Source organism: Carettochelys insculpta, chromosome 11 (assembly GCF_033958435.1).
Source record: "Carettochelys insculpta isolate YL-2023 chromosome 11, ASM3395843v1, whole genome shotgun sequence".
In the NCBI taxonomy this organism is placed as follows: domain Eukaryota; kingdom Metazoa; phylum Chordata; order Testudines; family Carettochelyidae; genus Carettochelys; species Carettochelys insculpta.
Window position 1 is genome coordinate 6,793,912 of NC_134147.1, and position 72,089 is coordinate 6,866,000.

Here is a 72,089-nt window from a genome sequence, read left to right on the forward strand (position 1 = left end):
TCTGGCAGATTTAAATGTCAACCTTCAAGGGAAGGATCAGCTTTTCCATGAAATATATGAGCGTGTTGTTGCCTTTATTCAGAAGTTGAAGTTTTTCCAGAAACAGTTGGTTGCAAAGAATGTTGTACATTTCAGAACCCTCTTAACAGGACCTGGTGAAACTATGAACCATATAAAGTACTCTACTGTAGTTGCCAGTCTCGATGAATTTGTAGAGGTTTCAGGATTTCAGAGACTATCTGAATGACATGAAGCTGCAAGTCAATGAAGCTCTGTTAAAGATGGAGCACTCTGTTAAAGAGCTGAAAATGCATGTCCCGGAGCAAAAAGAATTTAAAAACAGATTAGAGCGAGAAATTTGTGAGTTGGAATTCATATTCAAATTCGACACATTAATATGTGGTATGAACAGAGACATCAATTACTTCACTTACTACAAGGACTGCTTCCCTTCCTTTGATGCTCGTAATTATCTCAGGCAGGACAATTAACATCCTCCCACCCCTCATGCCCCTCCTATGTATTTGATTTATCAGGTTTTTTTTTTTTTTTTTGGTCTTCTGTACTTATGTCAGTCTGTATTGGAAATGAGATTGGTCTGATGAAGTGGGTCTGCCCCACAAAAGTTCATCACCGAATAAATCATTTTGTTAGTCTTTAAAGTGCTACACTTCTGTGGTTTTGTTTTGTTGGAGTACAAACTAACATGGCTACCTCTCTATTACTATGAAGCTGTTTGGTAATCCATTTGAAACTGATCCGTCTGATGCTCCTGGTCTGTGCCATAACAAGGGCATGGTGAATGAGGCACTTGGCTCAGGTGCATAGCTGAGGAGGCACAGAAATTAATTATTTTAAGAGAGCTGCTAACCTAGCTTCACTTGTGCCTCGCACCTGGTCAGCACCCCATCCCGTGCCGAGGATGAAAGACTCTGCATTATGAATTCCAAATGGAAATGACTTTCTGGGTAAGAGTATCTCAAATGACAACAATTTGCCATGGAAGAAAATGAAAACATATTGAAAAAATGGGAAAATGGCCAGTGAAAAATGCACTGAACGTTGAAAATGCACCAATATCTGAACCCTCCAACATCACACAGCACCGGTATCTATGGATGACAACTATTATTATCACTGACCAGCAAATGGAACTTGATATTACAGCTGCAGCATCAATCTCTGAGATTGAACAAAACCTTGATCTCAAGGTCTCAACTTCATCATTGATTATGATTGTTGACAAAGACAGCAACCATCAAGATTCAACTGTAACACAAATCAATTTTAACGATCCACTATCTTGGCCCTCTATAGCCGTGTCTACACGTGCACGCTACTTCGAAGTAGCGGCACTAACTTCGAAATAGCGCCCATCACGGCTACACGCGTCGGGCGCTATTTCGAAGTTAACTTCGACGTTAGGTGGCGAGACGTCGAAGTCGCTATCCTCATCAGGAGATGGGGATAGCGCCCTACTTCGACGTTCAACGTCGAAGTAGGGACCGTGTAGTCATTGCGCGTCCCGCAACTTCGAAATAGTGGGGTCCGCCATGGCGGCCATCAGCTGAGGGGTTGAGAGACGCTCTCTCTCCAGCCCCTGCAGGGCTCTATGGTCACCGTGGGCAGCAGCCCTTAGCCCAGGGCTTCTGGCTGCTGCTGCTGCAGCTGGGGATCCATGCTGCAGGCACAGGGTCTGCAACCAGTTGTCGGCTCTGTGGATCTTGTGTTGTTTAGTGCAACTGTGTCTGGGAGGGGCCCTTTAAGGGAGCGGCTTGCTGTTGAGTCCGCCCTGTGACCCTGTCTGCAGCTGTGCCTGGCACCCTTATTTCGATGTGTGCTACTTTGGCGTGTAGACGTTCCCTCGCAGCGCCTATTTCAATGTGGTGCTGCGCAACGTCGAAGTTGAACATCGACGTTGCCAGCCCTGGAGGACGTATAGACGTTATTCATCGAAATAGCCTATTTTGATGTTGCTACATCGAAATAAGCTACTTCGATGTAGGCTTCACGTGTAGACGTAGCCTATAAATGATAAAATAAGATGCCCTCTTATTGAACATGGACCTGACCAGGGGAAAAAAACATGGATTTTTCAGGAATCAACATCATCAGATGGCTGAAAATTTTCAGGTGACTATTTTTTTTAGAATGTTTTTCAATGGAGAATCCATAGAATGCAATTGGCTTATTTACTCTAAAACTAGTAAGGCCATTTTTTTTTGTTTCCATGCATATTATTTGATCAGCGTTTTTCCAAACCAAATATTGCAAAACAGAATTTAATGCTTCAACAAAATTAAGCTATATTGTAGAGCAAGAAAATTCAAGCAATCATTGGGAAAATGTCTGTAAATGGAAATCCATACAAAAAAGATTATTGAGTGGAGAATGTATCAATGATGCATTACAAAAAGCTGCTGAAGCTAATAAGCATAAATGGAGACATATCCTGAAAATAATTCTAGACACACTGATGTTTTATACCAAAAATAATCTTCCACTTAGAGAATTGAGTAGCCTTATAGGCAATACTAATTCAGGAATATTTCTTAATCTAATTACATTTATAAATCATTACAAGGTTGAGCTAAAACAACATATCATAACTCACAGAAATGGTTCAGTGAGCTAATTTTCATCGGCTATCTAAAATGAGTTCATTGGGTTACTAGCAAGCTAAGTTCAAATTTAAATCATATCAAATAAAAAACCCAAAACATTGTTCAATGCTTCTGGATTGTACATCCCACCTATCTCTTTCTGATTAGGATGTTGTTGCTTCATCTAAACATGCCGAAACAGTTTAAACAGCTAATACCCTTCTTCAAAAAAATAATTTTCAGTTTTTGTTCTAACTCACATTGCCAGAGTGACTAAAGCCTTACAAGCAAAAGGTGTTTATTTTAGTCAGTCTTCTAAGATAACCCATGGATGACCCATCATGTCACAAGAGACGCATGGAAACCAGAGCTATGCAGAGGATATTTTTACTCATTGTAGAAAAGCAGCCTGCTATCAGTAGAATTTACAGAATGCAGAATGTGAAAAGTTAAAAAACAACAGCTTTATCAGCCACACGATAAAAGTGGTAATTTATAGCTGAAGAATCATTCAAAATACAGTAGACTCCGGAGATACATGCATTCTACCTGCACATATCTTGCGTTAGCATGATTAGAGGGGGACCCCAGAGGAAGCTCCAGCCCCAGGGAGTCACCACCAGAGGTGGGGAGTGGATCCCCCTGTGAAGAGGGAAGACAGCTGGCGAGCATTTTGCCCTCGAATAGGGGGATCCCCTTCTCATCCCCACCATGGCAGCACCCTGGGGCTGAGCTGGTGGAGCAAAGTAATCCACCAGCAGATTGCCTGCCCCCCACCACAGCAGCAGCTGCTGGGGCTGAGAGGGCGGTCCCTGCCCCCACTTGACGTGTGTGAATTTTGCCTGATTTCCCAGGAACATAATTCCTGCATTACATTGAGGGTCTACTGTACAAATAAAAGCTGTATTTGACAGCATAATATTTGAGTTAAACTGGAGATATGAAACCCTAAACAAGATATCTTCAGATTTGATTTTCTTTCAAGCAATTCTTTTGTTAAAATGGATACCACTAATCTTCAAAAATCAGCAGTAGATTTAAGTTTCAAACAGGACAGTGATTTAAATGCCTCAGAAATTACGTCAGAAATTCTGAGTTTTAAACATCAGGCATTAGCACCGTTGCCAAACACTTCATCTGTGACTAGCTTGGCGCTTCTACAGTTAGTTCATGAGTATCATCCGGCAAAATTTTATCCAAATTTGGAAATCGCCCTGCAAACATTTCTCTGCTGACTATGGCTTCTTGGGAAAGACGTTTTAGCAAACTAAAATGAATTAAGAACTACATTCAAGCATGCATGGGTCAGGAGAGATTATGAAGTATGTCCATGTTACCAATAGAACACAAGGCAGCAAATGATATTAATTTCAACACAATTATTGATGACACTGCCTCATTAAAAGCACGCAAAGTACAATTATAAACTCATACCTAATAGTACCTGACATGGTGATATTTTCTAATTATATGTATTAATATACAGATTATATGTGTAGACTATATTTTAATTATATGTATTAATTTTTATGCAAATCTCATAACTATAATGTATCTTCCCTTTTTCTATGAAATAACTACTATGAATATATATACACAGGGGGGCACAATATTGTATTGTTCCCTCAGGTGCAAAATTAGCTAATTACTGCACTGTTCCTGATGCCTTCCAGCTGGAACTCGTCAATATACAGAAGGGCTGTGTCTACACTAGCGTCCCCCTTTCGAAAGGGGGATGCTAATGAGACACTTTGGGATATGCTAATGAGGTGCTGCGATGAATATGCAGCACCTCATTAGCATAATGGCAGCCACGGCACTTCAAAAGTGCCCCTTTCGATAATGCACGGCTCGTCTGCATGGGGTCCTCTTCAAAAGGACCCCACAGACGTCGAAATCCCCTTATTTCTATTTGGTTATATGAAAGAAAGGTTATTCACCGTAGTAACGGTGGTTCTTCGAGATGTGTCCCCGTGGGTGCTCCACATTAGGTGTCGGGCTCGCCCGGCGCCGCAGATCGGATCTTCCAAGCAGTTTCTGCCGGACCGCGCATGCGCCGGTGCGCGCCGCTCCCCCGCACGCTCCCGGCCATGTGCGCGATCCGGTCCCCGCCAGTTCCTTGACCAACCGCCTCGGATGCTCCTGCAAAACACTAAACAGAGATCCGGAGCGGGGAGGATGGGCGGGTAGTGGAGCACCCACGGGGACACATCTCGAAGAACCACCGTTACTACGGTGAGTAACCTTTCTTTCTTCTTCGAGTGTCCCCGTGGGTGCTCCACATTAGGTGACTACCCAGCAGTAACCCAAGATAGGAGGTGGGTAATCGGATTATGTGCAGCTTGTCCCCGAGAGGACCGCTGCCAAGAGACGGGTATCCTCTTGGAATACCCTGTGAAGGGCGTAATGTTTGGCGAAGGTGTCACAGGATGACCAGGTCGCCACTCTGCAAATGTCTTTTAGCGCAACGCCCTTGAAAAAAGACTGTTGATGCTGCCACCGCCCTAGTGGAATGAGCCCTGGGCGTGGCCAGTAAAGGAGTCTTTTTGAGTTTGTAGCACATTTTTATGCAAGATACGATGTGCTTAGAGATTCTCTGCGAAGAGAGACATTCTCCTTTTGATTTGGGAGCGATAGAGACTAGGAGCCTATCCGTTCTCCGGAAGGACTTGGTCCTGTCCATATAGAAAGCTAGCGCCTGCTCACGTCCAGGAGGTGTAGGCGCACCTCTTTGTTAGAGTTATGAGGCTTTGGATAACAAGGGTAAACAATAGGTTCGTTAGTATGAAACTCAGAAAGAAACTTTAGGAACAAAGGCTGGATGCAGCCGTATGGTTACCGCCTCCTTGGAAAAACAGCGCAGGGCGGCGTTGCCATAACTGCCTCAAGCTCGCTCACCCTGCGAGCTGACGTGATTGCGAGAAGAAAGGTCGTCTTCATCATAAGGAGGCGGAGGGAAACCGTGGCCAAAGGCTCAAACGGTGGTCCCCTTTTCACATTAAGCACCAGGTCCGAGTTCCACAGAGGTGGAAGCGGTTTCTGAGGGGGGTATAGGCTTACCAGCCCTTTGAAGAACCTGGTAACCATGGGATGGGCGAACACCGTGTGCCCTTCCTCTTCGTGTCTGAACACCAAAATGGCGGCCAGGTGGACCTGAAACGAGGATAGCGAGAGTCCTCCTCTCTTGAGGTCCAGTAAATACTCTAATATCACAGCCATAGGCACCGAAAGGGGGCTAGCTGTTTGGTAGAACACCATGCCGTAAAGCGAGTCCATTTCTGCTTGAAGGTCTTCCTGGTGGAAGTCCTCCTGCTACTTTCTAGGACTTGCTGCACTTCCTCCGTACATGTGCTCTCTAGGGAGCTAAGCCATGGATTAACCACGTTTGTAGTCGCAGGCTTTGGGGGTGCGGATGCACTATGGACCCCTGGGCTTGCGTGAGCAGATCCCGCGCCACCGGAGGGGACCTCAGTGGCCGGTCCGACATGCGCAGGAATAGGGGGAACCATTGCTGTCGATCCCACGTTGGGACTATCGGGATCATTCAGGTTCCTTCCCTCCTGGCTTTCTGCAACACTTTGTGGATGAGCACTGTGGGAGGGAAAGCGTAAAGCAGGGGGCCCCTCCATGAGATCGCGAAGGCATCCCTCAGGGACCCCCGTCCCAGTCCTGCCCTGGAGCAGAATTGTGGGCACTTCTTGTTGTGCTGAGTAGCAAACAGGGTCTATCTGGGGAAAAACCCCATGCGTGGAAAAATCGGTTGCAGCAGATCGGGACGGATCTGCCACTCGTGCGTGAGTGCGAAACGCCTGCTCAGCTGGTCTGCCTTCACATTGCGAGCGCCTGGTAAGTACGAGGCTTTCAAGGTTACATTGTTGGCGATGCAGCAGTTCCACAACCGGACTGCTTCTACACATAAGGCACGGGACCAAGCTCCTCCTTGCCGATTTATATAAAACATGGTGGAGGTATCGTCTGTACTGATCCCGACTACCTTGCCTTTCAGTTGGTCTCGAAAGTGTCTGCAGGCGTTGAACACTGCTTTGAGCTCCAGTATATTTGTGTGCAGTGACTGCTCCATAGAGGACCACAGCCCTTGCGTCACCTCTTCGCCCATGTGTGCTCCCCACCCTATGAGGGGGGCATCTGTAGTAAGAAAAACCAATACGTGTGGTTGGTGGAAGGGTACCCTTGTTAGCAGGTTCTCTGGGTTTACCCACCATTGCAGGGATTTGCGCACCTCCGTTGTGGGCGACGCCATCCTGTGAACAGTGTGTGCTGCCGGTTTGTATACGCTCGCCAGCCAATGCTGCATGCTGCGCATGTGTAACCTGGCGTTCTGTTGTACGAAACGTTGCTGCTGCCATGTGGCCCAGCGGCTGTAAGCACGTCAGAACCGGCACCATAGGGCTGAAGGTGAAGCCTTGCGCGAGAGAGCCGATGGCCCGAAAGCGAGTCTCTGGTAGATACGCCCTCGCTGTAATAGAATTTATGCGTGCCCCTACGAACTCTATGTCCTGTGTGGGGTCTGTCTTTGATTTTGTCAGATTGATAAGCAGGCCGAGCGAAGAGAACGTGCCTGCTGTGACACATATTATGCGTAGTACCTCCTCCTTTGAGGCCCCTTTGAGTAGGCAGTCATTCAGATACTGGAATATAAATACCCCCTGTCTGTGCAGGTAGGCTGACACCACTGCCAAGGTCTTGGTGAAGACTCTGGGGGCTGAGGAGAGCCCAAACGGTAGGACCTTGTAAGTCGAGGGCTGCGAACCAATCTCCATCGTCTAGTGCCGTAAGGATGGAGGCGTTTGTGATCATCCGAAAACGTTGCTTGCGCAGGTACCGGTGAGGCCTCGAAAATCTAAGATGGACCTCCCCGTGAGGAAGTACCTCGAGTAGAACCCTCTCCCTTGCAGTTGCTCCGGCACTCTTTCCACTGCCCCTACGAGCATGAGATGGTCTACCTCCTGCTTGAGCCTCGCTACATGGGAGGTCTCCTGGAGGTGGGGCCCCGGGTGGAGGTCATGGCGGTGGGAGCAACTGGGAGGGGATGGCGTACCCCGTGGCTATGATCTCCAGCACCCATGTGTCTGTGGTGATCCTTTGCCACTGGTTATAAAATGGTCGGATGATGGCCTTGAGCACTGGTTTCGTGCCCTCTGGAAGCGAGTCCATGAGGGAGGTCAACCTAATGTGGTTGTTGAAATTATGGTTCGCTAGATGCGCTGCGTAATTTGCCATTGGCAACAGTAGCGTGGAGGAGGAGTAGACCTTTCTGCCCAACAGCTCTAGCTTTTTGGCATGTTTGTTTATTCCCCCACGTTGCGACGACTCCGCCACCAAAGAATTTGGTTGTGGGTGGCTGAACAGGAACTCCATGCCCTTCGTGGGCACGAAGTATTTTTTTTTTTTTTTTTTTGCTCTTTTGTGGACAGGCGGAATAGTCGCGGGAGTCTGCCATATCATAGTGGCAGGCTCCAAGATTGCGTCATCAGCGGTATTGCTATTTTGGAGGAGGCCGGAGGTCTCAGATTTTTGAGGAGCTTATGGTGTTGCTCTTGCACCTTTGCTGTCTGGAAGCCTTGCGTGAAGGCCACCCTCGTAAAACAGCTCTTGGAACTGTTTGAGATCGTCCGGAGGATGGACGCCCCCCGGGGCCGTAGCCTCATCCGGGGAGGAAAGCGAGGAACCGCTGGGGTACGTCTTTCTGGACCCTTCCGGTTCCTGCTGATGATGGTACACCCTCTCACTAGAGGTGTGCGAGGAAAAATCTCGGGGTTCCATAACCAGTCCCCCCTGAGATGCTTAAGTCTCTGTCCCCGGTCACAATTGCCCTTGGGGGTACGAGATCGTTCGTAGGGATCTTTCCCTAGTAGATTGCCGATGGTGTCTATGCCCTGCGTGGTAGGGGCGACCACGGCAGTATAAGCACTGGTCTTGGGAAGGTGACCTAGACCACTCCCTTGGTGCATACCCTTTGCGTCTGGGGGAGGGAGACCGTCGAGACCCTGGAGAGAGCGACTTTGCCTAATAGTCCAGCGGTTCAAATCCCAGGAAGGGTGGAGGTGGTCCCAGCCAGGGTGAGGCTGGTTGCAGAAATGGAGAAGGGGGCTCTGGGTAGGCCAAGGAGGGGGGGGACCCCTGCCTTCTAGTTGGAGTCTGCAACATAGCGGAGGGCTGTGAGAAAGCAGCTACACAGCCCTGTGCGGAGAGGGGCTGCAATGCCTCCTCTTGTGTGCAGTCTTCCCCCTCCCTTGAGGAGGTAACTCCGCCCCTGACATACAGGGGATCCCGGCCACGTCCGCACCGAGCTCGGCACACTCGAAGTCGGTGCCGCATGTGCGGTGTCCTTCGGTGCCGGCAGGCTGCGTGCCTGCGCGCTCTGCACCGCCGGTTTTCCGGGGGTAGGTGGTACCGGCGCTTGTTTAGCCGCCGCCCTGCCTGCGGTGCGGGGCGGCTGGCTGATTATCGAAGGGTGAGCCGCTTGCACGTGGCTCTCCGTGCCGCCGCCGATCAGCTGTTGCTGCGGCTGGGGGCTGCTCGCTCCTCCCGTCCCGCTCGTTGTTGCTGCCGGCAGGGATTGGGCTGGGGGGCATACAGGGCATTCCGGCGTCCGCACCGAGCTCGGCACGCTCAAGGGCGGTGCCGCACGTGCGGTGTCCTCCAGTGCCGGCAGGCTACGTGCCTGCGCGCTCTGCACCGCCGGTTCCCCAGGGGTCGGTGCCGCTGCCTGCGGCGCCGCTGGTACCAGCGCTTGTTTAGCCGCCGCCCTGCCTGCGGTGCGGGGCGGCTGGCTGATTATTGGAGGCTGAGCTGCTTCCACGTGGCTCTCCGTGCCGCCGCCGATCAGCTGTTGCTGCGGCTGGGGGCTGCTCGCTCCTCCCGTCCCGCTCGTTGTTGCTGCCGGCAGGGATCGTGCTGGGGAGCATACAGGGGATTCCGGCCCCGTCTGCACGGAGCTTGGCACGCTCGAGGGCGATGCCGCATGTGCGGTGTCCTCCGGTGCCGGCAGGCTGCGTGCCTGCGCGCTCTGCACCGCCGGTTCCCCGGGGGTCGGTGCCGCTGCCTGCGGTGCCGCCAGTACCGGCGTTTGCTTAGCCGCCGCCCTGCCTGCGGTGCGGGGCGGCTGGCTGAGTATTGGAGGCTGAGCCGCTTCCACGTGGCTCTCCGTGCCGCCGCCGATCAGCTGTTGCTGCGGCTGGGGGCTGCTTGCTCCTCCCGTCCCGCTCGCTGTTGCTGCCGGCAGGGATCGGGCTGGAGATACTTTCCTCCGTTTCTGCGCTGATGGGGTGAGGGAGGCAGCTTTCCTTTTAAGGGCCCCGGAGGGTCCCTCCTGCTGCGGCCGCTCCGGCGCTTCTGGCTGGAGGGCCTTATCAAGAAGCAGCATTTTTTTTTTTTTTTTTTTTAAAGCCTGAAGAGGACATTGTTGGTGAGTCTTTGTGTTTTTAAGTGGGTACTTAGCACCTTCTTTGTGCCGTTTTCCCCGTCCGATGGTCTGCCTTAGCCGGAGGGCTGATAGCCCTAGCTCCTGGCCTCCGGCGCTTGTTACTGGGACTGGCTGAGCTGTCCCTCTCCTAGCTTGTTCGTTGTTGTTTTTTTTTTTTTTTTTTTTTTTTTTACAAAATAACAAACGGCTAGCTTATAGTAGCCTAAGTGCCTGAAAAAACTTTAAGAAAAAACAGATAAAGCCATTGAATACACTACTTGGCCTTAGCCTAGTTGGATTCCGTCTGCAGCCGACGGCGGTTAAGAGGAACTGGCGGGGACCGGATCGCGCACATGGCCGGGAGCGCGCGGGGGAGCGGCGCGCACCGGCGCATGCGCGGTCCGGCAGAAACTGCTTGGAAGATCCGATCTGCGGCGCCGGGCGAGCCCGACACCTAATGTGGAGCACCCACGGGGACACTCGAAGAAGAATAAGGGGATTTCGACATCTGCAGGGTCCTTTCAAAAAGGATCCCGTGTAGATGAGCCACACACGATTGAAAGCAGCACTTTCAAAGTGCTGCAGCCATGGTTATGCTAATGAGGCACTGCATATTCATTGTAGCTCCTCATTAGCATCTCTCGAAGTGTCTCATTTGCATCCCCCTTTCGAAAGGAGGGTGCCAGTGTAGATGCGGTCAATGACCGTAACTTGAAGACAGCTTTCATTCAGCATGACAGCCTTACTTTTTTCATGCAATATGTTTCCGCAGAGACTTAGCCAAATCTATCTCAACATGCTTGTAGGTTTGTGTCATTGTTTGGCAGCACCTATTGCTGTGAACAACTGCTTTCAAGAATGAAAAGTGTTACAACAAAAACTGAGATCTATCCTTACGAACAAACGTTTATCAGGATTACTTTGCATTGTTACATCTAGTGTTGGAGCAGATACAGACTACTTATACAAGCAAGAGCAATGCCAGATAGCTCACTGAGCCAGATTTCTGCAGTGACGAGGATGTTGAATGACCTTAGAGTAATAAAATATCAATTTATGCAGCATTTTTCTGTTTTAAATGATTACACTATTTTTGTTCAGCCCCCAGAACATGTAGAAAATTGCCATGTGGCCCCCAATGCAAAAAGGTTGGTCACCTCTGATCTAGGCCATCCCTAATATGTCCTGTGACGGGACTTTCTACAAACTCCCTAGGCAATTTATTCCTATGTTTAACCAACCTACAGGAAGACTTTTCCTAACGTCCAACCTAAACCTCCCTTGAAGTTAAGTTACTTTAAATAGCTCTGCTTCTTTGAAGCAATTCAGCAGAGCATCACAGATATCGGTGACCATTTAAATTTCCCAGGTTGTCAGAAGTGTCAGGTGCTAAAGCAACACTTACAGACCAAATCAATCTGTCACTATTCATTACAGCAGATCACATATCTCCAGATGGAAGGAAACCAGAGGCCTAACTGTGTTCTAGGATGGATTAAAGGAATTGCAATGAGCTGAACGAGGCATATCAGTTAGTAAGAAAAATAAAAAAAACACAACACATTTTTTAACATAAAAGTGGAAATGAATGGATCCTCTCTCACTTTCAGATGTGGGAAATGCAGCTGATCTGAACATTGATGATGCGAAAACTTCAGGAAGCTCCTAAAAGTTCTCTCACTACTGCCAAGAGGTAAGGAACTTACTTCAGAACAATGGAGAAGGAATCAAGAGAGTGGGTTGCCTTTTCAAGTAACAGAAATACAGCGGATCTGACCTCACAGGAATTCACAGCTATAAGCAATCACATGGCCAAACCCACAGACAGAAAAGAAGAGCTGCCTTCCACGACTAGAATGGGAAGACAATGAAGACAGTCATTACCATCAAGTTTCAAACCAATAATGCAGCAGACCAACGAGGAGGTGAGTGTGTGTGGCTTTGTTGTGCCAGGTGCTATATGAACTACAGGAGAACCTCGGTTATACAACCTTCAGTCAACCAATCCTCCATGTTATCTGACGTAAGAGTCACAAAGTGATGTCACGTGCACAGATGACATATTTGCAGAAGTGCGCCTGTGGAATTGGAGGCACGGCGTGATTATGTGTTAGTGTGGTGGCAGGTGTCCTGTATCCTCATAAAGAATACTGTAATTTTTTTATAAGCATGTCACACGCAAAGAAACAAAGTTGCTGTTTACATGGAACAAAAACTTGAAGGCTAGATAAAGGCGAAATTGTGCAAAAAGTGGCAGCAGAATATGGTGTGGGGTGTGTAACTGCAGGTGATTGGAAGAGCAATAGATGTGAAATTGAGAAGCGGTGTTCAGTTAGGGGTGCAAATGAGGGTCTCAAAAACCAGAAAGATAACAAAAAAATGCAAGTATGAAAAGGTGAGTGAAGCTTTATTTTTGTGGTTCACACAATAGAGAGAGAAAAGCATGCCAATAACTGGACCTCTTCTACAACAAGAAGCACTGGCTTTTCACATGCCATTTAATGAAGGAGAATCCAGTTTTACTGCTAGTTCAGGGTGGCTAGATCGCTGGAAAATACATTATGGAATTAGGCAGCTCTACATCTCTGGGGAAAAATTATCTGCAGATTCATCATCATCATCATCATCATCAACTGTGGGCTCAGGGCCCGTTGGTGTCTGTTGCCTGTCTCACTATTTCCTTCCATCTTTCCCTGTCCAGTGTGGAGTGGCTTAGATTCTGTAGACTAGCTCCGCACCAATCTACTATATCATCTATCCATTCTCTGTGGGGTTTGCCTCTCCTATTCAAACCGTCCATTATGCCAAATACTAGGGTCTTGATTTTTCGTTCATCATTCATTCTGCAAACATGCCCAAATAGTTGTAGCTTCCATTTTATAACCTTCTGCAGCAGGTTCTCTTTTGGCTCTATCTTCCTATTTAATTCCTCATTGTTGACCTTCTGCATCCATCCTATTCTCAGAATCTTTCTATAACAACTCCTTTCAAATGCCAATGTTCTTCTCTTCAAATCTTTCGTTATCACCCATGTCTCACATCTGTACAACATGCTGCTGAATACACGTTTTCAAGGCTCTCAGCTTTGTTCTTAAGCTAATTGCTTTGCTTTTCCAGATCTTAATCCATCGCCTTCAAACTCACTCTTGCTTTCGCTATTCTAATTGCTATTTCCTTCTTAAAGTCTAGCTCATATGTTATGTTGCTCCCCAGATATGTGAACTTCTCTACATTTTCTAGTTCAGTACCATTGACACCGATCTTCCTTCCTATTTCCTTATCTTCAAATACCATTGTTTTTGTTTGATCGATGTTCATAATCAGCCTGTGCCACTTCCCTTCTTCGTTTAACACCTGCACTGTTTTCACTGGCTTCGCCTCATCTTCCTCAACGATAACTATATCATCTGCAAACCTCAAGTTAATTCTTTTCCCGTGCACAGATATCTCTTCTACCTCTTTCTTGATCTTGTCCATTGCTCTCTCCAGATGTGTGATGAAGATGCTTGGCAATATTGGATCTCCTTGTCTCATAGCTCTACTTGTTTTAAACCAACTTCCTAACTCCCCACAGGTTCTCACCGCTGCCTCCGCATTGTCACTGATATCCTTCAACAACCTTATCAGACTGCTGTCCACTCCGTATGACTCCAACACCACCCCAGTCACTTTAGCTATACCGTCAAATGCCTTTTGAAAATCAATGACGCAAGTGTATATGTTCTTGTTCTTTTGTTGAGCTCTTTCCGCTATCAGTCTTAGTGCCAAAATCTGCTGTATGGTAGTTCTATCTTTTCTGAACCCCGCTTGCTCGTCTGCTCTATGTTCTTCTACCTGTGATCTCTCAGTCAGTATCATCATCAGCACCTTGCCTAGATGACTCGTTAGGGCAATCGTTCTGTAGTTCTTGCACTCCAATTTACTTCCTTTCTTGGGTATTGTCACTGGCATGGATCTTGTCCATTCCTCAGGCGTGTTCCCTTCTTTCCATGCTATATGGAGTCGGGGCGGGGGCGGTGAAGTTGGTGCCCCGGCCCTTCCAGGGTTGGGATCCAGCACTTACCAGCCGTCCCCCTATCCCTTTCTCCGCAGGTCCATCGTTGGGAAGGCGCTGCAGCCCACCAGCCACAGGGGACTGGCTGGCTGCCCCATCACCCCAGCCTGCATCCCCCCGTGGCCACAGCAGGGCCTCCCACAGACAGTGCTGGAGGGAGAAGGCAGAGTCCACCAACCAGGCAGCTGTGCAAGAGATGACTGGAGTGCTCTGGGACTGGCTGGAGATGGAGCGGGACATGCGTGTGCAGCTGGCCAGCAGCCTGGACGCCATGTCCCAGGCCTCGGACACCCACCTCGCCCAACCACCCACCCCCTCACCAGCCTGGTGCACATCCCCCCACCTCCAGCAGACCTGTCACCATCTGCCCGTGTGGAGCTGGCTTGCCCCCCACCACACACCTTGTGGAGGCTGAGCCCGCGGCACCACCACCCCAGCCCTACTTCCCTGTGGTCCCAACCCCATTGCAGCCCCACAGGGGGACCCAGACCTAGGGCTGTAAGGGCAGCCATGGCTGACGCAGCTCCCAGCCCCCCCCCCATGTGACTGAGCCTTCCCCCACCTACCTCCCCTCCCAGTTCAGTCACCTAACATAGCTCCCAGCTTCCCTCCTGTGGACTGTAGTTTCACACGTTGTTCTATTTGGCTTTGCAAAACAAGCTTATTCCCCCAATACTGAAGTTTGATGTTCCAACCCTAACCCATGTCCCTGGTGCTTGGTGGGAGAGTGGGGGAGGAAGCTTGGGGGAAAGTGTGTGTGGGGCGGGGGGTCAGTGGTATGGAGTGTGGCTGGAAGGGTCAGGGCAGGCCCTAGGCAAAGGCATGGCACAAGGCCTCCCAGACCCTGACCCCATCCCTCTGAGCCTCACAGCACAGTGCAGTAGGCAGCTGCTCATACCTGGCCCCCGGGTCCGTAGCCCAGCCCTGGATGAAGGGCTCCCACCAGCCCTCCATGAGGTTGTGGAGGGCACAACAGGTGGCAATGACTGAGGGGACATTTGGGATGCTGACATCCAGCTTGGTGAGGTAGCTGCAAAACCCCCCTTTCAGCCTCCCAAACGCCCACTTGACTTTGCCCTGGCATGGTTGAGGCAACCGCTAAAGGTGTCCTGGGCCAGCATGGTGCGTCTGGTATAGGACCACATGAGCCACAGGTGCAACAGGTATGCGGTATCGGCTATGATGCAGGGGGCATCATGATGTCCCTGAGCGAGAACTCCCATGGGGGGACATACATGCCCTCCTGCATCCGGTGTCCCAGCCACGAATTCTGGAACACCCAGGCATCATGGGTACTGCCCAGTCACCCCATGCACATGTCCAGGGAATGGCCCCCTCACATCCACTATGGCCTGGAATACCACTGAGTGGTGCATCTTCCTGATGTGGTCTGGAGCCCAGATTGCCACATGACCCATCCAAAGCTCTGAAACAACTGTGGAAGCCCACGTCCATGAACCCAGCGAGGGTGGCATCCAGGTTCCCCAGGGTCATGACTCATGGTATGAGCACCCTGTTGATGGCTCAGACGACCTTGAAGGGGGAAGGAAGACATCTCCATGAATGCCAGATTGGGAGACCCCTCTGGCCCCTACCCCCTGCCCAGTAGCCCTCTCCCCAGGGTAGGTCCATGGTGGGGGCCAGATTTACCTCAATCATCACCGCTCCAATGGTGACCTTGCCGATGCTGAATTGGTGGCCAACGGACTGGAGGCTGTCAAGGGTGGCCAGCCTCCACAGGGCGATGGCAACCCTCTTCCACACTGGGAAGGACTGGCCGCATCCGTGTCTCAGTGTTGGAGGATTGGGGCAAGCTTCATTCTAAGTTCCCCAGCCACCACTCATCGTCCCGGTCCTCCAGCACCACCTGGTCCCATCACTTGTTGGTGGGGGCGAAGGCCCACCAGCACTGGATTGGGGGCCAGGAGAGGGGCAGAATTGTTGTAGCCAGGGCCTGCAGGCTGGGTTATTGATGATGCAGATAGCATAGCAGAGAAACTGAAAAAAAAAATAAACCTAAAAGATGTTGTCTGTTGGACTGCATAATCTTAGGAAGAAATCAGGGGGGGAAAAGGGTTAAATCATTGAGAAAGCTACTTCCAGAAGATGAAAACAGAATAAATGAAGATTGGACTATCAAAGAAACAGTACAGAAACAGAAAATAGTAACAGAGAGATAGCCGTGCTAGTCTATAGACTATGAAAACAAAAAAAGCAGTCCCGTAGCACTTTAAAGACTAACAAAATAATTTATTAGGTGATGAGCTTTCATGGGACAGACCCAGTTCTTCAGATCATAGCCATACCAGAACAGACTCAATATTTAAGGCACAGACAGCCAAAAATAGTAATCAAGGTTGACAAATTAGAAAAATTATTAAGCAAATCAGAGAGCAGAGGGGCAGGAGGAGTGGGGGGGGTAGTCAAGAATTAGATAAAGCAAAGCATGTAAAAGAGCCCCTATAATGAGCAAGAAAATAAGTCAGACTATGAACAGGAGGCAGCCAGACAACTCTCCAACACCAAATTTTACAGACCTCTGTCTTCTGAGCCCACTTTGGAATTCCAAAAGAAATTACAACTACTTAAGGAACTCCCTGCTGCTACTCAGGACCTTATTCACTCAGACACACCATCTGAGCCCCCAGCTTGGATTATTCTATTTACTTCCCAAAATCCACAAAACTGGAAACCCCGGAAGCCCTATCATTTTGGGTACTGGCACACTTACCACCGGACTATCCAATTATGTGGACTCCCTCCTCAAACCCTATGCCACCAAACACTCCCATCTATCTCCGAGATACCACTGACTTCCTGGGGAAATTACAAAACATCGGAAAAGTTCCTGACAACACCATCCTTGCCACCATGGATGTAGAGGCTCTGTGCACTAATATTCCACACGAAGACGGATTACAAGCGATCAGGAATACCATCCCTGATGTCACCACAGCCAGCCAATCTGGTGTCTGACTTCTGTAACTTTGTTCTCACCCTTCCATTTTGGGGACAATTTATACCTCCAGATTAGTGGAACTGCTGTGGGCACTCACATGGCCCCACAATATGTTAATATATTTATGGCTGACCTGGAACGACAATTCCTCAGCTCTCGTCCCCTATTACCCCTCTTTTACTTATGATACATCAATGACATCTTTATGATTTGGACCCATGGTACAGAGACTCTAGGAGAAGTCCACAGAGACTTTAACAATCTGCACCCCACCATCAATTTATGCCTCAACTACTCCAAGCGAGAAATACATTTCCTGGACATTACAGTACAAATCAAGGATGGCCTGATTACTACCACGCTCCACCAGAAAACCGCTGATCAGTATACTTACCTACAACACTTCTAGCTTGCAACTTGCACACACAACCAGATCCATTGTTTACAGTCAAGCCCTTAGGTACAATCGCATTTGCTCTGATCCTACTGAAAGACCAAAAACTAAAAGATCTCTACCAAATATTCATTAACCTGAATTACCCACCAGGAGAAATAAAAAAACAAATCAACAGAGCCAGACGAATACCCAGAGACCAGCTACTTCAAGATAGGCCCAAAAAAGCCAAGAACAGAACACCACTGGTCATTACCTACAGCCCCCAACTCAAACCACTGCAACACATTCTTAAAGACCTACAACCTACCCTGAATCAGGATGCCACACTTCAGAAGGCCCTAGGTGACAGCCTGTTCTCTCCTATAGACAACCTCCCAACCATATGATGATTCTCACCAACAGCAACAGTCTATACCACAGGAATACCAATCTTGGAACTTTTCCTTGCAACAAGGCCCGTTGCCAACTTTGTCCACATACCTATTCTGGAATACCATCACTGGACCTAACTAGGTTATTCACAGAATCACGGGCACATTCTCATGTTCCTCAGCTAACATCATTTATGCCGTCATGTGCCAACAATGCCCACAAGTTTTGTATATTGGATAAACTTCAAACTCTCTTAGACAAAGAATTAATGGGCATAAAACAGACATAAAACCACTCCTGATTCACAAACCTGTCAGCAAGCACTTTAATGGAGTGGGTCATTTCTGTTAATGGCCTGAAAGGCTGTATTTTACTGAAAAGGAATTTTCATAACAGTTTGGAAAGAGAGGCCGCTGAACTCTCTTTTATATTCAAATTTAACACATTAACACGTAGTTTGAACTGGCATGACAATTTTCTAGATCGTTGTAGGAGCTCTTTCACATACTTTAGCTAATTCTTGGACACATACCTCCCCCCGGCCATCTGCTCTCTGATTTGCTTACCTTGATAATAATTTTTCTGTTTTGTCAACCTTGATTACTATTTTTGGTTCTCTGTGCTTTAAAGATTGAGTCTGTTCTGGTATGGCTATGGTCTGAAGACGTAGGTCTGTCTCACAAAAGCGCATCACCTAATAAACTGTTAGTCTTTAAAGTGCTACTAGACTGCTTTTTTGTTTTCATAGTACACGAAAATGTTTTGACTTTATTGAAAACAGGCTTTAAAAATGTGCGTATTGGCGACATATAGGAATGAAGATGAACTGACTGATAATGACTTAATAGAACTTGTGAATCATGGTGATGACGACGATATGGAAGATGAGAAACAACAGATTATAGAAAGTAGATGGAATGACTCATGAGGGATTGAAGGCTCTGGAGGCTGCACTTGTTTACATTGTACAACAAAGGGAAGCAAACCCTTATAGACATACTGGTCTTCAGATGTTGGCGTGCCTTTGCTGCAAAGAAAAGGGAAGCTCAAACCCAAATCCCAATTACTCACTATTTTAAATAATGAATTGTTTTATTCATAAAATTACTGTGACAGGAAGTAATTTTTTGCCAGGTGACACGCACTCTGTTTTGTTCTTTGCTGGTTTGTATGCAACATTCTCACTTCACTTCCATGATTTTCATACTGAACCCTTTAATATTACAGTAATGTTAAATATTAGGTGTTACAACTATAAATGCTATATTTCTTTGTAAAGTTTGGCTGTGATGTTCTTTTCTAGTTGATGTCATGCTGTGCTTTAATTGGAATTAGTAGTACAGTACATTCAGTTTATAGATGCAGTATGTATATCTGTTCTTTCATTAGTTCTCTGTACTAACTGAAAATCCCTGTACCCGACAAACCTGCAGCCCCAATTAGGTCGGATAACCGGGGTTCTCTTGTATTCCCTTTGGCAACACTAATGGGAAAGTATAATTAACGAGCAACCAAATTACTTGTCCAACTTTGATCTGAATAGCCATGGTGGTGCTTTTCAAGAATTAACTTGTGAAGGTGATTTGCCCTTTTCACGAGATCACATTTACAAATACTCCGGATATTCAAGTACAAATGAATGGATCTGTTCAAGGCCATTCCCATCACCTGGAAGGACTGGCTCTCCTAAGATATGCAATCACAATCTATTCAATAGAGCAATGGACTTGAGTCTGAGGGGAGGTAAGAGAAGCATTCGTTAAGTCTAACAAATGAATGTACAATCAGCTCCACAAAATTGCTCACTTTTGTTGTGTCAAAGGGTTTGTCACAAGTGATCACACACCTCAGACTAAGAGAAGTGATGGCAGACACCAGGGGATTCATCAGCAGCAGGTGAGGAACCTGCTTATCACTTCTGGGCGCCATTCAGCGGCTTTGGTTATACTTTCAGAAAAAGGAGGTGCAGCCAATGTGCACCGTATTCAAGAAATAAAGTTCAAATGTTGCCTGGGCCACCTGCTGGGCTAAGAGGAAGAGCTGGTTCCATCTACTGGGAGGAAAAGCAGAAGGAGTCTGCATCAGACCAAAAGGAAAACTGAAGACTGGCTAATGCTGGGACAGACAATATCTTGGGGAAGGACTAGGACCAGTCAGGTAAGCATAGTGACCACTGGGTCCTTGCTCACATGCACAAGGTCAAACTGATCACCATATCTGGGATTGGGAAGAAATTTTCCTCTAGGGCAGTTTGGCCAGAGACTCTAGAGGTTCCTCTGGGGCATGGAGCAAGGACAAGTCCTTTGGGCCATTTAGAAACAAGACAATAAAATCCATCAAAGACAACTTAGTCCCCAGGTTGCTCTCCCACCCCAGCAGGGGCCCAGTGCTGGAGAGAATAGCCTGCCATCCTCAGAGAGGGACACATCGTGAGCATGCCCACTCCCTCCTTCCCCGGATGGAAGGGAAATGGCCAGGTGGGCCAGTCCAGGGGAAAGCAGGAAGCACAGAGACACTGGTACCATGCCCTCTACCAGGATGTGCCTAAGGACCAGGCCAGGGCTTTTGCTCTGCTACATCCCACAGTTCTACCACACTGCTATGCTCATAGGGGCCGGCTCTGGAAGGGGCAGTCAGTGAACCCATTGGCATGGCCCCACCATACTTGGGCTCAGAGACTGGCACTGAATTCAGCACCAACGGTCCCTTGCTGCAGAGGAAGCCACTATGCAGCAAGTCTCCAAGAAGCTCTTGCCTTCAGCCAGCTGTTTTCCAGGAGCTGGGGCCAGAACCTGCTCTCCTCTCCAGTCTGCCCCAGCTGTGCTGCTTTCTCCTCTCTCCCAGTTTGCACCTCTGAGGGAAGCGCTGGTTTGGTCCACAAGAGCTCATCCACCCTGTGTTACATGGCATAGGTCTGTACATCCCATTGCAGGCCCTTTGGGAACACGATGAGGGGATGGGCAGTTGGCTGGGCGCCATAGCCCGGCTACCACACACATACCCCACCAGCCAGCTCTGACTGGGGCTGAGCTGCCCTGAATGGGTCTTCCCAACCCCAGCTGGCTCCCTGTAATGTGGCTTCCTGCCCCAGGGCTACGCTTGGGCACGGCAGGCTGCCAACAGGTCTTGCTGCCACCAGCAGGGCTCTGTTGCGCCAGGCACAGCTTGAATTCTCTGGTCCAGCAACATCCATTGTCCTTCCGGAGGAGGGATGTTGCTGGACGAGAGTGCCGGTTAAGGGAGTATCAACCTGTATTAGGAAATAGGGGCAAACATATTACTGTTTAACTGCGGGATTAATCATGATTATATTTTTAATTGTGCAATTAATCGCAATTAATTTTTAATGGCTTGACAGCCCTTTTCACAACATTAGTATATTCATTTCTTTGTACAGCATAATGCTGTTTCTGTGTAGTATTAATTCACTATTATATTAGTTCATGCTCTACCATCCAAATTACCTCACTTACTTTGAAGAACGATTCATTCATTTTAGTATTTGACAGATGTGTAGAAGAAGGTTAAAATCTAATTCTTTAACACTTTCACACTTGGCAGTGACACTGGTAAGAATGGGAATTCCCCCTCATGGAAGGTTTGCACCAATTTAAGCCCTAGTTACTTCATTCATTAGTTAAAAACAAGGTTAGACAAACCTCTTCAGAAGGAAGGAGGCTTTGATAAGCATGACGAGGAGAATTATCCAGCTCAGGGTTGGTACAGTTTGTGCTGGAGGCTGAATATGAGTTTAAATTATTTGACAACTGAAACTGTATCTGGTTGACAAATATTTCCATTTAAGCTCCACAGTGTCAGAAATATTCCACAGGAGTCTTTTTAAAGAGCCCTTTGCAAGATGCCACTAAAACTTATCCTATGCATATTTTATACATAAAATGTGCCTTTGTATCAAACATATACATACATAAGAATTAGTCTGTACATGATCATTTTATGTTTCCTTCTTGGCATATTGTGACAGGAACTGAGTTCTAACAAAGTTAATCAGTTGGGTCTCTGTAATGAATACAGTGGTAAGCGTTGCAGCAAAGCACACAGCTCCCACAGTGATGTGAATCATCCTTGCCAGCCAGCCTTTATCACAGCACAAGAATACCTACAAAGAAAACAAAGTAAGCAAGCAGTTCTAGAAAGATTACTGGCAGAGAGGTGGATACTCTGCCTCATTGACAAATGTGATCTGGTACTTCTCTTGACCACAGTAGCAGTACAAATGAGGTGATCATCTGGCTGCCAGTCCTCACACAAGGCAATCAGACAGATTTGGCTAATATAATTTTAACCTACAAAATGGCTATTAATGGCCATGTTTATATTTTTATAATACAATTTCTATGAAAATATACAAATAAGCATTTGATTATCGTGGGAGTCATAAGCCATCATACACCATTCTCTATGCACACATGAAGTTTATCAATATACTTAAGAAACTATTCTCATCTGACAAAGCGGGTTTTTGCCCACGAAAGCTTACGCTCCAAAATATCTGTTGGTCTATAAGGTGACACAGGACTTATTTTCTTGTTATGCGTTAAGATTAAGGTACACATCGTGCCTTCATTTCTGCAACCATATATCAACATACTTTTAAAAGGAGACTCTAGTGGGATTCTGGGAATCTCCTTTTCCAATACACAAAGATATAGTTTCAGACCCTACACAGCCAGGGGATATTCGACTTAATTCATGTAATCATTACAACAGAAAATCTGCAGCTGGTGCAAGACTGAATTTTGCCCATCCTCCACACTGGGCAGGTGTGGATGGGGAAGGACTGCCACGTACTGAGGAAGAGAGCCTGGAGATCAGCGGTGAGGGGTAGAGAGAATTTTTTTTGTAACCATTGGGAGATTAGAGATATTGAAATAAGAGCCAAGAAGACTCATCAGTAAGCACAGAACAGGATTATGGTAAAAATGGCATGGTTAATTCCACTATCAGACCCCTGCCACAGGACAGTGTTAGATATCCTGTACACACGCATGTACCACTACGTATGGTAGCATCTTACACAATAAATTGCACTTATGTACCTTGTCTCTCATACACATATGCAATTTTAGCGTATGCTCATAATCTGCTTGTATGCCCTTACTGAGATCCACATAATGAAATAACTAATTATATGTTCTAATGATCAGATGAGCAAACTTTCACAAGAGTAATAGTGAAATCTCACACACACACTCACCTCTGAAAAAACTGTGATTGTTCCACTTATGATATACACAAAAATTAGTGATGTCGAGAGTAGCAGCCCTTTCAAAGGTCTGTAACAGCTCTCTTTGAAGTAATTGTAGATATAGTGAATGCTGTGTGCTATTCTAATACTCATATTGAAGCAGTTTGCAAGGATAAAACCTACGCTGCCTTGCCACTGAGTCAAGAAATAAGACACACACAGGAATGTGAAGGACAAGGCCAGCATAACAAAATTAAACCTAAAGGAAAAAGAGAAATATGTTAAGCAATTTATCTAGTGAAAATATTTATCCATTAATACCTATGCCAGAAAGAATCCCACAATTTTTCCATTAAAAGAGAATTAAGTGATTAATTCTGAACAAAAAACAGTAGGGTAGGGATAAAATTAAGATGTACTAATAAAGAAGGGTATGAAGGAAAACAAAGAGCGAGCCATATTAAGTGTGAGAATTTTAATTTTTAACAATAAACCAGATAGTTCTGATCGTCAAACCTTGCAAGAGAAGATTAAACCAACTTGCAAAATCTCAAGATTTCTACCATATGTTAAAATTTCCTAAACAAGAATGCACATTCATAAATTTCTGTAAACTTTGGTTAAAAATTTTACCTCACTCACAAATTAGGACTTTGAAAATATTATGCAAGTCAGGTGGTTCAGTCTAAAATATCCGTTTATGAAAAGCAAGAGCAGAAAACCTTCTAACAGGTTGTTGTTGCACACCATTGAATAAAGGGTTGTTGCACATTTTACTAAGGCCAGCACTGTGTTAAAGAGAGGCATGAAAGAAATTGGGAAATAAAGCCTAGATCTTAACAGAGCAGAAAAAGATTCTGATTCCAAAAAAAGCAGAGCCAGATGGTCATTAAAACCTAATATGCAAGTGGATAATTATAGCCTACTTAATTTCTGAGACTAGACAGCTTTTCAAACTAGTCAATATTGGGGAAGTAATATAGTCTAAATAAAAACTCTATGTTAAGCAATATTCATCTATTTTTATTTGATTTGAATTAAGTGCAGTGGTGATTTAATACATACGCACACGCACCCCATTCTCTGCATGCACTTAACAATCTATTAATTTTCAGGTAGCACGCAGACTCAAGGACCAATCTCCCAGCTTGTTGGACAATTGGTGACTACAACATTGTCATGTAACACACCAACAGGCCAGCCTGAAGGCCTAAAGGCCTTAAAGAGCACCCTGCAGGCCTCAGAAAGCAAGAGTGGGACCTTCCATTCTTGTGGCACAACCAAGTTCACAATGCTGTATTACAGCTTTGGACCCCATAAACATAAACATGAGATAGCCGTATCAGCCCGACACCTGCATTTAGACACGGGAACCTAGAGAGAACCTGTAACCAGGACAACCTGGGCTTCAGCCCTGTGAGAACATCAAAAGTGGCATTGAGCCAGTATACACATACCCAGTTAATAGCTAAGGGATAAAATCACTGTGAGGTCCCGCCGCTAGCCAATTCTCACTAGAGACTCTCTGCCTCAAGGGTACCTTGGCAATTCCTCCAACAACATCCCCTGCCGCCCTGATGTGAGACGCATCAGGACTGGAACTCCTCATGGCAGAAAAGGATGTAAGCATGCCAAACAGCTCTTGTCCAGACATATACAGCCTGTTGTGCTTAAGCTTGTTAATGCGTACCTCATGAATAATTTGTAATAACTTGGAGTAGATAAGGTTAATAAAGTATATTATCCCTAATCAGCTCTGTGTTGAAGTGAATCCCATGATCCTGTCCATCCTTGTGAGTTGACAAACATGAAGTATACATGAACTATACATGTAGTCAGTGTTCAGAGAGCTATATTAACTTGTTTATTCCTGCAGAAACGTAAATGAAAATTCACTTAAATTGAACTAACTTCTATTTCTTTATACTGGATGAACCTCTCTAGTCTGGCACCCTCGGGACCTGAATGGTGCCAAATGAGAGAATTTGCTGAACCACAGGAAATCAATATTGTCTAGCAGCATTTCCACTGCTTCCAGCGCTATTAGAAAATATTTAGGGGTAAATTACAGCTAAGTAACAGCATGGAATATTGAGAGCCAGAACTGGTGGCTGCAAACAAACATTATGGGACCATGAGAAACTTGGCCACACACCTGATAAGTGGTCATCCAGCAAACTAAAAGCATGCTGGCTTACGGATGTTGCTGGACTAGAGAGGTTCAACCTGTAATATCCATAGAAAAATATCTATTTTAGTTGATATGCAATCACCCTGAATTGCAACATGTTCATTAGTTCACTAAAAATCACACCCATAAAGATAGCTAAAATAAATATAACTCATAACTAATTAATAAAAACAGGTATTAATTCAACTTTATAGCCCTAGTCTAAAAGACTGGAGTGAACAACTTCAAGGCAGCTTTGGTATAGCTGATAATGACAAGTCCCACTATCTTCCATTACATGAACACTCTGCAGTCATTGTACTTCCCAATTAAACATAGATCACGACACTACAGCCTACAAGGCATATTATACATCTAATAAAAACTGCAAATTTAAAATGAGATGAAGATAATATAGCACTTTTTTCAAATCAACAGAAAATTATTTGACTGTGACAGCAATTATTCTGCTATAGGATTGTGGTTAAAATGCAGCACAGGCTGTCATATTTTTATTGCTCTGCTCTTAACGTGCAAGAGCTCTGAGGAAACAGGGACAGTTCAGTGGTTACAGCCATGGTGTCCAATATGTTCGCCACTCACCACATGCAGCGAATAGGACATAGCATTGTGGCAAATACAGGGGTGGCCAATGCGTGGCTCTTGAAGCCTTGAAATGTGGCTCCTCCTGAGAGCTGCACATGGGGAGTGCCATCCAGCTGCTCCATGCACGCATCCCTACCACTTGGTAGGAGAAGCCCTTGGTGGTAGCAGCTCCGGCAGCGGCTCTGGTGAGTCAAAGGCCCTGAATCAGAATGTGAGGCTGGGGATGCCTGGCTCTAGCAGAGGGTTGTCAGTTAGGGTGGGGGGCTGGGATTGCCTAGCTCTGGGGGACGACATTTATTTAGAGGGGGGCCTGGGAGTGCAATATAGATGGCAGATATTGGATAAAAATCTGAAGGCCAGAGTTGAGATGCTCAGTCAGTGTGGAATATTTGCCTGATTTCAGGGCCTGAGTAAAAGATAAAGATTGCAAAGTGTCACACTGATGTCTAATATTAATAAATGGATCATTTGATAATTTCTTGTTTATATTATTTACTATAAAATACCTGTTAATATTCTTACATTATTTAATAAAGTTTTGCATAGTATAATGTGGCAAATATGGAAAGACAACCACCACAAGTGTGGCGATCTTTGAATTCCTATTGGACACTGCTGGGTTACAGTACTGGCCTTGTAAACCCAGGGTTGTGAGTTCAGTCCTTGAGAGGGCCCTTCAAGGTTCTGAAGCAGGTTAGATTTAAAAAAAAAAATCTTTGAGTGATGGTGTGAGTGCAGGGGACTGGACTCGATGACCTCTCCAGGTGCCTTCCAGTTCTCTGAGATACGTTTGTTTTCATGAGTGAAATTCAGTTTGAAAACTGACATCTCAACAAGATGCCTAGATTGCTAAAAAGACACGAGCAGGCATACAGTTTCACTAAGGCAGGCAATTAACCCAAACGTGTTAAAAGTTAGTTTACATTATTACACTTAAAAGCTAATTTTAAAAGTTGCAAATTTGGGGATTACTTTGATGAACTGACATAAAAAGTTCACAATTGGAAATTAAGATTTTAATTAAAATGTCTTTTAAAATGGACATGGCTCAGACATTCAGACCTATAAAGTCTGCTAATTTAATCTAATAACGACTTTCGACATACTATGGATGTTTAAAATCTAATGTGAAAATTTTCTCTGTGCCAAGTTACATTATAAAAATCTGTTTCCTCAATACCGAATGTTTACCAATCCAAATGATGACTATTTTTATATTACTACTATAATTATTTTGATAGTCCTCATATAGCCAACCATCTCATCTTTAAACTCACCAAGATGTCATGAGTTGGGGGAAAAAAAAAAAGACTAATTTTTTCCACCAACATTAGAGCTTTTTTTTTTGGAAAAAATTGGAAAAACTTGAAGTTTAAAGATTATTATTTAATAAGACAGCTATTTCATGATGTACTATAAAAAAACCCAGACTTAAAGGACATACTGTCTAAAACCACTGTCTTTTGTGCGGGCAAATATGTCACACTTGCCTGGAATTAGTAAGATAATAAGACATACAGGACTGTGTGGTTTTTGTACAACACACAATTTAAGCCTTCTTGCCTACCTGTCTACCTCTTCTTTGCACATAGAGGCAAACGTGAAACATTCTGTTACTCCATTGACAGCAAGAAGTAGGACATATAAAGAATAGCAGCGCAGGAGACCTGGACCTAAAAACAGTAAAATAATAAATTAACCCATATTCCCCCAAAGCTCACGCATATACTTCACATATCTACAGGTTCTCCAAGATCAGACCTACAAACGTTTTCAATTATGATTTTACCATTACAGCTACTTTCAAGTTCAATCTGCAGTCTAAGTCACACAAACACGTTCCTATCAATACCATTACAAGACAATGAATAGACTAAACCAAAAACCCAGGACACCATCTGTAACTCAGATCTATTTTTTCCAGAGCCAAAAGCATATTTTAATAGCTGATTTTGTTAATAAAGGTGAAAGCTTGTTAAATCTTAGCATTGCGTATTGTAAAGGACTTGAAAAATAAGTCTGAACCTAATCCTCAAGAACTGGAAACAAGGGAGAATACAGATGCAACCCAGGATATATCGTCATAAGAAACAGACAATACTAGGAATATACTAGGAATTATGTAAATATTTTTATGGGACATAGATAATTTATAAATGAATTGCCTGGTTATTCAACTAACAGTATTCAAAGGGCAATGTTTCACACGACGAAGTTCCTATATCTTCCTTGTAACACAATGTGTTGTAAGATTTTCCATTTTCCTTGTGCTTTTTAAGTACTAAGGACTATATTAAAACAGACACACTTGTGAGTCAGATTATTAATAGCCTACTGTGGCACTGTCAGTGTCTCCAGATTGAAGTGAAATGTCACAGGATGTCTGATCCTTTAACTGAATTGTGTCCACCTACGTCCCAACCGAGAAAGATTAGCGAGGGGTTGGATGTTTACAAAATCAGGCAAGTAGCTCAGCTGGGGAGAGATCTACCAATAGCAAGGCGGCTCTAACAAGGAACCTATAGATAGGGTAGGGGTAGTAAAGTTTCAGGAAGTGGGCTGGCATCTGTATCAGGCACTAGAGTAGGGTGCAAATGGCCAACAGTGTGACAGCATAAAGGGAATACACAGGACCCCAGAGCAGATCTTGGATTAGGGGTGGGGAAGGTTTAAGTTTATCTTGTATTATGCAGAAGAAAGCCAGGAGAAAAAAAGACCCAAACCAGTCTCTTGGAGCAGTATCAATCCTTCTTGGGCTGCACTGAAATTGTTAAACCACCAAAGGATCAATCTGAAACCCAAATCATCCCCAGTGATTACTGTTTTGAATCTAACAGCACTGAATATATATAAAAATAAAATAAAATAAAATAAATAAATAAATAAATAGTGACAATTTCCCTTGTCAACCCCTGGGGCTCCCTGTGCTTTCTGGCGGTTCTTTGTTGTGCCTCAAAGACTCATGGAAACCCCTTATCGGCCCAGGCCTTTCCAGAGACAGGTGTCTCCACTTAGCAAGTCATCCTCATCATCAGCAAGTCCCGAATGGGGAGATTAAAGCCAGTCCCCTTGCAGGCCCCAGCCTGCTCCAGTGGAGTAACCCTCTGGGGAAAGGTGGGGGGAGTCCAGACCCACCCTCTACTCTGGACTCCGGCCCAGGGTCCCTAAGAGGACAAGAGGCAGCTGGCAGGGCCTTCACCACTGCCCCAATGTAGCAACCTCGCCCTGGGCCACTTCGCCCACCGCTTCCCCCTGGTACCTTCTCGCTCTTCTTCTGCTCTGCTCTGCTTCTCCGGTGCACCTTCCAAACCCTTCCCCCCTACCACCAGGGGCACAGCCTTTTTTAGGGAGTGCAGGGCCTCAGCTGACCACAAGTGCTGATTAGACTCAGCTGTGGCTAATTGTTAATGGGGCCCCCAGCTGTCTGCCTTAATTGGGTTTACTCTGGGAACAGGAAAGCATTCCCCCACCAGCCTGTATACCTGTCTTCTTGCAGGATTCTGTAGCCCACAGGCAGCAGTCTGCCACAAAATAAATAAATAAGTGATGGCTACAGACCTGCATAACTTTATAGATTTACAAATAATGGCATATTCAACACAAATGCAGTTTTCAATCAAACGTTTCTGTCAGTCTTTAAAAAAATTAACCTCCCTTCCACAAAGACACAAACATACCCATCTCTGAATAAATACCAGAAGACATAGCTCCACATTGTTAACTTTTGAATATTTATTAGGAGTCTCATAATACTTGGTATTTTCTTCCATCTTTGGTTCCTGAAATCATGTAATTAAGCAAGCATCTCTGCTTTCCATTTTTTAAAAAAAGCAAGCATGTAGCCTTCCTGGTTGAAAAAACAGTTTACAACATGATCCTAAAGACTCAGAAGTTGGAAGACATATAAAAAAGTACCCACAATATCTTCTTAATGGGGATTGAAGAGGATTGACTCATGATTTATGATCTCTTGGGGTTGGGAACATTGCATGATGGAATAACCAAATGCATATTATTTTTAAACTACCTTTCCATTACATGATCACTAATTAAACTCTCCACCAGATTAAAATTTTAGATAACCACTTATACGAAGAGGCTGAATAATAAAAAACAGATTCTGGACTCAAGAAGGCAAGTAACCCACCGAGTCTCTCATAGCTAGGGGACGTATGGACAAGGGAGGAATTTGCCATTAAACCCCTATCAAATGTGATTTGAAATGAAGGAGTATAATCAAACCCTACAGCTCCACTGATGAACTGGACACACAAAAAAACTGTATAAAAATACATGTGCAGCACCTTTCTCAAAAATAATATTACAAACGTACCATTTAACTGCTACATAAAGCTAATAGTGCAACAAAAGGAATGTCCCCTTCCAAACTATAAACCTGCAAAAAGAATAAAACTGAACCCTACAAACTAACTTCAAATGCATCTAGTGCCATAGTGATGGCTTCTAAGTAATGGCAGTCCCAGAAATGACCTGGCAAAATGGTTCCCTAGAGCTACTAAATTCTGAAGTTAGGTGTGCACTGCTGAACAAGTGGATGACGAAGATTGTCCCGAAGTGAGGACAGTGCATGATGCTGTAGACTACAATGCAGAAACTCTGCAGGGTATTGAGTATTTCAGTTTCTCATCCTTGAGCAGATAGAAGTGCTTTTCCACTTGCCACGTAATTTAGTCCTTGACCAATGTGCGATTTGCAAAACACCTCAACACATTTGCAACTTCTGTTCAGAAAGCTTTCTCAAGCTAGCAATAAGTGATTAGTTACCTGATCCCAGACTGAGCATTGAACCTCCATAAATATCCAGAGCCAGTTGAGAATACGCATAGCCAAAAACCATAATGCTAAGGCCAACCAGAAGCATGAGTTTTAACAGCGATTCTAATACTGCTGCAGCCATTTCAATGTCATCCTGGAAAAAGAAATTTACAAGTGACCTGAATCAAACTACAAAATTCTGCAGTTTATTTTGATGGACATTTTCCCAAAGAATTATTTCAAAGCAATAAAGAACTACTACTGTGTTTTAGAAATATGGTAAAGTTTTCTTTAAGCTTTGAGTTATATGTTTAGTGTGTACAAATATATGAACTGTCAATCTTAACATAATTGTAATGTACCTACTATTGTCCACGTTCAAGGCTCCAGACACTACATTAAGCCTCACTACATACCTGGTAAAGTAGGTGGGTAAGTAGTGGCAAACTCAAAAGGGAAAAATATTTTTCCAAGGCCACAGTAATTGAGTGGCAGAGGCAGGATTTTTACTGCTGTGCAGGAACATAGGATTTGCCATTCCAGAATAGTCTGTTACCTCCAGTGTCCAATCTGTAACAGGGGCCTACCCTACATACTTGATAGAAATTTGAAAATTCATAATACCCTTGGCCTATTATGCCTTGCTGAACGTGAGAAAGTATACGTTACCCCGGCACCATTCAAGCAAAATACTGAAGCAAGAAATTTCATTAACCTTCTTTTATCACATGTAACAAGTATTACTGAAAATAAAATACCCAGATACATTATCTGTAAATTCCAGGGCTGAATTTTATTTTTTATGTAGTACTAGAAGACTCACTCAGAGATGCTCAGGTCCTTAACTCAATTTTTGGTTTTTTGGAAAATAAAAATGAAAATGTACATACTTCATTTAAATCATTGCTCTAGGGTGGAGCTGGGGATGAAGGGTTCAGTATTCAGGCAGCCCCAAGGAGAGAGGATTACCCCAGCCCTCTCTTACTGCAGCAATTTGGGGTCAGGTGAGAAGCACCTCTCCGTGGCTGCTACAGCACTCGCAGGCACAGCCAGGGTACGGGTGTATATTCAACGGCTGTGGCAAGTCCAGGTTCATCTGCCCCTTGCACTCTCCAGCCAGAGTGAGATATGCAGCAAATTGCATACTTTTCCCTCACTCTGATGAAGGGGAAAAGCCTGCAAATGTCCCCATATGAATCTGGGGGAGCTTCAAACCCTGCCCTCCCACAGCCATTACCCTCTTTTTAAAGAGTGTCTGGGGGATTGGAGGCTCAACGCTGGGGTAGTAACGAATGGGGGAAGGAGTCCCCCAGACAGCCCTTTTCGCCTGCTTAGTGACTGTCTCTTTTCTGTATGGTCTTATGAGGTGCAATCCCATTCCATTCCAGGTACATCCCATTGCCCAGGCACAAACAAACCCTTACATTGCTTTAAATTGTGAAAAGAAGATGCTTATGCCAAATTTGGTGATCCTAGCTCTTACTATTTAGGAAGCATTTGAACAAACACACACAGAGACAAATTCTCTCAAATATACAGTAGATTCCTCATTTAAACTTGCATCTATAATTCACTTTAGTCCTCTCATTCTATCGTTATTTACCACCAAGAAAAGACAGTACAATTCAGTTTTTACCATGTATTTCAGCATCTCAAATCAGAAGAGTCACGTCTGATTCTTTTATTTTCAATGCTAAAAAAATCTTTGCATTTTAACACAGCAAATGGAAATACAACTAGAATACGTGTTTGGTTCTACAGACTTTCCAAGTGTTGCACAAAGTAAGTATGCGCATACATTTTTGCCAGTACGGCATACATTTTGTGTGTTATCCTATATTAAGACAACCTGAATGAGATGTGTACATATGTGTTGGGTGAGATTTATGCAAAACTATTTTGCAGTGTATTAACACTGAAGAAATACCATGCTATGGAGTTTTGGGAAATACCATGCTATGGAGTTTTGTTCCCTTTATTCATGTTTTTACTTAAGAGCATGAGATTGGTCATATTAGGCCATACTCGTGATTCATCTATCACAGTATCCTGTCTTCCGAGAGTGGCCAGTGCCAGATGCTTCTAAAGGAATGAACAGAGTAATTATTGAGTGATTCATTTATTGAGTGGTCCACCACACTCATTCAGTCCCAGCTTCTGGGACACCGAGAACAGCAGGTCAGCCTGCAAGCCTGACCACTCTATACAACAGTCATTGATGGACTTATCCCCATGGACACATCTAATTCTTTTTTGAACCCAGTTATACTCTTGGCCTTTACAACATTCTGTGGCAAAGAGTTTCAGTTTTGCAGTGAACTGTGTGAAGAAACACTTACATTTTAAACCTGTTGCCTATTAATTTCATCAGATGACCCCCTCACACCCCTGTTCTTCTGTTAAATATAGGGGTAAATACTTACTTTACACTTTCTCCATGTTGCCCATTTTGCTCATAATTTTATAGACCTCTCTCATATCGCCCCCTTAACCATCTCATTTCTATATTGAAGTGTCACAGTCTTTTTCTCTCTCTGTCTACATTAAAGCTGTTCCACACCTATAATTATTTGTATCACCCTTCTCTGTACCTTTCCCTAAACATTCTATCATATCTTTTTTGAGGTAGGGTAACCTATTAGCACTTATCAGCTGGCTTAGCTTAATACTCCTTTCCCCCTCCCCAACCTTTTTTTTAATTCTCTTCTTCACTTCTATTTACAGCTCCAATCCTCCAAGAACTTTTTTAATCACGATCCTGGAAAAAATGAAATTAGATTTGGTATCCTAATTAACCAAAATAAATTAAGAAATTTGACCACATAGATCTCTTTATCCTAACTTTTACACTGACTTTCTCTTCCCCAAAACACTGACGGAAAATGTACTCCTGTAGGAATTGTTAGTTCTTTTATGATTTGGTTTTTATTCATGTTAAAGCAGTTGTATTGCAAATATTTACTAATTTGAAATTACACTCAACATACTTGTTTTTGTAGCTTTACTGCCGTCCCTCTTTCCAGCACTTTAGCAAAGAAAACATAAAAACTCTCTTCTATTGGCAAAAAGATAAATCTAGCCACCAGAGAACCAAGGTTGTTCACTATGTCATACACACCTTAAACAAAAGAAAACAGAGAAACTGTATATTAACTTTTATAAAAAATTTTCAGCTTCCTAAATCTTTAAAAGTTATACGCACGAAACTTCTTTTAAGCAGGTATTTCTGCTGAATGTTGATACTGTCTAACAATATGTAGTAGAACTCTTTTAAAATAAGCAATATTCCTATTCTTGAGGATTTTGGATCTAAATATATTGACAGCAGTAAATCTCTAGAACTGCAAATCTCACTTTTGGACAGACAGAAAAGTTTAAGCAACACTGTATGTGTAAAATGCCCCTCAAATTACATTAACATTGACAGAAGACTACTAGGAAAAGCTTGAGGTAAGATCAGCAACCATTGTACAACAAATACTGTTTTGCTGAATGGGTATGAAATCAGGACCTCAATAAACTCAAAGAAAGCGGAATAATTCTGTTCAAATGCAAGGCCCTTTTTTGTTTTCATTCTGAGAGAGAAATGAAGGCAGCAAATGCCCCAAAAGACGACAAAGAAAACTTTTTAAAATGCTGCTTAAGATACGCTGTACAATAGCTAACGTTCTTGCCTTTTCAAATAATAGGAGAAAACTAAAATTAAAACATTTGCGCAAGATCGCTCTATATACCTTGCATTTCCCTGTGATTTCAGGACAAAGTCATTAAGACTTTCATACCATCTCTAAAATTCTGAAGTGTATCTTCCACCCAGTGTCTTAATTTCAACATTTGTGCAAAAAGCATAAACCAAATTTAGTTGTGTTACCCTCAACCATGCTTACCTTGGTCTCCAAAACTTAGCACATTCAAGAAAGTCATCACGTATCTTTCACCTATATTCAAAACAAGAAAATTAATAATTAACAATTACTGTAACTTCCTATATCTTTTTTTTTTGAATTTGTATTCTCACACTTCTACAAGGCAATGTAGTGAGGAAGCCAAAAGGAAAAGAAAAAAAAAAAAGGCACAAATCCTCAAGAATGACTATTATATACAGTAAACTCTTGTTTATCCTGTATGTGATCAACCAGAACTCTCAGATAACCGGCATAATGGCAGCAATGTGGGTTCCCTTTTTTTCCCCCTTCACCTGAGTGTCCCAGGGTGCTGTGTGAGCACGCTCCAAGGCTGAGCAGGAGCGCCCCCTCTCCCCCCGGGCTCTTTGCACCACCCGCACTGTGATGTCCTCCCAGCAAGCAGCTCCTCGCACTGCCCAGTGGCGTCCACTGCCCCACAAGTGACTCCTGCTGTCCCTACCAAAATGTAAACAGGGCACTAGCTGAGCGGGAGCTGGCAGTGGGGGATGGGAGGAGATGAATTTTCTTATTGGCAGGGGCACTGACCACTGCCTGTACCTTCCCCCAGCAGCTCTCCATTAACTGGAATATTTGAATATCCATCAACCACTTGGTCCCAGGGTTTCCAGATATTAAAGAGTTTACTATACACCCTTGGCCTGGCATGAACTGACATCAGTGAGAGTTGAAGGGTTGAGCAGCTCTGGCCCAAAGTGTTGAGCTGGATAAACAGAAATACAAACAACAAATCTGAACAGAACATTTTGCCCTCACTGACCAGTAAAGAAAAGTAACTGTTCTTGAATTAAAATGATCATGTCTTCTGCAGCCCAGAAATCAGCAGCAATGTGACCAATGTAAAACTTTCACAACAATTCCAAATTGGATCAAACACGAACCAGATTTCTTAAGCTTCAGATCAATCATATATTTCAGTAAATATTCACTAGCTTCTTTATTTTCATTAATCTTTTAAAAAACTTACTTTCTCTCATTCAAGATATTGGATACTCATTACATACAACAAAGCTTTAACTAGAAAAGAGGCAAGAAAATGAGGAATAAAGAGGGACCTAAACTGGGCTAATATAAATGATATTCCACACTTTCAGTAGACATGCACTCAAACATTGAGCAACAGAAAATCCTAAGTGTACATCTACACTGCAGCAGAAACGCAAAATTCAAACTCAGGCTCACGCCTAACACCCTTCCATCCATGCAGGAATCATGCTAAAACCAGGGCTCAGGCTAGAGGCGGGGTGGAGGGAGGTCTGATCATCAGAGATTCAAAAGGTACCTAGCTGATTAGCAGAGAGCCCACACCCAGCACGGCCAACAGCCACCGTGGCAAAGTGGGAGGGGGCCCAGATCTGTGCCCCAGAGGGGCAGGGCCAAGGGTGGAATGGGCAAAGCAAGGGCAGTCTCCTTTAGCGGCTCCGGAACCACGGCGACAGGCCCCACCACCACCGTGTGGAGCAGTGCTACTGGCACTTCAAAGGGTCCTGGACTCCAGCCACCACTGCTGAAGTAGAAGCAGTGGCAGCAGGTAGAGCTCCACGCCCTCTTGAAAGATCAGGCCCCAAAGCCTCCCTTTGCTCTCCCCCCACCAACTGCAGGCTACCCATAGCCGCCAGCAGATGTTTCTACTGATGGTGCACATCTGTACATGCCTCTGTGGACATAGCAAAATGTATTCTACACATGGATGGCAAAAAAATAAAAGGGACATTTGAGCCCTGTTGCTCTGCAGTGTAGCTGGAGCCAAAACTTTCTTGTGCTATGGGAGTATGCCAAAAGCATTCCACGATCTCATGGGCCAACTTTCTTTTTCCTCTGGACAGTCAAATTTGTCCTCACCGTGCCACAATGTTCAACAATTTCCAACATGGGCATACATATCCAGGATCTGCAAATCTGACTTCTTCTAAGCCTCGGCTTACATTGCAACACACACGTCCCTGAAGTCTCCTATCAATACACTACTTAAATTTGGGAACACTGTGAAGACACCTTTTCCACTTTGTGTGAAAACAATCCTTAAATTGATTCTGTTCTATACATGCTAATTTTGGTGATCTGTGGAGTTTTTTTCCTACATTAAGCATCTGTTTTGTTTGTTTGTAAAAAGACAAACATCAGTTATGACTGATGGCCAAACTCACTTTCATTAATGTTAAGACAAATCTGAAACAATCTCCCAGGCCAAAAGGCTCATATGCTGAACCAGTGGGGCACAGAGGTTCCTCTACAACAGTGGGGCTCTCATGCCCTCTCATAATATGATTTTTAAAAGCTCAGCACGTGACAAGTGTCAAGGAGATGTCTGTGACTAAACCCACCAGATAGGTATTATTTAAAAATGAATATCTTCCTGATCAATAGTATGGAAAATGCACATAGCAACACTATATGAAAAGTAACAAACATAAATTGAAATAATTGTGACTGAAGGAGGCTTGCCAAATAAGTGTGGGGCGGGGGGCTGCTAAGTCAGTTCCTCGGAGACAAAAGGAAGCTGATGCCTCAGCTGGGTGTTAAGTTTGATAAGCCATCTCCTGATAAGTAGCTCACCTGCTGAGCTGATCACACCACTGAAGCCAACTATCTGCCCTCTGGGGCACCCCACCACCCTGTCCTGCTGAGTCAGAACGTCTAGTCTTCCACAGCAAAGTAACAGAGCTGGGCTCGCAGCCCATAGCAGAATACCACAGACACTGAGCGCAGCTCAGCTATGGGCAGGCTCAGTCACAGGGACTTGACACAGCACGCAAGTGCACAGCTCCATTGGGACCAGAACCCCAGTTAAATATGTTTTGATCTGCACTGAAGTTTTATACAGAGCAAGCTCATAGATTTTTCGCTCCATTTATTAATGAAAGAGATATGCACAACCATTCTCTCTCCAAGGTAACAATTATTTACATTCGGTTTAATAGTAAACAAAAGTTACTTCATTAAAAGTAAGAAGTAGGTTGCAAATGATAAAAAACAAATCAAAGTAAGTTACTAAAGAATACAAAAACACACCAGCCAAACTTATCACATACAATTTCTTTCCCTAATAGTAGTTTTAATTACTTTTTCCTCATAAGCTAGGCAGCCTGCTAGCTTGGGCTCAATCCTTCCCACTGTTCAGTCTCAGATGCTTCCAGCGGTCATCTTGACGGTAAACACAGGATGTCTTGGTGTCTGGCCTCTGCCAACACCCACTATTGATTAGTTCCCTGCCTATAAATACACTTTGCCCAGGGCAGGAATCCCATGTGTTCAGCTTCATCCCACTCACCAGCCCCTGGGAAAGTATCACATCCAAAATGGTGGCCTGGCCACACATCTTGGCAGGACCAACTATATCACCATCTTACTGGAAAAATAAGACTATTCACGGGCCTTCATCATGAGTTCCAGGTCATTCATTAAGTTCCTTGATTACTAATAACAGCCTTCATTAGCACATTTAGACAAACGGGTTTACACTTCTTATTTCTAACGTCAAATGCAGGAATGATACATGCATGCAAATAGAATACACACATTCAGGAGAGTACAACATCTCCAGTGATAGGTTACATGTCCCATTTTGCACATTCAAGTTAGGCATATTCATATTCATAAATATATTTCCATAAAAATATGGCACCACAATGTCACAACCTTTATAATACATACCTTGTACAAACATTACTACAGTGGTTTATAGGGCATATGTAAGGATGTGCATATGCAGGTACATATTCAGTCATACTGACCTTACAAATTTCATGCAGTCAAAAATATTCTGCCCAGCTCTAATGAAAGATCACAAAAAATAACATCCACCAATCTGCTAATGAACTCATTTCCTATTGCTGGTGTCAATGTCACAACATTAGTCTTCTGTGAAACTTTTCACCCAAGTGTTATCTATGGTTTCTAGATCTCACATTGACAGCCAAAGGAAACAATACTAACGTTTTTCCAACCACGAACAGGTACAAAAAGTGTACATCTTACTCACCCTCTGTCAACATCTGTTTCAAGAAGGATTGTTTAAAGAAGCTCCAAGTCAACTTAGCCTCCTTCCAGTCAACCACAGTCTGCAAGAAAGAAATTTTCCTATTTAATCATTGGCACTGATTTTACGAATTAGAAATGTAAGGTAACAATAGAATGTGTTGTTCTGATCATCGAGGACAACTCCATCTATTGTAACCCCCTGTACTAACCAGGGAAACCCTCTCTGTAATGCAGTAATGGCTAACCTAAAATATTCCTTAACACAACAAGAGCTCAACCACTACAAGCTGACAGACTAAGATCTGGCTCCACATTACTACACCCTACCGAATCAAAATGAACCAGAATAGCTGAAAGATTCTTCCAGGAAGCACTAGGCAGCACAGGAAGGGACTAAGGTGAAGTATATTGCAGCTGACTCCTAAATATGCACTAAGTGTAGATGCAAGATAATAGTCTGTAATATACTGTCTGAGAAAGATTTTTCTTTAGATCTGTCCTATTACCACTAAGCCTCTACCACAAGGCTAGCTGAAACATTGAGAGTCAGCTGATAAGAAAAAATTGGTTAGTGTTTACAGCTCAAACTACTGCTTAGTTTACTGATTTAGTGACAATAAACACTTAGGGTTAAACTCAGTGGGAGTCCTTTCACATTGCATTGGCTTCTTGAATACTTACGAAGGGCTTAAACCAAACAAGGCTTTCTACAAAAATTCTGATGCAGAAATTTGTAACTAGAGCTATAGCATCCTTAAAGAGATTGCCTTGTTCCGGACTAAAATAGTTTCCAAATATTAAAAACAAACAAATTTCAAACATATCCAACATAAAAAGTTTTGCAGGTATTTTACTTGTGATTCTTCATAAAGTCACATTTGTAAGAAACATGGTAAAGACTGGTTAGGTTATCTATGCCATTCCTCCAGGAGTAGCGCAGGTGTCTTTGCTACCATACAGTACATTGTACTTTGTCCCGTCTAATTTTAAAACTTAAGTATTTTACCAGTAATTCTTACCAGTTCTTCTATTTTACAACCTTCTGCAATGCCACTATTCAGACTCCGCAGCAGTCTCAATAATGCATGTATTGTTGCTACTAGTGAAATTGTCTGACTTAGTGCTGTTCCCAGGACATACTATAGTACATAAGGATTGCCAGTATTAACAACAGGAAGATTCACTTACTTGCAGAAGAACAGCAAGCAGCAATGCCAGTAGTATCAGCAGTGCAGATTTTTAATAAACAATCAACCTTACTTTACTGTGTTGAACAGATGCCTTTAGCTCAGTGGTTTTCAATCTGAGGCCAATGGGCCGCTTATGGCCATAATAAATAGGTTAAGATCCATTGCTTTAGCAGCTTTATTAAAGAAAAAAGTAGTAAGACCATGTTCCAGATTCAGAAGGTGCTAAACAGATTACTCTAAATAGACTCCTTGTTTAAACAACAGTGGAGCAAGAACAAATAGTTCCAGAAAGGAACATAATGAATACATAAGGCAGTGCTGCCACCATCACTTGGGAGTTTGAGCCCCTACAGCCTCCTTGGAGAGGCAGGAGCACACTCCAACCTTAAAATCCACCCTCTGAATCAGTGATGGGCAACCTATGGCCCACTGGGATTCTATACGTGGCCCACAGACATTTGATTTACTACTGTCCACGCACAGGGTCACCAGATTCTGCTGTTTTTGTCCGCATAGTTTTCTTCCTACCAGTATTACTAAAGTGACACACACGCAAAACAAAGGGCACATGAAGTGCAGTGCGTGCTGAATGCACAGAAGTTGGACGGTGAGAGCCATGTGCTCCCTCTGCAATGTAGCCAGACAAAGTCTCCCCCTTACAAGCCAGCTTGCTCGTTGCCCCCCTCCACTGAGGAGCACACAGGGCACGGAAACGGCTGCTGACAGCACAGTCTTTGATGCCCTCATTGAGGCCCAGATATGCTAACTTATCGTGACCCTGAGAAGCAGAAAGTACAGCTAGAAGGCTAACAGGCCAGACTGTCAACATGAGAGGAGTGGGGGGGACCCTCAGAAATCACTCCAGCTGGCATTGATCAATATGATGCACACACACAATCACCCAGAAGGGGACGTGCCCCGCCCGCACAAAAGAATGTCCTGTACTCCTAAATTGCTTATCTCTTGTCTTACAAGTGCAAACTAAGTAAGAAATGCCCTTGTAACAAACTGGTGTCACAAAGACAGACCAGTATGATCTGGCACCATAGATAAGAAAGAGAATACATAACCCAGAAGGGGTATAAAAGATGAGTCCAGCATAACTCTAACTTTGAGTGCATTCCACCAGCTTCCTGCTGGTCGGGTCAGGTGATTGCCTCCCGAGGTCCACAACTGGGGACGCCCAACCTCGTATTCTTCTTTCCGCGGAATTGAGTGACCGATCCAGCTTGGCTATGCTGGTATCGAGAGACGCAGAGAGGGTAAGATACACCCATGCTAGGTCTCTGACTTTTTTGTGCACAGCTAAAGAATTAGAGCTCTGTAACTAGTATCAAGATATCATTGTGTTAGATGGTAACAGATATCTTTGTATTGGATTGTAATGTAACTTGTAAACACCTGTACTTTGCTAGCATATAAGAAGTAAACAATAGCCTTTTGTAACCGCATGCTTATAACTGTAGCTTAATAAACTTGTAACTAGTTAAGATCCAAGCCTAACCATTTTGTTAACCCTTTTGTCACTGCAACACAGACGGCACAACAAAAAGAACTTTAACCGTTTGGTTACTACAGCCTGACCGTGGGTGAGTGTGCTAGGAGCTGCCTGCTCTAACAGTAAAAAACTGGGTTGTTTAGGACCCAGGGGAGTACCTCACCGCACATTACCTGGCCACCGGCTAACATGCATCCACAGCACTGATAACGGTTGAGTTGGCACACCCTTCAAAATCTAGGTGTGCAAGCACACACCTAGTTAACACAAGTTAACAAAATGACCCTGTCCCATGAGACAGTCTTGGTTATGACAATCTTGCAGCCCACTGAGATAAAGGAGGCCACTCATACAGCCCACTCAGCAGTCTAGGTTGCCCTGTGCTCCTGTAAATTGATGTACTTTTTCCAGCAGCAGGAAGACAGAAAATTTTTAATTCACTTTCTCAGAGTGGCTATTAAAGCACAGCAGCAGCATTTTGGACTGTACACGTATGCCTCCCTTTTGAGGCTGCATCTGCTCATGTGCACCTGAATGCTGCAGTACCACCTCACATGAAAATGGCCACTCACCCTGCAGCAGGTAAGCCAGCTCAGCAGACGGATGGACACCAAGCAGGAGACAGAAAGAGAACAGCCAGAGTAAACTGCAACAGTTTGGCAGGAGAGTCAGCAAGCAGTTTTATGAGACAATATCACTGCTACTTGAAATTGCCACTCCATCATGCCACTGTTGCATCTTACAAACTTCACCGAGCACCAAACTAGTGTGCAGAAAAGTCCACTTCTACCTCCCTACTGTTGGAAAAAATTGCATTTCTTGCTCAACTGTTTTCTTTGCAGGAAGACTACATCCTGCAACGTCACACTTAAGAATGGTATTACTCAAATTGTTTCAAATTTACCTGGCCTTCAACCAAGCTGGGTAACAGATCTGTCATTCTAGAAACTGGAAAAGATTTCTTTCTTGCTTCAGGAGAACCCAAAAACTTCATGAAATAAGTTACATAGCACAGCACCAGAACACTGGTATATAAAAGCTGAAAGATAAGAAGAACAACAAACTTCGTATTTAGAACTATGTATTAGTATTCCCAGTAACTGAATATACCACCTCACAATTATTCCGAAATGTCAAATAATAGACTGTTTACAGTTTACAAATATTCTAAACCAAATTAATACCACCAGTCACTTTATCATAAAAAAATCCCATTTTTTTAAAATCAGCGCATTTTAGCATTAATAGCCCCAACCTGTGTCACTCCACCATAAGATTGGTTATTACTGGCATCACATTAAAAGATTTTCAGAATTGAGTCACGCTCACAGGGCTCAGGCTACAGGACAGCTATTTGGAGCCATTGCTCTGAGACCCCACAAGTTCTCCGCTGCAATGTCTTCCTCTTCTGTTGACCAATTCATTTGTTTTAGCTGGCAGCTATCTAATTATAAAGCTTTAATTAATACACAGAATATTTTATTGCATTTTTCTGTGCCACCAGCTTTTACAAGGGAAAAGAGGCTTATAAACTATGCAAATAGTTGAAATTTCCAGACAAATTATAGTTATCTTTGTAAAAGGAGGTCTAAATGGATGGATTGATACCAACTATAGCAACAGATAGCATTAATATTATATAACACCACAGGGATGCACTACATTTTACAGGGGAAAAAAAGAGCAAGGTATTTGCAGTGTAAGGAATCTTACAAATCCTTACTGTTAAGGAGAGTTTTGTACGATTAAACTGAAAACAGTTAAAAAATAAAAATATGTAAATACTTTAGTTTGTTGAACATCTTACTTCAGGCCGTAAGCATGTACTTACCAGAGGAACACTTGACTTTCAAATCCTGATTCAATGCCCAGATTTGACTAATCTTACAACTGCTATGATTATAAATCAGTCTGATGAATTCGTGGGGACTGGCCTGTAGTGTTCCAAGAACAATAGGGCTCAGAGTACTTTCTTAATCCAAGTACAGAAAAATGGCAGAAGTATTTAGTCTGCGTGAAGGCTCCTTTAGCTTGGAATGGATTCACAAACCTTAAATGTCAGTTATTGAAGTTGCTACACAAACACTGATCTACTTAGTCATATTTGTTACTGTAATTCTTGGCATAAGAACTCAAAATCTTATTTCATATACATAAATTCATCTAAACTTTACTACAATAAGGGAAAAAAATCAAAACATATTTGCTGAACTAGTATGTACATCATCCTCTCCTACTGAGAACAGTAGGAACGCAAAGAAACAAATTAAATGATTAAGCCTACCAATCATTAACACGTATAAGTGAATTAAATTTTTTTTACAGGGAACAAGCGTCCATATTTTGATTATGTGCATGCATACATAAAACGGAGCATGTTTCCGCTAGTACTAAACTGGGTCAGTCACAATGCTCAATCTGTAGAGGACAAATGTATGCAAGAACAGTATTCTATACAATAACTGCAAAAACATCTTCCTCTTACTTTCTGAATTAGTTAATTGACTAAATCCAAAAGGCAGTAGCAAACAAAAGTTTGGTGAATCACAAATATACAGCAGAGAACAAAGAAAAACCTACCTGAGCCAAAGAAAAAATGTAAAGCCCCCACTGTGGATGCAGAAGTACTAAAATAACTGTCAATATGCATTTGGAGATTACTGAAAGACTTTCAGCAATTACCTTAAAAAAGGGAAAAGAACACAATTTACTGTCAACTGCATCCGTCAAAAGTGTACACAAAGCAGAATATTCATTTATTTTATATATGTGCATTTAAATAAATATGCTAAATATTAGGTACCAGACATTTAAGGCCAAAGGATTTGGTTACACTACTTTTTAGCTTCATTCAGTCACATGATTAAAGCTCGCAATCATCGACTACCTCAGCCAAGACTTTCTCCATCATTGTCCAGTACACATTAAGTATATTGCTCACTTTACTAACCTTAAGCCTTATAAACAAATGTGCTTGTGCCAAAACCCAGAATGGTTCTCCTAGAAGTTCAACCACTGAAGAAAGACCAAATGCAACTACTCCAATCTCATAGTAGGGAACCACATCAGGATCAGGAACTTCAAGTAACTGTAGCCAGATCCAGCCCAGGAATAGTGACCAACACACCCCCAAAGGAACGCTTTAAATAAATAAAATAAAGTCAAGTAAGTTGTTTTTCTGTATTAGAGATGCTTCTCTAAACAGGAAAAAGTTTAAATGATGTGATCACAGACTGCAAGCAAAAGAGGATGAAAACGCGGTTTTCACTTTGCCGTATAAAACAAAAATATATGAATTGACATTACAGGATACAAGTACACTTATCCAATTTATTTGTGGTGACTGTATTTACAAAAACATGTTAAATATTCTAACAGGAAACATTCAACAAACCATTCCACCAAACTTTTAACTGCTCAAAAAAAGAAAACAAAAACTGCTATTGTTGCTGGGGTTTTTTAAATAGGTCTCTAAACATCCCCTTTAACCTCTTTTTACAGTGATACCCAATCAGGCTTTGTATACACTTGCAGCTTTAAAACACTGCCATGGCAGCACTAATATGACAGTTAATATGACATGACTGGTTGCGGTGCCAGTACTTGGAGAGACCTCTGAAAGCACGTAGGAAAATCACCTGCACAAGGAGCAGAGCTCTGAGCGCCGGGCACCCTTCCAGACTGGCAAGTTACTGTACTGAAATTTGCTGCACTCAGGGGGGTGATTTTTCACACCCTCGAGCAAGGACGTTTTCAGTTCAGTAACTTGTCAGTGTGGACAATCCCTCAAGTGTGGGTACCTGGGCCTCCTCAAGACCACCACATAAAAAGCTATAGACAGACTCTTTAAAAACATGCAAGACTGAGCCTTCTTTCTGAAAAAGCCAATCTTCAACAAGACTATAGAAAACGACACTATCCTGCTAATAAAGTAACAGTGTAGAAATAGGAATGTGTACAATTTCTCTTCCTCTGTGATAACCTAGACTGGAAACAAAGCCACATGAAAAGCCCCTGGAACACACAGGTAAGTGGGAAAACCTGATTTCTCTAGGCAATTTAGCATAAACAACAGAAACCATAAATTATAACTACTAGTATAACTTCATTTATGGATGACTACACTAATTATTTATTGAACACAAATAAGAGCCTTTTTTATCTATCTGGTTTACCATTTCCAAAATAACTGTATGTAAATGCATAACTGTAAATTTAAGCAGTATGCACAGCAAAACTATTTTCACCTTAGTACAAAAGAGCCCTGACTGGCTAGTTTCTGCTACAATCACAAGGTAAGTTAAACCATAATAAGATTAATACTAAATAAAGGTTCATCAAGCTGGGGCACATTACAGCTACGGATACACTGAGATTTCTATTTCATTTCCGCTACCACTCGCTGTGAGAGGGATAGTGACAAGTTCAAAGTAAGTTACGTGGAAATAACTTATGCAATTTGCAAAGACAAGGTTACAGTGTAGCCTCCTTGTTCATGTGGATACTGCTGACATGCACTAACAATTCCTTAGTGAGCTCTGCTGTACTCCTGCTTCAAAATAGGGCAGATAAAGAATGGCACATCAAGGAACTGTTAGACATGTCAGCAAGGTCCTCATAGATACTTTATGCACAGCAGGCTAGATTCACATCCCACCTTGCCATGAATTAAGTGTTTGCATAAACAAGCCTGAAGAATCTAAGTTATAAGAAAACAACACTCTACATTTTGGGCTGCTAGGCATTTTGGTTAGGCTCCTACTTTGCCTTCTTCCACATCTGAAAACATAAGCAAACCTCTGATCTTACCTAAATATGGCAGTTTTGTGGGTCAGAGGACAGAAAAAGTGTGTTTCTTGGATTGCTCATTCTCCTAGTCACACTTGCACTCAAAAGGTCCTGCATTGGGCCAACTATTACTTCTAAGCAAAAGCTGTAGTCTGCTTCCTCCAGGAGCAGGCAACAGCTCGGGGCCAACCACAATGTTCTTGCAATGTTCTAATTCGAGCTCTCAGTCCAAACTTGGATCTTCCCCATCAATTAAAACCCTCGTTTGTGGTTTTACCTCTCTCCATGGGGAAAGCCTCAGCAAATACACATGACAGATGGCATCCCACAGCTTAAGGTAAAACAAGAAGGTGTTCAGATACTATGGTGATGAGTAAATAAGAACACTTCCAGAATTTATTTCTAATACTTTTGATTATGTATTCCTAAAACACCAAATTTTCTCTTGCGTGTACCTTGATTATGGAATTTACCTCCCCAGCATAGCTCCAAAGGAGGCCAAGTTCATGGGTACTAAGGCCACATTATAAGCAGTAATACTTAATTCACATACAGCACTTTTCATCAATAGAGCTCCAAACCCTTTTAAAGAGCAGGATAAGTAACATTAACCCAATTTAATCTAATGCCTTACGTCTTTGTCTTGAGACTGCAGCTGAGGCCATCATAATGCACTACATCCTGGAACAACAGTCTAGTTAGGTATACCCATATTTTTATTTTTATACGTACTCACACATCTGGCAATAAATGCTTTTATAAACATATACAGCAATACATAAGAATCTTGAAATAAAACTTACGTTAGCCATAAAAGGTTAATAGTTTTGGTCCAATTTCGCTTTGTGCTCCCACTCAAACAAGCCCTACGGAATGCCTCTCTGGCTAAGAAAACAACTGTAGAATAGAGCAGTGTTAGCCTAAAAAGGGGGGGATAAAAAGAGAAAGGGATTCCTTTGAGGGTTTGTCTTGGTGCACAGTACTACACACTTTAGTGAAGACGCAGCTTCTCACAAAAGTGTAGTTAACTGCCTCCCCCAGAGGAGATAGTCATGTTGATGGAAGCTCTGCCCCATCTGTAGCACAGTGTATATGGGGGTTAGGTCAGTATAACTGTGACACTCAGCGATCCAGATTTTTCACACCCCTGAGGCTACATCTACACTACCATGGAAGATTGACCCATTCAGGATCGATCTTCCTGGGTTTGACAAAATGACAGACTCAGGGGTCCAAGTTGACCCTGTGCTCCTCGCAAGAAATGAGGAAAGGCTGAAGGGAGCAATGCTCCTGTCAGCCTTCCCAGGTAGACAGACATAGAGACTGACTGCAGATACATTGATTTTAGCAATGCGATTGGCTACAACTGGATATCTGTGGTCGCCTTCTATGTCTAGTGTAGATATAGCCTGTGAGAAGTAGGTATGCCAGAAGAGGTCTGTAACAGACCCTGCCTGAAACAGGTCTGAAATAAAATATTGCAGAAAAACACAAACTGCTTGGAAGATAAAAATTTTCAGTTTCATTCTTTCATGTAGGCAAAGTAATTCCTAGGAGCACAGATGTTATGTAAACATTCCACACAACCACTGAAAGAAATAAAGCAATGCTATTTAATTACTAGCTCCTACCAATTCACAGCCACACGAAAATCATCATGGACCATGAAATCTGGCCTTCTTTTGTGCTTTTACCATACACTAGACAGAGGAAAAACAGTGTTTCTCAAATTGTGATTCTGAGCCAAAAAGGAAGTTGCAGGAGGAAACAACGTTATTTTAGGAGGTTCATGGTATTGCCACCCTGAGGTTCATGGTATCGCCATTTCTGTGCTGCCTTCGGAGGTGGGCAACTGGAGAGCTGTGGTTGTAATGTTGACGAGATACTCAGCTCTGAAGGTAGCATCCCATCAGCAGCAATGAAGTACCACACCCATGTCACTCTTACTTCTGTACTACTGCTTCCAGCACTGTACACATTTAGACTAGTAACTGCTGACACAGGGCCCAGCTTTGCAGGCAGCAGCACACAAGGAAGAGCGGCAATAACACACCGTGCCATCCTTACTTCTGCACTGCTGCTTGCAGTAGCTCTGCCATCAGAGCTAGACGCCTGGCCAGCAGCCACCACACTTCAACAGCCTAGCACTGAAGACAGCACTGCCACAAGCAATGGCTCTGAAGTATGGGTAGCAGTGCCACAACATCTCTATAATAGCGCTGCAATCCTGCCTCCCTCCCCCTCACCCCACCCCCACCCCCACACACCCCTTTCTGGGTCAGGACCCCTATTATTACAACACTGAAAATTCAGATTTAAACATATGAATCGTGCAATTTACCATATTTAAAATTCTTTGACCATGAAAATGACCAAAAGGGACCATGAATTTTTTAGTGCTCTAGTAATTACCTATAAACATACTTTAAATACTATGCTGAAAAACCTTATTTCTAATAGAGGGTTGATCACTTCAGTGAGGGAAAAGGGTTTAAGGTGTAACATATAAGGTTTAATACAGATTTAGGCAAACTGTATTTTTTTTCCCTCATATGGTAAATTGTTAACATACAGGTCTCTTCAAGGGCAGGGAAAAAAACAAAGGAACAGCAGTATTTTTCAAAAGGATGCTCCGAACTTTACCAGATAAGGTTTAAGCAATGCTAAGAGTAGTTTAGTAACAGAGAGTAAGCCATGCTAGTCTATACATTATCAAAACAAAAAGCAGTCAAGTAGCACTTTAAAGACTAGCAAAATAGTTTATTAGGTGAGCTTTCGTGGGAGAGACCCACTTCTTCAGACCATAGCCAGACCAGAACAGACTCAATATTTAAGGCACAGAGAAGCAAAAACAGTAAGCAAGGAAGACAAATCAGAAAAAGATAATCAAGGTGAGCAAATCAGAGAGTGGAGGGGTGGCGGGGAAGGTCAAGAATTAGACTGCGCCAAGTCTGCAGACAAGCCCCTATAGTGACTCAGAAAGTTTCCATCACGATTTAAACCATGTGTTAATGTGCCGAATTTGAATATAAAAGCCAGCTCGGCCGTTTCCCTTTCCAAAACGGTGCAATAATTCCTTTTCAGTAACACACATACCTTTAGGTCATTGACAGAATGCCCCATTCCATTAAAATGTTGACTGACTGGTTTGTGGATCTGGTGTGTTTTGATGTCTGTTTTGTGCCCATTGACCCTTTGTCTAAGGGAGTTAGAAGTCTGTCCAATATACAAAGCATCTGGGCATTGTTGGTACATATGATGTTAGTAGAGGAGCATGAGAAAGCGCTTTCTCATGCTCCTCTACTAACATCATATGTGCCACAATGTGCCAACAATGCCCAGATGCTTCGTATATTGGTCAGACTTCTAACTCCCTTAGACAAAGGGTCAATGGGCACAAAACAGACATCAAAACACGCCAGATCCACAAACCAGTCAGTCAACATTTTAATGGAATGGGGCATTCTGTCAACGACCTCAAGGTATGTGTGTTACTGAAAAGGAATTATTGCACCGTTTTGGAAAGGGAAACGGCCGAGCTGGCTTTTATATTCAAATTCGGCACATTAACACATGGTTTAAATCGTGATGGAAACTTTCTGAGTCACTATAGGGGCTTGTCTGCAGACTTGGCGCAGTCTAATTCTTGACCTTCCCCCCCCCACCCATCCACTCTCTGATTTGCTCACCTTGATTATCTTTTTCTGATTTGTCCTCCTTGCTTACTGTTTTTGGTTCTGTGCCTTAAATATTGAGTCTGTTCTGGTCTGGCTATGGTCTGAAGAAGTGGGTCTCTCCCACGAAAGCTCACCTAATAAACCATTTTGCTAGTCTTTAAAGTGCTACTTGACTACTTTTTGTTCTAAATTGGAGTAATTCAACGTGAATTCTATTCATTACCTTACATTCACAAGGCCAATAATTTCTTTTGATACATAGCGGAGAGTAAACGCATTTAAGCCAAAAGTAATCACTCGAAACAATATCTGTCAAGAAAACACACAGGACAGGTTGTATTAGTTACATTCAAATAAGGGCCAAGATCAATCTTAAACAAAGCAATCAGATCCTGTGAAGGGCCAAGCACTTTCTGAAAGGCACTGAATTATTTCCATTCCCACTGAAGCTGATGAGGATATATGCTCACTGCACACAAGAGCCGTGTCTACACGTGCACGCTACTTCGAAGTAGTGGCACTAACTTCAAAATAGTGCCCGTCACGGCTACACGTGTTGGGCGTTATTTCGATGTTAACATCGACGTTAGGTGGCGAGACGTCGAAGCCGCTAACCCCATGAGGGGATAGGAATAGCGCCCTACTTCGACGTTCAATATCGAAGTAGGGACCGTGTAGTCGTTGCGCGTCCCGCAACATCGAAATTGCAGGGTCCTCCATGGCGGCCATCAGCTGAGGGGTTGAGAGACGCTCTCTCCAGCCCCTCAGCTCAATGGTGGCTGCGTGGAGCGGCCCCTTAAAGGTCCCCTCCCCCTCTCTTTCCTGTGCAGGAAGCTGAGAAAACGTGTAGGCGGCAGCCCAGACACGCGGCCAGCCTGCACGCCTCACAGCCAGCACAGACAGCCCCCCCAGCGCCTCCATTGCCCCCCCAAGGGGAGCCAGGGCAGCCAGGGTTCCCAGGCTGGCAGCCAGGCCGGGAAGCGGCAGCGGGGCCCCTCCTGGACGGAGGCCGAGCTTCGGGACCTGCTGGGGCTCTGGAGCGAGGAGGAGATGCTCCAGGTAATGGGGAGCAAGAGGCGGAACGCGGATGCGTTCGCTCGGCTAGCCGAGGGCCTGGCCGCCCGGGGTCACCCAGCCCGCACTCCGGACCATGTCTGGAGTAAAGTGAAGGAGCTCGGCTAGCCGAGGGCCTGGCTGCCCGGGGTCACCCAGCCCGCACTCCGGACCATGTCTGGAGTAAAGTGAAGGAGCTCGGCTAGCCGAGGGCCTGGCCGCCCGGGGTCACCCGGCCTGCACTCCGGACCATGTCCGGAGTAAAGTGAAGGGGCCGCCCCCGTCGCTTGCCCCCTTTACAGGGAGCTCAGGGACATCCTGGGCCCCCAGCACACCTCCTCCCCTCCAGCCACTCTTGACACCTCGGCTGAGGAGCCCCAGCAGGCCCCGGAGCGGGTGTCCGCCCCGGAAGTAACCCCCGCACCCTGGGGGCCCCCCCTGGAGCCCACCCCCAGGGCACCGGAGCAGGAGGAGGAGGAGGAGGGGGACTCCTCCTCCACTGAGACGGGGCTGCAGATCCTCCTCCCATCCCGGAGCAGCAGCCGGGCGTCCGCGCCCCAGGTGTCCCCCGACCGTGGGAGTGGACCTACAGGTATGTACCCCCCCAGTGTACACCCCTGGGGTTGAGGGGCGGGGGTAATAGATATGTGGCCAGGGCCTTCCACATGCCCAGATGGCCATGTCCCTCACAGGAGTGCATCAGCCCCTGCCCTCCCGCCCCCAGCACGACAGTGCCATGCCCCATCCCCGGGACAGGGGGGAGCGGAACCTCTAGGGTCCCCCAGGAGGAGGGGGTGGGACACCCCGCAGCAGCATGTGATGGAGTGGGGGGAGTGCAAATGCGAGACTCAGGCTAGACATGAGCAACAAGCTGAATAGCTCCCAGGGGCAAAGGATGATACTGGGGCTACAACTGGCAGGTTACACCTCTGCCCTGAACAAAGAGGAGGGAGGAGCCGAGCTGGCTTTGAATCGGGGGGGAGCCACAGGTAGAGGGTAGGGGAAGGGAGAGCTGGAAGGCAGGCAGCCTGAGGGGGAAAGCTACATCCCAGAGGGGCACCCCTTGGGGTCTTCTCCCCAGGACAGGTTGGAAGGACTGTCTCTGACTGCTGTGCTGTCACTCCTGGGAGAAACTGGGCATCTGTGGCCTAAGAAACCTCTCCTGTCAGACCCTGCTGAGTGAAGTGAGAGTCACTCCCGCCGGGGGACGGGGTGCAGTGCAGGGGGACCCGTGAACCCCAACACAGCAGCATCTCCTGGGGATGGGGAACCTGCAGCACAGGGGTGGGGGGACAAGGGCCACGGCTCGGGTCCCACACTAACGCCTGTCTCCACTCTTCTTTCCCCCCCCGTGTTCCGCAGCTGCACCATCAGAAGGACCAGAGAGCGCCGGCAAGGCTTCAGTGGTCCCGGAATCCCCTCCGGGGCCATCGCTCCAGGCCAGCCCCTAGGCGGAGGACCGACCGGCCCCACGGCGGGCAAGACGGCAGACCCAGCATCACCATCCGACAGCGACGGACCCCCAGCTGCTGGCCATCCAGCGTCGGCAGCTGGAGGTCGCGGAGCAGCACCTGCGGGTGGAGCAACGCCGCCTCCACCTCCAGGAGCGGGCACTGGCCTGGCGCCAAGAGGCATGGGGGGCCTACATGGACACGTTCAACTGCCTAGTGGACTACCTGGCCCCCCATTCCGCGCCGGCTGCCACTGCGCCTGCCCTGAGTGCTCCACCCGCCGCGCCACCCGCTGCTCCACTCGTCGCCGCACCGTCCTCCGTCGCCCCACCACCGAGGGCCGGACCGCCGAGGGAGACCTAGGGCCAGCTGAGACTCGCCGGACATATCTTCCGGTCTGCCCGGCCCCCAGCCAGCCCTGGACAGGGCTGCGGACGAGGCGGGGCTCCCAGCCGCCCACCCCCAGTGCCGGACTATAGGGGTGTGGGGCCCAGGACGTGCCCCCCCCACCTTGTATATAGTTTGGACTTATTTATTTGTACCCCCCGTTTGCCCCACCCCCCCATGTAAATAGTTCTCCCCTCCCTTGCAATCCCTGTTTTTTTTTTGTAAATATATGCATACTTTTTTATTTTTCACTTATAATAGTTAGAAGTTCTTGGATATAGTTTGGTATTAGTTAAAACAACAGTTCAAAGAAAACCAGTTTGATTTTACAAACAAGTGCGTGCTTTTATTTGTCCAGGAAAAGTGGGGGGGGGGGGGTGCTGTTGGGTGCTCCGTGGTGTGGGCGTAGGGGCAGGGAGTGTTGTGGAGGAAGGGGGGGTGCGTAGTGGGGGGCCTGGCAGAGTTCACCCAGCGGCCTCATCGAAGTGGGCCCACAGGACCTCCCAGACCCGGGTCCCTTCAGGGTCCACCTGGAGACTGGGGGCAGCGGGTGGCTGCACGTCGGCCCTGCCGGCCTCCACAGCCCAGCCCTGAAAAAAGGCCTCCCCCTTGCTCTCCACCAGATTGTGTAGGGCGCTGCACACACCCACAATCTGGGGGATGTTGGTGGGGCCCGCATCCAGGCAGGTGAGGAGACATCTCCAGCGCCCTTTGAGGCGGCCAAATGAGCGCTCCACCACCTGGCACGCGTGGTTCAGGAGCTGGTTGAAGCACTCCTGGCTGGCAGAGAGATGGCCCGTGTACGGGTGTATGAGCCAGGGCCGGAGGGGGTATGCCGCATCTGCGATGATGCAGAGGGGCATGGTGGTGTCCCCCACAGGGATCTCCCGCTGGGGGATGTAGGTCCCCACCTCCAGCCGGCGGCACAGGCCCGAGTTCCGGAAAACCTGGGCGTCGTGGGTGCTGCCAGGCCAGCCCACATAAACGTCCTGGAAACGGCCCCGGCTGTCCACCAAGGCCTGGAGGACCAGTGAGTGGTAGCCCTTGCGGTTGATGTAGCGTCCTCCACTGTGTTGCGGGGCACGGATGGGGATGTGAGTCCCATCCAGAGCCCCGAAGCAATTGGGGAAGCCCAGCATGGTAAAGCCCGCAATGGTGGCATTTGGGTCCCCCAGCCTCACGAGCCGGTGGAGGAGCATGGCGTTGATGGCGCGCACAACCTGCAGGGGAAGCACATGCGAGAGCACCAATGAGGGGTGAGCAGGGTGTGCATGGCCCTGCCCTGCCCGGGACCCCCTGCCCTCCCCTCCCCACCCCTCCGCTGCCCTGCCAGGGCTGCCTCCCCCCCCGTGGGTCCTCTTACCTCCATGAGGACAGCCCCGACGGTGGCCTTGCCGACGCCAAACTGCTGGCCCACGGATCGGTAGCTGTCTGGAGTGGCCAGCTTCCAGCCAGCTATGCCGACCCGTTTCTCCACTGTGAGGGCACACCGCATGGCGGTGTCCTGGTGCCTGAGTGCGGGGGTGAGCCACTGGCACAGCTCCATAAATGTCTGCCGGCTCATCCTAAAGTTCCTGAGCCAGCGGTGGTTGTCCCACTCCTCAAGCACCAGCCGCTCCCACCAGTCGGTGCTGGTGGGGTAGGTCCACAGGCGGCAGCATGTGAGGCGGGGGGGGGGGAGGGGTGCTGCAGGGTTGGGGGGGTGAGTCCTGCTCCCCTGCGGGCCGCTCCTCCTCCGGTGTGGCAAGGAGGTGCTCAGCTGCCTCCCCCATGGCATGGAGCAAGGCGAGTACTGCTCCTGCAGGGGCGGCTGGGTGGACCTCTGGCTGCTGCCGCTGCTGCTGCTGCTGGGGGTCCATGACTGCGTCGCCCGAGGTCTGTGTGCCTATGGTTCTTCAGACTGCATGCTGTGCAGGCTGAGTGTGTCTGGGAGGGGCCCTTTAAGGGAGCGGCTAGCCGTTGCCCCGGAAGCGCTAGTCCACCCTGTGATCCTGTCTGCAGCTGTGCCTGGCACCCCTATTTCGATGTGTGCTACTTTGGCGTGTAGACGTTCCCTCGCAGCGCCTATTTCGATGTGGTGCTGCGCAACGTCGATGTTGAACATCGACGTTGCCAGCCCTGGAGGACGTGTAGACGTTATTCATCGAAATAGGCTACTTCGATGTAGGGTTCACGTGTAGACATAGCTAAGGTGTCCAGTATCTCACAGGAATAAGGCCATGGATCAGGGCCATCCTTAGGAGGGTGCAAGACCTAGGATGTAGGTACCAAGTTTCTTCTGGTGGGGCTTACTCCCTCCATGTCTCTACCCAGGCTCCACCCCCACTCCATCTCTTACTCACTCAGCTCCACCTCTCCCCAGAGCACACTGCACCCTTACACTTCTCTCCTTCCCCCAGTGCGCGTGTTGATGTGAAACGGCCGATCTGCAGCAGGTGACAGGCGCTGAGAGGGAGGGGGAGATTCTGGTAGAATGGCTGATGGTGGTTACTCCAGCCCCCTGAGCATGGGGGCCCCCCCAAAGTCCTTGCCTCCATTCTTCATAACTTATGGACAGCTCTGCCATGGGCAATTTTCTCAACCATGGGTACATCAGCTTATCTGCACCATTGTTTCTCAGTATGGGGCTGTGATTCCCGGTGGGGTCAAAGGTTAGGTGTATCAGCACTGCAAGCATAGGGCCAGCAGCAGGGGTGGCAGTAAGGACAACTGCTTAGGGCCCATACCACAGGGGACTTTGTGGAGCTAAATTACATCCTTCAGCCCTAGGCAGCAGGGCTTGGACTTGGTTCCCCTACACTCACACTTCTGCCCACTTCAACACACACCTGTATACCCCCTACACAGCCTATACCCCCATACCCCCACTCCCACCCCTCTACACACACCTGTATATCCCCAGACCCACACTCCTGCCCTCTACACACACCTGTATACCCCCAGACCCCCATACCCACACTCCTGCCCTCTACACACCTGTATACCCCCAGACCCCCATACCCACACTCCCACCCCTCTACACACACCTGTATACCCCCAGACCCACACTCCTGCCCTCTACACACACCTGTATACCCCCAGACCCACACTCCTGCCCTCTACACACACCTGTATACCCCCAGACCCCGATACCCACAATCTCACCTCTCTACACAGACCTCTACACCCACCATTGTATACTCCCTACAACCGCACCCTACACCCCCATAACCACACTCCCACCCCTCTACACACACCTCTACACCCACCCACACTCTACATCCCCTATAGCCACACTCCCACTCCTCTACACCCACCACCTTATACCCCCTACACCCACACGTCCCCTACACCCCCATACCCACACCTGCCTTCTCCACACACACCCCTACACCCACACACCTCTACACCCACACACCCGCTCTACACACACCTCTACACACGCCTACACCCACACACCCGCTCTACACACACCCCTACACCCCCATACCCCCACACACCCACTCTACACACACCCCTACACCCCCATACCCACACACCCGCTCTACACACACCCCTACACCCCCATACCCACACACCCACTCTACACACCCCCTACGCCCCCACACCCGCTCTACACACACCCCTACACCCCCATACCCACACACCCGCTCTACACACACCCCTACGCCCCCATACCCACACACTTCTACACTCACACACACCCTACACCCACACACCCGCTCTACACACACCCCTACGCCCCCATACCCACACACCCGCTCTACACACACACCCCTACGCCCCCATACCCACACACCCGCTCTACACACACCCCTACACCCCCATACCCACACACCCGCTCTACACACACCCCTACGCCCCCATACCCACACACTTCTACACCCACACACCCCCCACACCCACACACCCGCTCTACACACACCCCTACGCCCCCATACCCACACACCTCTATACACACCCCTACACCCACTGTACACACACCCGCCCCGGAGCTTCCCTCCCACGACACGCCAGGGCCGCGCCCGCCTGCTCTGGGCGGGAGCCGGCGAGGCCGCCGGTACCTGCAGCAAGGCGCTGGAGGAGGCGAGCCGGGCCGTCTCGCTCAGCACTTCCTGGGAGCCCATGGCCGCGGGGGGCGGGGCCTCTCCCCCCGGCCCGGCCCGGCCCGGCCCGGCCCCCCAACTGCCAACGGGGAGCCGCTCTCCGCCCCCGCCCCCCCTCCCCCTCCAGCCCGCAGCGGCGGCAAACGGCTGGCGCTGCCGATCGGTCGCGCACGGATCTCGTCAGCCGGCCGGGGCGGGGCCCGCCTGAGAACCTGCCCCGCAGGAGGAGAGGGGACAAGGCGGGAGTTTCAGCCACGTCAGCCCGAGCCTGGCGGGAGCGAGCCCCGGGGAGTGGCTCGGGCAGCACTGGCCCCATGTGCCTCCGCCAAAGGGCATCTACTAAACGGGGCGCCCCCGCAGCTACCCGTCGCCCTTGGGCCCGGGAGTGCAGTGAGACGCGACAAGGGGAGCCCCAGATGTAGGTGGGACAAGCGCTTCCCACAGCCCCCTTGTGGGGAGCCAGGAGCCGCGCCCCAAACACATCCCCGCTCTTGTCCCGGCTGCTGGGGGGAGGAGCCCGGCCACAGAGGGTCCCAAAGCCCTGTGGCGTCCAGGCGAACCGCCCCAGCGCTGCCCCTGCTTTCGGAAGGGGCATGTTAGTGAGGGCGTTCGAAAGATGCTGGTGAGGCGCTGCCATGAATCTGCCAAACCGAATGGGAAGAAGGGGCTTTCCACGGCTGGGGGGGTTGTTCCAAAAGGGCCCCGGCTGCACAGGTGCTTTCACATGGCCGTGCGCTAATGAGGGGCTGCCTATTCATGGTAGCACCTCGTTAGTATCTTTCAACCTCCCTCATTGACATGTCCCTGCCCAAAGGAGGGGGCTTGTGTAGACACAGTCTGAGAGAGCAGGAGAGACAGTCTGATGCGTACAGCTCCCACAAACCCACCCATTGGCTGGGACGTGGGAAGACGGCTCCTCAAACTCAGAAAGACACCCACCAGGCCCACTCCGCTCCCCTTGGGTGCATTAGGATTGTACTTTGAGTCTGTCCTGCTGAACTGTTGAAGAAGGTTTGTTGTCTCTGGTGACTATTTCTACCGTTTCCTGGCGCAGGGCATCTCCTCTGTAGAGTTGCACCTGGCAACTATCCAAGAACTCTGACCTACCAAAGTATTGCTGGGGCTGACCTCAAAGCAGCTGGTTTTCAGAGTTTTCATCACCCATAATGTCAAAAATAGGCAACTTTGATGAAGTACTCTAAAGAAAGAAACAGTCATGAGTATAACTCAATACAGATTGGACCTCCCTAGTCCAGCCCCCTTGGGACCTGATCAGTCCCAAACCAGGGAGTTTGCCAGACCTGGGAAGGTGATTGTTGGCCCCTCTACTGTCAGCCTCTGAGCTCTCAGTGTGGTTGCCAGTCTCCCATTTGCCAGACTCCCTCCCCAGGCTGCTTATTCTGCTCTCAGTTTCAGCCGGACTCCTGGACACTGTGCTGCTAGATGCAAGCCCAGTTCTGCTCCTGGCCCCAGCCAGGCTCCCAGCTGCCTGCCCTGTTCCACCAGCCTGGCCAGGTTACCCAACAATGGCCCCCCTGCCACCAGCCCAGCTTTGCTCCAGGCAATGGCCAAGGTGGTGGCCTCTGCTCCTTCCTATCTGACTCATCTCTAGCCAGGCTCCTGCCACTGGACTTTCTGCCACTAGCCCCACTGTGCTCCCAGCCATCAGAGCCCCTGTTGCTGGAGTCCAGGCTGGCCCCACATCCCGGTCACCAGGCTCCGTGGTCCAGCAGTATCTGTGATCTTGCTAGGCCACAGGTATTCCCAGACTAGGGAGTCCTGGATTAGAGAGGTTCAACCTGCACCTGCTAAGGCCCCGATACAGCTATCATACCCTGATATGCAGTGGTGCAAAGATTAAAAAAACAAAAAGGAACCTTTAAATCATTCATGCAGAAGTGAGTTATTTGGAATGCATTCCTTTTAGTGTCAATAGCTCTTTTTATTCATTTTTTTTGTAAATCATTTTCAACAACAAAACTGAAGGTATGGAAATATGTATTGAAGATAGGGAACTTTGGGAGTAAAATGAATCACATTTCTCAAAATGATGGACATTTGAGATGGATACGGCCATGGGCAAATCAAGAAGTTATTCAGTACATGAGACTCTCCTGTTCCTGTAAAGCTGCTGAAAAGAAATCACTTGCAGTACAGTATATGAAATTACTTCTGCCTAGATGACACCAAAATGATACAGTTAATCACAGGAGTGGTTTTCTCTTTCATTTGCATCATAAAATTTTTTTTTAATATTGCCATCTGTCTGCATTTTTAATGTACCTGTGTGCATAATTTCTAGCCATTTATAAGTTAATGTTAAAATTACATTTATAAGTTAATGTTATCTTTCATTATAACTCCTCTGAGCAGACTCATTTTCTGCAATTTTTTTTGATTGACAACCATCATTGTAATATTTGAGGGCTTGGATATTTTCTCCAATAATGCCCTTTCGTGAAGAGCTGGATTTTGCTGTATGATAAAAATGTGCCAAGACCAGACTCTGGCTCATGGTAATCTCTGCAATGAGCATGCACTGAATACGCTCCCTTTGCAGTGCCAATATTGCAACAGCATGTTCCTGACACATTATAGAATCAATCATAGAATCATAGAATCGTAGGACTGGAAGGGACCTTGAGAGGCCATCGAGTCCAGCCCCCTGCCCCCATGGCAGGACCGAGCACAATTAGCTGGATTGTGTCTAACAGTACATTGGCACTTCACTTCAGGTTGTGCTCCAATATTGCACAGGGGCAGTAGCAAAATGATTAACGGTACTTAGGACTCTTTTTTCGAGCAGGTACACATGTACAGCCCCAAAGCCTATGAAAGGCTTGTCAGGTGAAAAGCAGTCCACACCAATTACTAAGGTTAATAAGTTTAAAGCTTTAATGATAACATTTTATATCATAATCAGACATAAACCATAAGTGAAACAGATTGCACAAGATAAAATAACAGTGAGTTACCAAGCCCTATTGCTGTTTCCTGTCATCATCATGTCAATGGTAGTGAGATCTACTGGATATCCTGCACTTCTGTATCCTCCCTTTTATAAACGGCTGATGTCTTTCTTGGGAGTTTTGATTTGTCACCTCCTAAATATGAAGCCTTAGAAGCTAGCTAAAGAAAAATTAGTAACGTCGACTGGTTGTAATTGGAACTATCTCAGCCATCTGCTCCCCTTTTTTTGTTAATGTATCTGAGCCACTAGATGGCAAGCTTTCCTTGAGGCAGCAATCAGGGAATAATGTTCAGTCCACAAAGTAGTATGTGTCACAGATTAGGTTAAAAATGAGTAATTTTAGGCCCTTCACATCCTCACTGTCTCAGCAACAGTTTTAATAAATCTGCTTGGTAGAACAGTGGAACACACAACAGCTAGTCAAATGCACAACAAGAGTATCTGTGGGTACTTTTGTGACATTTAAACCATGGGTTCATGATCCCTTTTTATTCAGGAAAATTTAGGAGAGTGAGCTTCTTTACTTGGCAGTACAATTGATATCAATGACTGGGTGTCTTTTAATGTTAGTTGATGCTCTCAAGCATTTAATTTAGGAACAAAGATACTGAATTGGAACTATGATCTAAAGAAGGCCTAAACAGCGTTGAGACTTTAGAGAGCAGTTTGTGATACAGGTTCAACTTCTCTAATCCGGAACACCTTTGTTCGGCAACATTTGTAATCCAACATGATTTTAGTTAGCTAGATGACCATTTATCAGGGGTGTGGCCAAGTTTCCTGTGGTCCCATACAGTTTGTTTCCAGCCACCAGTCCTGGCTCTCAATGTTCTGTTATCAAAACAAAAAGCAGTCAAGTAGCACTTTAAAGACTAGCAAAATAGTTTATTAGGTGAGCTTTCGTGGGAGAGACCCACTTCTTCAGACCATAGCCAGACCAGAACAGACTCAATATTTAAGGCACAGAGAACCACAAACAGTAAGCAAGGAGGACAAATCAGAAAAAGATAATCAAGGTGAGCAAATCAGAGAGTGGAGGGGTGGGGGGGAAGATCAAGAATTAGATTGAGTCAAGTATGCAGACGAGTCCCTATAGTGACTCAGAAAGTTCCCATCACGATTTAAACCATGTGTTAATGTTCCGAATTTGAATATAAATGTCAGTTCGTCCACTTCTCTTTCTAAAAAGGACAGATAATGTCTCTTCAGTAACACACATACCTTTAGGTCATTGACAGAATGCCCCATTCCATTAAAATATTGACTAACTGGTTTGTGGATCTGGAGTGTTTTGATGTCTGTTTTGTGCCCATTGACCCTTTGTCTAAGGGAGTTAGAAGTCTGTCCAATATACAAAGCATCTGGGCATTGTTGGCACATGATGGCATATATGATGTTACTAGAGGAGCATGAGAAAGTGCATGTGATTCTGTGAGCAACCTGGTTAGGTCCAGTGATGGTATTTCCAGAGAAGATATGTGGACAAAGCTGGCAGCGGGCTTTGTTGCAGGGAAAGGTTCCAGGACTGGTGTTCCTGGGGTATAGGCTGTGGCTGTTAGTACGGATCCTCATGAGATTGGGAGGTTGTCTGTAGGAGAGAACAGGCATGTCACCTAGGGCTTTCTGGAGTGTAGCATCCTGATTAAGAATAGGTTGTGGGTCTTTAATAATTCGTTGCAGTGGTCTGAGTTGGGGGCTGTAGGTGATGACCAGTGGTGTTCTGTTCTTGGCTTTTTTGGGCCGATCTTGGAGTAGCTGGTCTCTGGGTATGCGTCTGGCCCTGTCGATTTGTTTTTTTACTTCACCTGGTGGGTAATTCAGGTTTATGAATATTTGGTAAAGTTCTTGTAGTTTTAGGTCTCTGTCAGTTGGATCAGAGCAAATGCGATTGTACCTAAGAGCTTGACTGTAAACAATGGATCTAGTCACGTGTGCAGGATGGAAACTAGAAGGATGTAGATAAGTATAGCGATCAGTAGGTTTTCGGTACAGTGTGGTACTGATCAGGCCATCCTTGATTAGTACTGTAGTGTCCAGGAAATGTATCTCTTGCATGTTGTAATCGAGGCATAATTTGATGGTGGGGTGTAGATTGTTAAAGTCTCTGTGAAATTCTTCTAGAGCCTCTGTACTATGGGTCCAAATCATAAAGATGTCATCAATGTATCTTAAGTAGAGGAGTGGTAATAGGGGACGAGAGCTGAGGAATCGTTGTTCCAGGTCAGCCATAAATATATTAGCATATTGTGGGGCCATGCGGGTGCCCATAGCAGTTCCACTAATCTGGAGGTATAAATTGTCCCCAAAACGGAAATGATTGTGTGTGAGAACAAAGTTACAGAGGTTAGACACCAGATTGGCTGTGGTGGCATCAGGGATTGTGTTCCTGATTGCTTGTAATCCGTCTTTATGTGGAATATTAGTGTACAGAGCCTCTACATCCATTGTGGCAAGGATGGCGTGATCAGGAACTTTTCCGATGTTTTGTAATTTCCTCAGGAAGTCGGTGGTATCTCGGATATAGCTGGGAGCGTTGGTGGCATAGGGTTTGAGGAGGGAGTCCACGTAACTGGATAGTCCGGTGGTAAGGGTGCCAATACCTGAAATGATAGGGCGTCCAGGGTTTCCAGGTTTGTGGATTTTGGGAAGTAAATAGAATAATCCAGGCTGCGGCTCAAATGGTGTGTCTGAGTTAATGAGGTCCTGAGTAGCAGCAGGGAGTTCCTTCAGTAGTTGTTGTAATTTCCTTTGGAATTCCAAAGTGGGATCAGCAGAGAGAGGTCTGTAAAATGTGGTGTTGGAGAGTTGTCTGGCTGCCTCCTGTTCATAGTCTGATTTATTCATGATGACAACAGCACCCCCTTTGTCAGCTGGTTTGATTATGATGTCTTGATTATTTTTGAGACTCTGGACAGCATAGCGTTCAGCATAGTTGAGATTGTGTCTCATTTGGCATTGTTTGTGTATGATGTCAGACTGAGCACGGTTGCGGAAGCACTGTACGTAGAAGTCCAGACTTTCACTACGACCCTCAGGGGGAGTCCACATAGAGTTCTTCTTCTTTTATTGTTGGTAGGGGGGGTCGAGAGAGTCAGACTGTTGTTCATAGGTGTGCTGGAAAAATTTTAATGTTCTGTTATGTTATTCAGCTGTAATTTACTCCTAAATGTCTTCTAAGATCCCAGTAAGCAGCAGCAGTGTTAGTAATGCTGCAGGACAGTATTAACCTCCCACAGTCTGCAAAATTCTCTAATCCACCACCAGTCAGTTGCTGAGGATGCCTGATTAGAGAAGTTGAACCTATGGTATGCAATTTACCTAGGTTAATCAGAGCTGCATATGAAACTTGGTAGGCTGAGTCCCTAACTTAATTCTTTGAAGGTAACATCAGCCCAAGGTCTGTTTGACTTCTTTGCACTAGACCTGAAACAGAGCTTCTCTTTTCTCTGGCTCTCAGGGGCTTTTGTAAGAACAGCAAATTGTCCCAAGCCAAAATTTCTCTTTCCCTGTAGGACTTTGTGGAGTTTAATAGCTGTGATCATCTAAAATGACAGCAGTTCAATGCTTCTGTTAGTGAAGTATTTCAGCACGAAAGGGACATTGCAAATGCAAATTATAATGACACTTGCCAGCAGAATTGTTAGTTTATTAAAGCTTTTTTTTCCTTTTATACTTATTTTGGTTTCAGTCAATTAAAGGAAAAAAGCATTTGGCTGTTTAAATGGTTCAAATAACAAAACACATCAAAATATTACAGAAAGCTTTAAAATGTGGTAAGTGCAGTTTGAGGTCTGTTCAGTCATATTACTTGCTCAGAGGGGAAATCAGTTTCAACTAAAATATTACAGCTAATTTCCTAGGGTAAAAGCATTTGCAAAATAATGATAATGATACAACAAGATTTGAGAAACAGGAATCTGTTAAATCAGCAGCCAGACAGGGCATGGAGTCTGAACAGCTGACATTTTTCATCTAGTCTGCTATAAAGATCTGTTCCCAGAATCAATCAGAACCAGTTCAGGGAGCAAAACTAGAAGAGCTACCTTAGTATTTTATTATCCTAAATTAATACTGTGCTCCACAATTAGTAGTATAAAGCCTACAAGCATAAAGAACATGGAAAGTTATCTTTCCTTTATTTGAAAGGTCTTCAAGAAACAGAGGCTGGAACTGAACCCAGTTTAGTAAATAGGACAGCATTGACTAAACAGACCATTAACCCAAGACTGTGGATTTCTTGCAGGAGTTGAACACGCTTCTGGCTTTACAATATACAAACTCCTTGTAGTCTGGGTTATATAGTAATCTGTCATTTTTAAAAAAAAAATCATGTACATAGGGGGAATCCAGCCTCATTATCCATGTCTGTGGAGAACTTCCTATTAGTTCCGCTGCATGAATAAGTACTAGGAGGGCTGGAGGTAGAAGGTTATATATGACTCCTATATAGAGCAAAGCCTTTGGCCCATGGTCAAGTTAGGAGCAATTGGTGTGCCACTGCAGAAATATGTGTCATTGCCTTCAACCTATGGGCTCTCAGGACAATTCGTAGAGCTCTCTTCAGCTTGTAGTTCTGGAGTCACAGAGCAGTCTGGCGAGGATGGAGGATTATGCTTTTAAAACAGACCAAAGCCCAGCCCAGCAACTGTGGCTGGGTGCTTAGTTCACACTTTGGCCCTTGGTGCATTTCAGAAGATCAGACTTGAATCTGTTCCTTTTTTCTTTTCTGGTTCTGTAACTGTCCCAGTGGAATCTTATTAATCTACTGTTTTGGATAAAGGGATACAGAGGGGGTTTGTGAGGGGTTGGAGAGGAGGCAGACTTTTCTGCTCATTTACCATTGCTAATGGTACCATTGCAGAGTTAAATGCTCAGGCTTTTCTGAGCAGCTTTGGGCCTGGTCCTCACTACCAAGTTTTATCAACAGAACTTATGTCAACACCCAAAAGTCAACAAAAGAAAAATCACTAAGGATGCTCCCTCTGCCCACAGATCATGTCCACTTTGGGCGTACCCTCATCAAGAGTGAGCAATGTACAGTGCAGTGGTGTGGGAAGGCAGAGCTGTTTGCTGCACATCATAGGATTCCCTTCAGTTCTCCCACAACTTCCTCAGCCCCTGCAAGCGACCACAGGAGTAGCTGTCTGTGCTGGGGAATGCAAAAGCAGCACAACCGTCTGTCTCCCTTCTTCTGCTGCCTGCAGCAACAGTCTGCCTGCCACCGTGTTCCCAGTGCAGGGAGAACAGAACCATTCCAATGATGTGTTCTGTGTTCCCAAAGAGCAGCACACTCCGCTGTCAGACATTTCCCAGAACAGGGCAGCGGACCTCAAAACACTGAGCAGAGCAATCAGAGCAGAAAATATTGTGGGCCACGCATGCGGGTGATGAACCAGGCCATGCGGGGGTTGAACCAGGGCAGGAGGATGGAACCAAAGCCATGCACAGGGGGTATGAACGGGAGCCGTGCACGGGGGAGTTGAACTGGGGCAGGGGGGTTTGAACCAGAGCGGGGGCGTTGAGCTGGAGCCATGCACAGGTGGTGAGTGGGTCTTGGGGGGGTTGGGATTGAACCAGGGCCGTGCAGAGCCGGGGTGGGGGGCGTTGAACCAGAGCTGGGGGGGAGTGGGATTTTGAGTTGTGTTTAATTCACATTAACGCAAGTTAAGCGCAACTTGAAATTACACATTTTGAGGGTTTACAGTATAGATCTTCAGTTAGGCTGAATCACAAAACAGCCCTGGAAGGACGATCATTTAAATTGTTCAGAATGCACCCGTTATATCTGAGTTGTACCAGATAAGTTTTTAAAGACATATTTTGACATCAGCAAAAGTTGCCCAAATGGGCTAGGCATAATTAATTGCAATGGAATATTAATAATCAATTGCACACCAGGCACATTGGGAAAATGAACAATGAAAGAGCTAATCAAGAGTGTGCTTTTGGATAACATACTGGAATCTGGCCCCCTGAAAATGGGTTTAATGTAAAATCTTGGCTCAGCCTAATTTCTCTTTTGCTTATTCCTTTGGGTCACTTAATATAATAAAGGAAACATATTCTAAGTGTCTGGAGAGCTGTCAAAAATGTAGTTAAGAGCCATAAGGAACATCTTCAGTGGAATAATCAGGAAAGTTTTTTCTACCATATGTTTAAAAAGAAAACAATTTTTGTCTGGAAACTCTGGACTCAAATAGAATGATCATATGTTTTGTATTTATATAAACCATTCATCTTTTACACAGCAAACAACTTTTATATTTTCCTATTATAAAATATTGTGCGTGCCTCTCTGCAAAACAAAGTGACATAGGAGGCCAGCATCCCCAAATGTCATAGTACTTACATCAACTTTTCTATTAGGATAGCTCCGCCAGTGGAAAGCAGATATAAACCTGGCAAATTAACTAGTACAATATCAAGATTTTCCTGCTGGCTACCTCTGCTTTATCTAAGGTTTGACATTTATGCTACAAGTGAATTATACTTTTTGGCTTGCCCTTATTCATTAGTCACAAGCAAGGAGTCTGTTTCCCAAGCTAGTCACAACCTGCCTTTGTCTAACCTCTGCTCAGACAAAGCCAACATTACCATTACAGAGAATGTGAGTAAACTTCTCTTCCGGTACAGCAAATCCTAGTATAAAAATCACTAGCTGGAAGAGGGGCGCAAGTAGCTAGCTGCACCCAGCAAAGTTTTCCATCTGCTGAAAGCAAAGGACAAAAGCACTTCTCAAAGGCACTGTATACTGTGTTCTATGGCACTGGCCAATGTTCCCTCTAATTTTTTCCATCCTTGGGCAGAATAAATTTTGTTATGTGCACCGACATGTGTGAATGTGCACCACCAATAGAAACACATGCTGCCGGCTCTAGGGGGCCTTACGCACTCTGCTAATCAGGTAGGTGACACTTAAATCTCACCTGGGCAGCCCATCAAGCAGCCAGCTTACAGGGAACACTGGCAGTGGTCCCCAAACTTTTGAGTCACACTCTCTCTTACCCAGGTCTGTTCTCCACTGGAGTCAGGAGCAGGGCTGCGGATGGTAGGGGAGGGGAAAGACATATAGAAGTAAGGGGGCTGAGGTTCGAGCCACAGGAGGAGGTATGTCTGGAGCTGGGAGTAGGGCTACAGCTGGGCAACTGATGGGGTTGGGATGGTAGCCAGGTGTGGCTCCACTCCTGGGTCTGCCCAAGCTCCAGCTGAGAATGAAGTTGCAGGCAGCAGCTGAGTCTTGGGGCAAGGGCTGGGCCAGGAGAGGATCCACAGCGGGGCTGGAAATAGGGCCAGACATGGAGCTTGGAGAGGGGGATGTGGCTGAATGTGGGACCAAAGCAGAGCTGGGGGTGGATATGGGCTTGATGGCCCTTCCTCCCTGCCCCCGCCCATTGGGGCTGGCACAGGCACTCAACAGATTTCTCCATGGTTCCCTATGGGGGGTACATCCCATAGTCTGGGGAACTCAGTTCTAGTGGGAACACCTCCAAAAACCTTCCCTCCTCAAAGGATAATTTAGTGTAGAGAAATGAGCCAAAGGCTTGGAGCTAAGATATCTTGAAATGTAGTCAAGTACAACGTTGAATCAGTAATTTGGACAGGCACTTACCCTTGTCATCCATATCCCATATTAAAACATCTCCTCAGCAAGGCTGTTAACTTTAATAAACACTTACTATCCTCAGTTGTTTCTCTCAGTCAGTGGTGCTTAACTAGGGAGAAAAAGAATCTCCTACTTCTCATAAAGACCGTAGCGCTGTAAAAATGCTCTGTCAGGCTCAGTGTGACCAGCTCTTAACACTTTATTGCAAGTCTTATGCTAGTTGATGTTTTCCTTAAACCCCCGGCTCCTGTTATCACATTAGGAATAAAGTTCAGTTATCATCCTTAGAGTTGCTAGCCCTCACAGTTATGGAGAAACATTCAAAAGCATGAACCAAGTCATTGCTAATGTCTCAAACCAGAAGGTAAATAAGAAGAATCCAGAATGAATTATTTCTACCGTCTTGATTCTTTAGTAAATCATTTTGAACTCTGACTCAAGCTGCTTTTTAATGCTTGGTCATATTGCACTTTTAAATCCTTCTCCTATTGCACGCCGTTCTGTTGCAGAGCAATAGAGGGCAGCATTGTTACTTCATGAGCTGATGGCCAAATCATTCCAAGAGACAAGCAGGACATTTTTGCAGAAACTTTGTCTTCAGATCTCCTGTGGCCTGTCCTCTTTTTCACATTTTTTTTTCCTGAAGCGCTACTTGGGATCAAAATTTTATTATGGCTAACATGCCCAGTTAAGTCTCTCCAGTAGCACCCTGTGCCACAGAATCATTTAACTCATGGTTTCCCAAACTGGGGGGTGTGAAGAAATTCCAGGGGGCGCATGAGGCAACCCAACCCCCCCTCAGTTATTCCCCCTCCACCCGAAGAAAAAGCAGGCCCTTGCTTCCGGCTCTCATCCCCTGCCATTTCACGTGGGCGACCCAGCGCAGCCACTATAAAAAGCAGGCAGCTGGTGAAGGCCCACACGGAGCTAGCTGCCTTCTGCAAAGGTGAGTGAGTGTGGGTTGAGGAGGGAGGGGAGGATTCGGTTAGATGAGGGGCTGGTGGTGCCTGGCTTTGGGGGAGGGAAGGGGCTCGGGCAGGTGGCTGGGGTGGCTGGCCCGTGGTAAAAAAGACGTTGGGGAGGCGTGAGGGTTTCTCAAAAATCAAAAGAGGGGCATGATGCCAAAAAGTTTGAGAACCACTGATTTAACTGCTGTATTCATTCCTTCTCTGCTATATTCCAAATGAGTTCTTGTCGTGAAACCATATAGACATAAACCGCATTTTATTGTCTTAGGAGGTTCCCCGGGTGGGGGACTTGTCTTCTCTGATAAGACCATAGTGTGGGCCAGTCTCCTTCTCTGAATGGACACTAGTCTGTTGTCAGTGGACTCAGTGGCTGTATCAAATGTGCAAGTGAGCCTTCTGGCTTTGGTTACTTTGACTGTTCCTCACTCTATATCTCTACGACACACTTCCAGGCCCAGAGCTCTTGTCTGGCACCTTTGGTGGCAGTCCGGCATCCTTAGACTCCAGAACCAATGCTCCAGTCCCTCGGAGCCACCATTAGCTTCTAGAAGCTCCGCCAGAGTTCCACTTTGCTGTGAGAACTTTTTGATTAGCCCCTGCAGGGACAATATGGCAATCAAGCAAGGAAGGCCAGATTAGAAATGGAATTTCTTAACCATGAGCACTTTTATTTTTAAAATGCTCTGGAGAGAGACAGATCTTCAGAAAACTGTCCTGAATATAGCCTACCAAAGTTGATATCACTTTTCCTATGAGTCCTCATTGGGTCAGCATCATTCTTCTTTGGCCTGGTTTTCTTGCATACTGTGATGATCCAGCCTCTTGCTTAGAAAAGCAGGTGGCTTTAAAAGAGGGGTTATGCCATTTCCCAGGGTGTAATCCAGACTTTTGAACAGATGGGTCCCCTCAGTTTTCCATTGTGGATTGCCTTTTTTAATGAGATCAACCACTCCTGGTCTGCTCACTCACAGCCTCTAGTATTTAAATTCCTCCCAGCTGATCTACATGAATGCTATGACCAAGCACTCTTGAATTCCGCCCAGCCTTCTCCTGGACAACACAAACTCAAATAAAGTCCATCGCTTTATTCATAGAAGATATGCCCAAAATCTTGTTCTCAAAAGGAGTTTGCCAAATTCTTCAGTCAAAGCCCATTGGTTTAGATAAAACAAGTATATTAATGACAAAAAGCTTAATGTTAAGTGATTAGAAGTAGTAATAGTAGGCATCCTTTGATCCCGAGGGATCATGGGTTTGCGCCCCAGTTGGACTGATTCGAGCAGCGTCTTCTGTGGCTGCGCAATCCAATCTGGGAGTGGCAGTCCTTTCCGCACTGTGACCAGCAGTAGGCAGATGTTGCTCTGGTATCATGGGCACGGATCTTCCTGAGGGCTCTCCTGTCTTCCGCTTCCTTCACCAAGGTAGTTTCATACATAGTAAGAGCTTCCTTCACTCCCTGTTTCCAGGCATGCCTGTCTGAGGCGAGCGAATGCCAGGCGTTCACACTAATAGACAGAGCACTGAACTCATGCTTGCTCGTGTCCTTGTAGTGCAATTTAGGTCGCCCTTTCAGCCTCTTTCCAGACACCACTTTGCCGAAGAGGAGGTCCTTCGGTATTCGGCCATCCGTCATGCGTGACACATGGCCCAGCCAGCGCATACGCCTCTGTTTGAGAAGGGTGAACATGGAGGCGGTGCCTGCCCTCTCAAGCACTGCGCTATTGGGGACCTTGTCCTGCCATGAGATACCGAGTATGCGCCTAAGGCAGCACATATGGAATGTGTTGAGCCTCTGCTCTTGCTTTGAGCGCAAAGTCCATGTTTCACTGGCGTACAGCAGTGTGCTCAAAACACAGGCTGTGCAGACCTGCACCTTGGTGTGTACAGTGAGTTTATTGTTAGCCCATACTCTCTTCGTCAGCCTGGAGAACGTTGTGGCGGCTTTTCCAATGCGCTTCTTGATCTCACTAACAAGTGACAAGTTGTCCGAGATCGTCGAGCCTAGGTACACGAACTCATGGACGACTTCAAGTTCGTAGTCTAGCACATTGATAGATGGCTCATTACCCACGTTTTGGCCCATCACCTGGGTCTTCTTTAAGCTGATTGTGAGCCCAAATTCCATACATGCATCCGCAAAGCGAGTTATGAGTGACTGCAGTTCCTGCTGAGTGTGAGCAGCAATAGCTGCATCATCAGCAAAAAGGAACTCCCTGAGACGCTTCGTAAGCACCCTGGTCTTCACTCTAAGCCTTGACAGTTTGAAGAGGTTGCCGTCCATTCTAGTGAGGAAAGAGATGCCTTCTGTAGCAGTTCCGAACGCATATTTGAGCAAAACTGCAAAGAAGATGCTGAACAGTGTTGGAGCCAGCACACACCCCTGCTTCACTCCACTGAGAATCTCAAAGGGTTCGGATGTGGATCCGTCATATATGACGGTCCCCTTCATGGAAGGCCCTAATAATGCTGAGCAGAGTTGGGGGACAGCCGATCTTAGCCAGAATCGCAAACAGACCTTTTCTGCTGACAAGGTCAAATGCCTTGATCAGGTCGATGAAGGCAATATACAGAGATTTGTTCTGCTCCCTGCACTTTTCTTGTAGTTGCCTAACAGAGAAAACCATGTCTATGGTGGACTGTTCAGCTCTTTGAACCCACACTGAGACTCAGGGTAGACTCTCTCCGCAAGAACATTGATCCTCTTCAGAACAACATGTGCAAATAGTTTCCGCACGGTACTGAGAAGGGAGATGCCGTGATAGTTGTTACAATTGCTTTTGTCACCCTTCTTCTTGTAGACAATAATGATGTTACCATCCCTCATATCTTGAGGTACACTGTCTTCTCTCCAGCATTGGCAAAGTATTCCATGCAGCTCTGAAACTAGGGTACCGTTGGCGCATTTGAGGATTTCTGAGGGAATACCATCTTTCCCTGGGGCTTTTCCAGAAGAGAGTGTTTTTTGCACGTCGCTGAGTTCCTCCAAGGTGGGCTCAGCATCGAGTTCAGTCATGGTGGGCAGAGGCTTGATGGCATTCAGGGCTCTCTCTGTAACTACGGTCTTTCTGGCGTACAACTGTGAGTAGTGTTCCACCCAGCGTTCCATCTGCTTGGTTCTGTCCTTCAAGACCTCGCCTGTGGCCAACTTAAGTGGGGCAGTCTTTCTTTGTGATGGACCGATGGCCTGCTTGATCCCATCGTACATTCCTCACATGTTACCAGTGTCCGTGGCCTGCTGAATCTTTTAGTAGAGTTGGAGCCAGTAATCATTGGCACACCGCTGAGCAACCTGCTGCACTTGACTCCAAGCAGACCGGAGTGCCGCAGGTTCATCTCACTGGGAGAGGACCTGTGTGCAGCCAGTGCCTGTCTCTTCTTCTCAATCAGGGGCGTCAGCACTTCAGTGTGGGCTTCAAACCAATCAGCAGACTTGACTGTCTTCTTCCCAAAGGTAGATATCGCAGTATTATAGATAGCGTCCCACAGTTGTTCCCATCTCTTGCTGATATCAGTGTTGTCTGGGCGGGACAAGGCCTCTTCAAGTGCTTGGACAAACTTGCATACTTTTGAAGGGTAACAAGTCTTGCCAGTGTCAATGAGCGGCCTCCTTTCCTTTTTGGAGCGAAAGAATCTTTGCGGCTGGATGTGCACCTTACTACACACAAGCAAATGGTCAGTGTCACAGTCTGCGCTGTGGTAGCTATGTGTCACCCTGACATTACCTACACAGCTGCATTTGGTGAGGACGAGGTCAAGCTGGTGCCAATGTTTCGATCTTGGGTGTCGCCACGAAACTTTGTGCTGGGGTTTGACGTTGAAGAAGGTATTGGTTACGCAGAAGTCATGTTGGGAGCAGAGTTCAAGGAGGCGCTGTCCATTTTCATTCATCTTCCCTGTTCCAAACTGTCCCAGACAGGATGGCCAGCTGTGGTGGTCGCTGCC

General features: G+C 45.9%; 1 protein-coding gene across 3 annotated transcripts; it reads right to left on the minus strand.

Annotated features, from left to right (window-relative positions):
• Positions 1–18,900: 18,900 nt before the first annotated feature.
• Positions 18,901–56,694, minus strand: RFT1 (RFT1 glycolipid translocator homolog). Of its 3 annotated transcripts, none has more exons than XM_075005420.1 (13): positions 56,564–56,694; positions 49,853–49,938; positions 46,756–46,872; positions 44,115–44,304; positions 43,745–43,846; positions 42,069–42,203; positions 38,478–38,556; positions 34,460–34,510; positions 33,560–33,690; positions 30,582–30,726; positions 27,364–27,469; positions 23,030–23,279; positions 18,902–21,931 (listed from the first exon to the last, which is right to left on the minus strand). In XM_075005420.1, exons 1-13 carry the CDS (start codon positions 56,624–56,626, stop codon positions 21,767–21,769), a joined length of 1,620 nt encoding a protein of 539 aa, XP_074861521.1. In that variant the 5' UTR covers positions 56,627–56,694; the 3' UTR covers positions 18,902–21,766. The 3 variants fall into 3 exon arrangements, with proteins under 3 accessions (XP_074861522.1, XP_074861521.1, XP_074861523.1); XM_075005422.1 differs by lacking the exon at positions 18,902–21,931 and adding an exon at positions 25,176–25,246 and having other exon boundaries at positions 23,082–23,279; XM_075005421.1 differs by lacking the exon at positions 46,756–46,872 and having other exon boundaries at positions 18,901–21,931.
• Between the last annotated feature and the right edge of the window lie 15,395 nt (positions 56,695–72,089).

Bases quoted from the DNA above. Each gene is read 5' to 3' on its own strand.
- RFT1 (XM_075005420.1), bottom strand. From the start codon at position 56,626: ATGGGCTCCCAGGAAGTGCTGAGCGAGACGGCCCGGCTCGCCTCCTCC. The intron at 38,557-42,068 runs GTAAATTTGAAA...TCTTTCTTGCAG, and splicing joins CCAGCTTGGTTGAAGGCCAG to ACTGTGGTTGACTGGAAGGA. The intron at 30,727-33,559 runs GTATGTTGAGTG...TTCTTTTTCCAG, and splicing joins CAGTAAAGCTACAAAAACAA to GATGACATTGAAATGGCTGC.